The sequence below is a fragment of the Populus nigra genome, chromosome 12, assembly GCF_951802175.1.
Source record: "Populus nigra chromosome 12, ddPopNigr1.1, whole genome shotgun sequence".
NCBI lineage: Eukaryota > Viridiplantae > Streptophyta > Magnoliopsida > Malpighiales > Salicaceae > Populus > Populus nigra.
Window position 1 is genome coordinate 4791239 of NC_084863.1, and position 69075 is coordinate 4860313.

Here is a 69075-nt window from a genome sequence, read left to right on the forward strand (position 1 = left end):
AAAAAAAATTATGAAAATTTATTATTTTCAAGCAAAAATCACTTTGAAAAACAACATCTATCACACTTCCAAACAAGTTCGTAGTCGCTAAATAATGAACGCAATGTCTTCAACTATTTAATTTTTGTGACAACCAAGATAATAGTACTCATATAGTTCTCTATCTAGAGATTTGTTTTAGTTCTCGTTGTTGTATTCATTTTAACTCTAAACAACTCCTGGACTCATGAGTGTTTTAAAGAATTACTAAGAATTTGTTCTTCTTTTTCTTTTTTATTCTTCCTATCGTGTTTCTAATTTTAGTGTCAATGAACAATTCCTACAAATATTTTCAACTCTAGCGTTGGTAAATATTGCACAAGCCCAAAAAAATATGATATTTCTGACTCTGGCGTTAGTGAATAATTTCATAAAAAATTGAACTTGAAGAAGAATTTTTCTATGTCATTTTCTTTTTGGTTACCCTTTATTATTATTTGCCCTTTTTAGATGGAAATAAAAGAAACGTTGCACAATAACTTTTGCATTTAACAATAATGGTCTACAGATTGAGCACATAGCAAAAAAAATAAAACAAAGTGTAAGGAGGCCACAAATAAATCCACAATGGTCGCCAAATATTTCGAGAATTTTTTAATATCAAAAAGGGCATGTTTGACCAAATATCAAAATAAAAAGAGAATAAAGTATATGGAAAAAGCATAAGGGTATGTTTTCCAAACACACCCTTAGCAAAAAAGCAATTTAGGCCAGTTGAGCTTGAGGTCCAGACCCAACCCATTCTTTTTTTACTAGGGTGGATCTAGCCCAGCCATACAGGCTGGGCCGGATCCAGCCAACCTGACCGGGTTACTGGTTCAGACCAGTAACCAGCACAAACAGCAAGCACGCTGAACTAGTTCATGCATGCATTGCACAGTGCGAAGGTAATTATAATTACCATCGCACTGTTTTTGCCAACTTAGAAATGCAATAACAGGGCAAGAGGAAGAAGACTTACTTGGGCGAAGACAAAGACAGACGATGGAGGACTGGTCAGCTAGCCTCTTCATGTTTTTCTCTTGTTCTGGTCTCTTGTTCTCCTGGTGGGTTCTGTCTCTCTGTTTGCTATGGTGTTTCTTTTTATTTGTTCGTCGCTCCCATGTTCTCTCTTGGTCTCTCCTTTTTTTTTGTCTCTGCCCGTCTCTACTCCTTCTTTTTTCGGTCATCTCTCCTTATTTGATTGTTGATTTCCTTGGTATTTATAGGGATCTTCCTTCTCTGTCTTAACCTACACCTCTCCTATTGACAAGCATGGCTTGGGGAGTCAGTTTCCTACTAGGACTCGGACGCCAACAGTCCTCCTACGCCTAGATTGGTGGTGGTAGACGTTGGCCTGGATTCCAGTAGCGTGTCCGAGAGGAAGTCTGCTTGGATTGGGGACCTCGATAGGCTAAATATGGCTTGTGTTGAGCTGCCCATCTGGGCAACATTTCATTTTTTTCTTTACCGATGGCTTCCTCTGTCTTTAGAGGAAGAAGATGATAGATGTGCGTGAAACGATGTCGTTTCAGGGCGAGGGCAACTGTTTTTCAATTTGGTCCTTGATGTTTTGACATTTTTCAATCGAACCCTTAAACCAAATTGTAATTAAACCCCTGCATTGCGGCGCCTTTTACACAACGGTCCTTGAACTTAATTTCTTGTTATTTAGACCTAAACCAACCCTGAATTTTTAATATTTCTTCAATTAAGCTCATGATTTCATTAATTAAACTAATTTTAAGTTCAATTAAGTCCCCAAACTTATCAATTCTTCCCTTTTATACCACAATTAGCTCCTAAACTTATAATTCATTCTGATTAAATTCTCAAGACTTTCAATTTGTGTTGTCTTGACCCAAAACTCAAATTGTTTTTCATTCATTTCATTTTTGTGAATTTATGTTGTCAAAAATTGGGTTATGACAAAAAGTATTATGTTATACTTCACTTAGTGTTCCAATATATGAAAATCATTATGAGTTCAGCTTACCTTTTATCATGCTATAACTAGAACTTATTTAATCAGAGAAATAAGCAGGAAATAATAATTTTCTAATGCTACCGAGAATGTGATGACTTTTTTTCCTCTTTGAACCTAAATCTTAGAATCTTCATTCAACTAGGTATAATTACTATCATTACACTTTTTTTTATTTTCAAAGGCTTTAAGTACATTCTCATCGATGAATTATACACAAACTCTCTCGACAAACCTTTGGTAAGTGGATCCGTAATATTTTTCTTTGAATTTACATAGTAAATGAAAATACTTCCATTTGAAAAAAAGTGTTTAACAATATTATGTATACAATGTATATGTCTGGACTTATCATTATACATACTATTTTGTGCCCTTTGAATTGCTAATTAGCTTATCACAATGGACACAAATAACTGACAATAATTTTGGTTAACATGAAATATCTTCTAAGAGATTTAAATTCATTTGGTTTCCTCTCTAGCTTTATCAAGAGCAATAAACTCTTATTTCATCGTGGATCTTGTGATACACATTTGTTTAGAGAATTTTCACAACACGGCTAGTTCACCAAGTATGAAGATATATTCATTAGTGAATTTTGAATCCTTAGTGTCGGATATCTAATTATCACTATACACTTTAAATATTATCGGGTAACCAATATAGTATAACCTATAGTCCAAAGTATACCTCAGAATTTAAGTATCCTTTATAGTGCTTTTCAATGATCAATACTTGAATTACTTATAAATCTACTTAGTTTGCTAACTTGATAAGCAATTAGGCATTGTGCAGTTCATAATGTACATTAGGCTTATAATTATTTGAGAATATTCCGATTAGTTTATTCTTCTATCTCTATTATTGGACAAATGTACACTTATATTAATTGTTATTTTGACTATACGATTGTTATCTTTAGAAAATTTGTTGAGAATTTTCTTAACATAATAAGATTAAGATAATACCAATCTATCAGATGTCCTAAACTTTTTTATTCTTAGTATGACTTAATCATGTGATCATAGCTACTCAAAATTAACATATCGTTCACATATGGATGTATAATGACATAACCTTTATATGTATTTTTCTCATAAACACATTTATCAATTTCGTTGATTTTGAACTTATTTGACCATATAACCTTGTTAAAATTTTCATGTCATTGTTTAGGTGTTTGTTTCAAACTATATAATGATTTGACAAGCTTACAAACTTTTTTTTCTTATTCATTGACAACAACCCCCTTTTTACTTCTTTTAAGCTTAACTTTATCATCTTCTAATTGATGGTGATCAGTTGAGCTAGCCTCGATCGTTCTTTTATATGAATGACTTTCTTGTGTTTCAATCCATGGAAACACATCTTTCAAGAATATAGCATTCCTTGATTCCATAATAGTATTATGATGAATATATTCAACATTTAACTTGTGTACAAAGAATTGATATACACTACTATTATATTCATATCTAATATTTACACAATCTATAATTTTAGGTCCAATCTTAAACTTTTTAAGATAAGGTATTGCTACATTTGTAAGACACTCCCATACTTTGAGCTATTTGTAGGAAGATCTTTTACCTTGCTAAAATTCATATGAAGTCTTTTTTAATTTTTTACTGGGTACTTTGTTAATTGTGTAATTGAAAGTTATAATTACCTCCCCCCATAAGTTCTAAGATGTTCCCGAACTTATCAACATGACACTCATAATTTTTTTTAATATTTAATTCTTACATTTCACAATGTCATTTTATTATGGTGAATAAAAAACATTGGTTTGGTGAATAATACCATTTTAGGAACAAAATTCATCAAATAATACTTCATATTCTCTACCTTTATCACTTTATATTACCTTTTATCTTCCTTTTAAGTTTTTTTTTTAGTTTTATTCATGTATTGTTTAAACATTCCAAAAGCTTTATTTATGCCCTTAAGCAATGGTCATTAATGTCAGACTCATCATTTCTTTTCTTTTCTTTTAGTTTTATTATTATTTTTATCATTGGTTAAAATGATCATTACATTTACTTTAAATAGATCATCATAAAAATACCTTTTTCACTCTAAAAAACCATCTTAAAATCATTTTTGCACAATAATGAGTTAGACACTAAGTTCTTTCTAATGTCAGTAACATGCAGTACATTGTTGAGGGTGAAAAGTTTTCAAGATGTCATCTTTAGTATGATTTTTCTAACACTTAATACATTGAAGGTTAATAAGTTCTCATTTGATATCAAATGTACCTATTAACTATTTTTTAACAAATTTTCCAACGAAAATAGCACCATGCATGCAGGTTTCAGAAGCATTAACAAGCACAGACTGTAAGAACATTGTCATTCCTTACAAAAAGAACAAGAACAATGGTTTACAATTGTTTATGAGGACACTACAAGAGATTGATACAACTGCAAGAGTTCTTTTCCCTCCATATCAGGTTCTAGCATTTAATTTTTCATGTTTCATATTTGTATTCAAAATTGGTTTCTTTTGAGGGTAATAAGCAAAGGCTTTTTCTATTTTGCAGCAGCAACAAATTTATATTCCGTCAAAACAGTCTGTGGACCTTGCAAATGTCAAACCTGAATTTATAATGAGCCACAATGCTCAGAACTCTTCAACATCACAATCAAATAAGGTGTCTGCTCATTATGAAAGTAGTAGCTGTTGTGATTCAAAAATAATGAGAATAGGTCAGAAGCAATTTTGCTTTGATCTTGGAAATAATGAGAAGGGTCATTTCTTGAAGATATCTGAGGTTCATTACTTGAGAATATTTATAATCTTTAATTTTCTATATTTTTATAAAAGAGATGTGTTTATAGCATTTTAAGGTTTAATATTACAGGGGAGAGGTACATGCCGATCTTCTATAATAATCCCCTTGTCTCAGCTGAAGCAGTTCAATGAAATGACGGGTCATTTCCTTAATATAACCAATGATTCGTATTCAAAAGAAGATCATTTGATTGACAGAAATTTCAAGAAGTATAGTCCTCCCCAAGTAAGCAAAAACCAAGTGTTGAATGCTAAGGATGAATCTTGTACGGTTGTACCTCACGAGAGTTAGTATGATGACTCTACTTTGTTTAAACAATTGATGTAATACACATATAGGTTTGAATTAAACATATTTTTTACATTAAAAAAATAACATTATTATTATTATTATTATTATTATTATAGTAAACCATAACTTATGATGTCTTAAATCGGATTAACCCTCTAGTTTACAAAATATATGTCAAAAGGCTAGAAAAAGTTAAAGAAAAAGAGAGAAAAATGTTGAAGAAGAGAAAAAAGGGACATGGGAAAGTTTGCTACTCTATAACTTTTAATAATTCATCACCAAAATTGACTACAATGTTAAAAAAATGTGTGTATAAATAGCAAAATCCTAAAAAAATTAACTATTTGGCCAAAAACCCATTAAAACTAAACTAAAGCCTAAAATAAAATAATATCAAATCTAATAACAAAACCCAACTAAAAGTTTAAATAACCTAAACCTAAAACATAAGCTAAAGTCTAATTTCTCAACCAATAAATAACGATTAGGCTAACCTCCATTATCGAAGATCACATGCATATGTGAATTATATTTCGAGTATGGTGTTCCCATTAAATCTTCTGATATTGAAAAAACTCAACTCCATAAAGTATAGCACCAGGCGACTCCTATAAAACTCCTAAAGATTAAAATCAAGTTGTTGTAATGTCTCTCTTGTAATCAAGTACAATATGATATGATCATCTAGCTCATAAATTGGGATTTACTGAATTTTATAATCTCTTTTAAAAATAACTTATGCATTCAAAGTAGCATTAATATGTTCTTTTCATGTCAATGATAAGGATAATGGAACGTCGGTTTCAAAAGGATAATCAGGGATATATTCTTGTCTTGTATACATAACGAGATCCTTATATGTTAAAAGTAGAGCTAACATCAAAGTTTGGTAACAATTTAATTATACAAATACTTGATTTAATCATTTGCAACATTTTGAATGATCTAACACTACTTACTTGCAATTTATAATTGGTTGGTTTTCAAAAAACATTGTTCAGGTCTAAACTGTATCATGAAATAATCTCTAATATTAAATGCATCATGATACTTGTGTAAATCAAATTGAAATTTGTATGTTCATTACTTTCTTAATTATTATTTTTTTTACAATCTTAACATTAAAATTATAAACTCTACATCTAAAAAACTCAGCTAACTTAGACATTCTAGCATGAAGAGATACATCAAGAGACACAAAAAGAAAATGTACAAGCTTTCTAGATTTGTAACTATGAACATTATATGAATGAGTGTGTGGAATGGGACAAATTATATTTAAAACCTCAATAGATATGGTTTTGAAACAACTTAGAAAATTAAAATTATCTTCATCTTTCTCATCACATCACATGTAAATGGTAATGGATGAGGGAGTTCAATATGATGCACAAAATTTATTAAGTTCTGGACTTCAAGCTTATGAAATAAAAAATTAAAGAGATTAGAATGATAAATATCTAAAAACTCCTTTAACATAATATTTACCTCTTTAAACAATTTTACTTAGAGTTTCTTGAAACTTTTTGTAATGTTGATGGATAGAAAGGAGATTGCTTAAAGTAATGTGTTACTTCAACATTAACCGATGCTATGGTTTAGAACACTTTCGTTGAGGGATAGAAATAAATAATGAGTCATAAATTCAAAAACAAAAAGACGAACTCCACAAATAAACTAGCGAAAAAAGGGTTAATGTATTTTTTTAGTTGTTAACGTGGCTCTTTTATTTTATCTTTTTTATTCAATTTGTAGTGCTAAAATTTTCTAATATGGCTTCTTCATCCATTTTATTGTTAGTTTTTGATAGACGACGTGTCACACAAAAATAACACGTTAAAACTAGCAATTTCAAATGTTTTCCTTGTACTATATATTGTAACAATGAAAACAAGCCTTTCCTCTCACTAAACAGCTTCTCTTTTTATATTTAGAAATAGTTGTTGTTTTTTAAAGTATTTTTTATTTAAAAATATAATAAAATAATATTTTTTTATTTTTATTTTATTTTTAATATCAGCGTATTAAAATGATTCAAAGATACTTAAAAATTAATTTTAAACAAAAAAATTAAATATTTAAGAAATATTATTTTTGCCACAAAAACAAACAACACAAATGTCATTCAAAACAAGAATTAGTCAACATTTGATGGGTGAATCACAATACTAATATTAATATTAACATATCAAAACAATCTAAAAATATTTAAAAATTAATTTTAAATATTTTAAAAATATCATTTTTGCCGCAAAAACAAACATCTTCTTAAGCAAATGTCATGAACAGTGTGAAATTGGTTTAATCTATCTTCTTGTCGGACATCAACCATTGCAAAATTGGTTTAACAATGCAAAGTGTGCAATATCAACGATCAAATTATGTAGTCCTTTAAGAAAAGATTATTGATTATATTTTTCAACTTTGAAAGCTATCAAAACTCCATTGGCAATCCAATCAGGAGCTACGTGATGATCAACACCTAAATTTGTGCAAATCATTTGAAGATAAGCCTTCCACAAAAGCATTGTTCAATGCTTACTCATGTGATGAGAATCAGGACACATGGTAAGAAATATAGAGGTGCCCCGCCAAGCATTTTGTGCTCAGTAAGTTAGGGCACGTAGGGAGAGAAGAAGAGGGGAGTTTCCTCTTCTCAAGTATTTCTTGTGAATTTGTTAATGGATTTTACTATATTATTAGTTATTTTAATTTCTATTTTGTTTTATTATTCTTTTCATCATGTTTAGATTATTCATATCAAGATTTTACTTGTTCAATTAGATCCAATGAAAAATATATTTTTTTTCATGCAAGATTAGTTCAAGTTATAATCAAACAACTTCATCGTCTTAGATTAGACTTTTTATATTCATGTATTTAATCAAATCTTGCTAATGCTTATGTGTTCTTCAATTGTTACCTAAACTTCACTATCTCATTATTTGATCCAAATATTTAAAAACTTTTACTCTAAATATCAAAACTAAAACTAATATGCCTACAGATTACAAGAATAAATCATGGCTACAAATTAGACTCAAAGGCTATTAAAAAATCACTCTTCCCATTAAAGCTAACCCTTAAAATTTGTGAAGCCACCACTTAATTAATTGGTGGAAGACAAATATTAGTGGAGTTGTTGGCATAATTAGGTGCCATGATTTATGGCATAATTTGTGGCATAATTGGTGCCATGATTTATGGCATAATTTGTGGCATAATTGGTGCCATGATTTATGGCATTTGTCCCCTCACTCTTGCCTATAAATAGGCAATGCCTTCAAGCTTATTTTGCACACCAAGTTAGAGAAGAAGAAGAGGAGAGTGAAGAGAGAGTAATCCCACAAAGTTGTGAGGTATTTGTGAGAGAGTAAGTGAGGTGTTTTCTCCTAGTAATAGAGAGATTCTTAGTTGTTCTCCTATTATTTGAGAGAGGTTGTAATTCCCACATTACTTAGTAAAATCCTTCTATACTTGACCGTGGACGTAGCCAAATTGGGTGAACCACGTAAATTCTTGTGTGTCTCATTTCTCATTTTATCCTATCTCTTGCCTTTTATCTTGTCGGGTTTGCATGCTAGTATCCTAAAAGTGGTATCAGAGCCAGGCCCCCGGAGTTAGCCATGATGGATGAATCCTCGGAATGCCGAACATAAGGTGGTGGGCCCCCAATCACGATGTGCTCCATGGAACAGCTCTATTGGATAGGCGGTGTGCTCCCTTCATGGACGTGTCCTGATCCCAACACGGTGAAGAGGAGTTGACCTAGAAAGAGCAAACTCTCAAGTCAGGTAGTGCTCTCCGGATGCTTCATGGACGTGTCCTGACCCCAACACGGTGAAGTAGAGAATGAAGAATCCTGGTTGGTTGAGAGTGGACGGATGAATGATCGGTTTGAGGGGAGGCTCGGTGGTCCTTTGTTCGAGGGGAGGATTGTTGGGTATACGACCAAAGTCCCACATTGGCTAGAAATGGGGAGGATCATGGGTATATAAGGATGGACAAATATCTCCATTGGTATGAGGCCTTTTGGGTATAGCCCAAGAGCAAATCCATGAGGGTTTAGGCCCAAAGTGGACAATATCATACCAATGTGGAGATAAGTGGTGTCCATAGTCCTTACAAGTGGTATCAGAGCCTTCTTGGTTGGTGTTGTTAATACACAAAAGTCATTCGTGTATACGGTTACTATTCACGTCTACGACACTATTCACCTATACGGCACTATTCATCCATACGATACTGTTTACATACGATACTGTTGGCGCTATAGAAAATCAGTGCGGTAAATAAATACAGGCTAGGAAGTTCTGTCTAAGGAGATTGGGTTTTAAGCGGGACCATTTGTGACCCCTCCAATCTTTCCTGGGAACTTACTTAGTGAAGTATTATTTACACGATACTAGTTCTATATACGTTACAGATCGGTGAAACGGTGATAACTGAATAGATCACGGTGAATAAAATGGCAGCAAAGTACGAGATTGAGAGGTTCAAGGGGAGCAATTTTTCATTGTGGAAAATGAGAATCAAGGCAATCTTAAGGAAAGACAATTGCTTGGCAGCAATTGAGGATCGACCCGCGGAGATCACTGATAATGCAAAATGGAATGAGATGGATGGCAATGCTATTGCTAACATACATTTAGCATTAGCTGATGAAGTATTATCAAGTGTGGCGGAGAAGAAAACAGCTAAGGAGATATGGGAGACTCTAACAAAGCTATATGAGTCCAAGTCTTTGCACAATAAGATTTTCTTAAAGCGGAGACTTTATACCCTTCGAATGGCAGAAACCACGGCGGTGACTGGCCACATCAACACAATAAGGACTCTATTTTCACAACTCACTACGTTGGGTCAACAAATAGAGGAAAGTGAACGTGCAGAGCTTCTACTTCAAAGTCTTCCAGATTCGTATGATCAGCTCATTATCAACTTGACCAATAATATCCTCACAGACTATTTAGTCTTTGATGATGTTGCAGCCGCCATCTTGGAAGAAGAAAATAGGCGCAAAAATAAAGGAGACAGAAATAGTTCAAACCAAGCAGAGGCATTATTGGTGTCAAGAGGGAGATCAACGGAGCGTGGCTCCAGTGGGAGTCAAAGGCAAGGGAGGTCCAAATCAAGAAGCAAGAAGACTGTGAAATGCTACAACTGTGGCAGAAAAGGGCACTTCAAAAGGGATTGTTGGTTTAAAAAGGGTATAGAGAACACTGCAGAGTCATCAAAACCTCAAGGATGTGTTGCGAGCACCTCAGAAGATGGGGAGGTTTTATATAGTGAAGCAGCGACAATCTCTACAGATAAAGAAGAGCTTACTGATGTCTGGCTAATGGATTCAGGAGCAACATGGCATATGACTCCTAATCGAGATTGGTTCCATACATATGAACCCATCTCTGGAGGCAAAGTGTTCATGGGTGATAATCATGCTGTAGAGATTGATGGCATTGGCACCATCAAATTAAAGATGTATGATGGCTTGATTCGCACTATTTCAGGAGTGCGGCATGTGAAAGACTTGAAGAAGAATCTTTTGTCCGTAGGACAATTTGATAGTCTTGGCTGTAAGATCCGAACAGACAATGGAATAATGAAAATTGTCAAAGGAGCGCTGGTGGTTTTAAAGGCAAGAAAGACAGTTGCAAACATGTTTGTATTAATGGGAGAAACACATCATGGGGCAGAAGCGTCAATCGCATCAGCCAATCCTGCAGAAGAGAAGACGATGATGTGGCATCAAAAACTAGGCCACATGTCAGAGAAAGGTTTGAAAGTTCTCTCTGATCAGAAGTTACTCCCTGGGCTTACAAAGGTTACTTTACCCTTTTGTGAGCACTGTGTTACAAGTAAACAACACAGGTTAAAGTTTGACACATCAACAACTAAGAGCAAATGCATCTTAGACCTGATTCACTCTGATGTTTGGCAAGCACCGGTTGTATCCTTGGGAGGAGCAAGATACTTTGTATCATTTATAGATGACTTCTCCAGGAGATGTTGGGTGTATCCAATTAGAAGGAAGGCAGATGTGTTCGCAGTCTTTAAAACTTTCAAAGCGCGGGTGGAACTTGAATCTGAAAAGAAGATCAAGTGTTTGAGGACTGACAATGGAGGAGAATATACCAGTGATGAATTTGATAACTTCTGTCAACATGAAGGTATCAAAAGGCAGTTCACAACGGCATACACTCCACAACAAAATGGAGTGGCAGAGCGGATGAACAGAACTCTATTAGAAAGAACAAGAGCAATGTTGAAGGCTGCAGGTCTAGGAAAGTCATTCTGGGCAGAAGCAGTCAATACCGCCTGTTATGTGATAAATCGATCTCCATCAACTGCAATTGAGCTGAAGACACCGATGGAGATGTGGACTGGGAAGCCAGCTGATTATTCTCGATTGCATATATTTGGAAGTCCTGTGTACGTGATGTACAATACACAAGAAGTTAGCAAGCTGGATTCAAAATCCAGAAAATGTGTATTCTTGGGATATGCTGATGGAGTGAAGGGGTATCGCTTGTGGGATCCCACTGCCCACAAAGTAGTCATCAGCAGAGATGTCATATTTGCAGAAGGTAAAATGCAAATGGAAGAACATAATAGCATTCTAAAGGAGACTACAGCAGTCCAGATTGAAAATACTCAGAATCATACTTCTTCTGAAGATGCACCAGAGCATGAAGAGCAAGAACAAATAGAGTCTGAAACTCCTGAAGTTCGGCGGTCAACTCGTGAAAGAAGACCACCGGCTTGGCACTCAGAATATAGTACTGAGAGCAATATTGCATATTGTCTTCTAACAGAGGATGGAGAGCCATCAACTTTCCATGAGGCTATCAAAAGCACAGATGTATCTATGTGGATGACAGCAATGCAAGAGGAGATTGAAGCTCTACACAAGAATAACACTTGGGATCTTGTTCCGCTACCACAAGGAAGAAAGGCCATTGGCAACAAATGGGTTTACAAGATAAAACGTGATGGCAATGATCAAGTGGAGCGGTATCGTGCAAGATTGGTGGTGAAAGGATATGCTCAGAAAGAAGGAATAGACTTCAATGAGATATTTTCTCCGGTGGTACGACTTACTACAATCAGAGTAGTCTTGGCAATGTGTGCTATATTTGATCTTCACCTAGAGCAGTTAGATGTGAAAACTGCATTTCTTCATGGAGAACTTGAAGAAGAAATTTATATGCTCCAACCAGAGGGTTTTGCTGAAACAGGCAAGGAGAACTTGGTTTGCAGGTTGAACAAATCTCTATACGGTCTCAAACAGGCGCCGAGGTGTTGGTACAAGAGATTTGATTCCTTCATAATTAGCCTTGGGTACAACAGACTCAGTTCAGACCATTGTACGTATTACAAGAGGTTTGAAGAAGATGATGTTTTCATCATTCTGTTGTTGTACGTGGATGACATGTTGGTGATAGGCCCCAACAAAGATCGAGTCCAAGAATTGAAGGCACAGTTGGCTAGGGAGTTTGATATGAAGGACTTGGGACCAGCAAACAAGATTCTAGGGATGCAAATTCACCGAGACAGAAGTAAGAGGAAGATTTGGCTTTCTCAGAAGAATTATTTGAAGAAGATCTTGCGTCGCTTCAACATGCAAGATTGTAAGCCAATTTCCACCCCACTTCCTATTAACTTCAAATTATCCTCAAGTATGTCTCCTAGCAATGAAGCAGAGAGGATGGAGATGTCTCGAGTACCGTATGCATCAGCAGTGGGAAGTTTAATGTTTGCCATGATATGTACAAGACCAGACATTGCACAAGCAGTGGGAGCAGCTAGTCGATACATGACAAATCCTGGTAGAGAGCATTGGAATACTATTAAGAGGATCTTGAGATACATCAAGGGTACCTCAGATGTTGCATTATGTTATGGAGGATCAGAATTTACTGTCAGAGGTTATGTTGACTCAGATTTTGCTGGTGACCTTGAGAAAAGAAAATCCACTACAGGCTATGTGTTCATAATTGCAGGAGGAGCTGTGAGCTGGATCTCTAAACTTCAGACTGTTGTAGCATTGTCCACAACAGAAGCTGAGTACATGGCAGCTACACAAGCTTGTAAAGAAGCAATATGGATGAAGAAACTTATGGAGGAGCTCGGGCATAAACAAGAGAAGATTCCTTATATTGCAAGGAATCCAGCGTTTCATTCAAGAACAAAACACATAGATGTTCAGTATCACTTTGTTCGCGAAGTGGTGGAAGATGGAAGTGTGGACTTTCAAAAGATTCACACAAAGGAAAACCCAGCAGATGCTTTGACCAAACCAGTCAACACTGATAAGTATATATGGTGTAGATCCTCTTCTGGCCTAGCAGAAACGTAAGCAGCATGAAGATGGCAAGTATAGAAAGGATAGAAGAATCACAGATGATCAAGTGTGAAGACTTGATTAAATCATCAAAGTCTTCAAGTGGGAGAATGTGAAGCCACCACTTAATTAATTGGTGGAAGACAAATATTAGTGGAGTTGTTGGCATAATTAGGTGCCATGATTTATGGCATAATTTGTGGCATAATTGGTGCCATGATTTATGGCATAATTTGTGGCATAATTGGTGCCATGATTTATGGCATTTGTCCCCTCACTCTTGCCTATAAATAGGCAATGCCTTCAAGCTTATTTTGCACACCAAGTTAGAGAAGAAGAAGAGGAGAGTGAAGAGAGAGTAATCCCACAAAGTTGTGAGGTATTTGTGAGAGAGTAAGTGAGGTGTTTTCTCCTAGTAATAGAGAGATTCTTAGTTGTTCTCCTATTATTTGAGAGAGGTTGTAATTCCCACATTACTTAGTAAAATCCTTCTATACTTGACCGTGGACGTAGCCAAATTGGGTGAACCACGTAAATTCTTGTGTGTCTCATTTCTCATTTTATCCTATCTCTTGCCTTTTATCTTGTCGGGTTTGCATGCTAGTATCCTAACAAAATTCAAACATTCAAACCATGTATCCTAATAATTAGAAATTATCTCAAGTCAGTATTTTAAATTCATTATCATCTAAATATCATCAAGTACAAATCATAGATTGTTCTATACTTGAGACTATTCTTTAAAATGATACACACAAAAAATTCACGGTAATAAAAATTAAAAGACCTCAAGGGAAAGAATTACTTATTTCAAATTATAGATTGTTCTATACTTAAACTATTCTTTAAAATGATACCTCCAAGAAGATATAGGACTCCATAAAGAACAAAATATCAAGGAAAAATCAAAGTGAAATGACAACACCTTCAAGCTCCTCCCAGAGAGCTTGAAACTCTTCAAATAAAACCAAGAGAGTCAATAAATATATATTTCTCTAATACATCAGCTATAGCTAGTAAAATAAGACTTCATGAAGATAAAATGAAAGATGTTATAGTAATAGATAATATTTTATGATCTATTACAACAAATTATAACTATGTTATTTGTTCAATTAAAATGTCTAAAGACATCTACTTTTTTCAGTTGATGAACTATACAATTAATTGCTTGTCCATGAACAAGAAATTCAAGTCAGAAACCGTGGCAGAGGAAGAGAAAAGAGAGATGAAATTTATTATCCAAAAAAAAAGGGGGTCATGATTAAAAATCAACCTAGTGATCGAGGAAGATAACACACTTCAGATGACTTTGAAAGTTACTATAACAAGCATCAAATTTAGAAGTAACTCATAACATTATATCACCACATCAAAATGGTGTATTAAAAAGAAAGAATCGGATCATTTTAAATATAGAATTATGCATGTTAAACAATAGCAGATAACCAAAAGTTTGTTAGTCTAAAGCAGTCAATTGGAGTGTTCAAGTACTGAAAATGTGCCTTATGAATATTCAAAAGATTATCATTGGTTGGTTGATTCGGATCGGTTTTTGTGTATTTTACCTAATTTTCTCCTTTTATATTTAATTGACTAAGAATTGAGCTATTTGTGGTGTGGTAAAAGGTTTTATTTCCAAATTATAATGATTGCATTTCTTTTTTATTTTTATTTTGATTCACTTGCTATCTTTATCTACTTTTTTTTTTTATTTGCGTGGGGTGTCCGGGCCAGCTTGCGCGCACCACGACTATTCCCCACGGCCCACTGGACATCCTGCAAGCCCAGGAGCAGGTAAGACACCACGGGGGTGACAGGTGTGCACATAGAGGGTCAAACCCGGGACGAGGATGGAACAAATCACACGATTGACCACAGCAGCTAGATCCTCAAAATAAAATAAAACTAATTTATTTAACTTAGACAGATTTATAACCTAATCGGTGAATTTCCTTCCTTCCTTCCTTCCTTCCTTAAAGCACCTGAACATTATTTTCAAGAAAGAAATAATTTGGCCCCTCGGCGTCGCAAATGTCCATGCCTGGTGGGACAACTAATCTTTGATGGGATATACCGTGCTGGACACCTGGATGGAGAAGGAAGGAGCTTCGTGATGCTCAACACCTCAATTTGTGCAAATCATTCGAAGACAAGCCTCCCACGAAAGCACTGTTCGATGCTCACTCGTGTGCTGGGAATCAGGACACATGGCAAGAACAGAGAGGAGCTCGATTATAGATCACTAAATTTCTGTACAAAATATGGAGGCGCCCCCACCAAGCATTCTGTGCTCGGTAAGTTAGGGCACATCGGCAGAGAAGAGATGAGTTTAGGAATTCTTCAATCCCTAAAATCGTGTTAATCATTTATCCAAGTTTATCCCCACAAGGATTAGTGTGTGCAATAATAGAGGACACACTGGTACATTCGCACGTTATTCGCTGCGTGTGAGCTAAACTTTATCCATAATTTATATATATATATATATATAAATAATTTAGATAACTGATAAAAATATAGATTAATTTTTAAAAAAATATGATTTTTAAAATTATATGGGAACTAACTCAACTAAAATCGATAAATTTTATAAATTCAAAGATAATTTAAATAACTGGTAAAAACATGGATTAACTTTAAAAAAAATTCAATATGACAACTTTTAAAAAATAATATTAAGATAATAATATATTGTATTGATTTCAGTTTTATATTTCAGTTACGAAACTGAATTCTCAATTAACTCAATATCTAAGAATAAGATCGATAAAATCAATTTTTAACAAAGAAGAAAAAATAATTAGACTTGTTAGACCTGCAAACCAGGTCAATCAGCCTAAATAGCTCCATAAACTTTATAAAATTTAATAACATGATTTTTCTCTTAACTAATTTTTTTTTAACTACATGAAGAGAAAAAATAGACAATAAAAATATCAATGTTTAATTAGAAAAAGAAAAAAGAAAACACCTTACCAAACCTGTAAACTAAAGCAACATAAATTACTCTAACAAACTCGCAAATCATACTAACTCTATATCAAGGGAAAAAGAAAATAGACAAGTTATAAAACTCAATTTTTAACCATTTTAATATTAAACAATAAAATCAAGAAAAAAAATTAAAAAAATCATAATAAAAAAACATTTTAAATTATTGTTGTAATTAAAGTTGTAATGGGTATAGATAAACACTAATTTTCTTGAACTCTTTAATTTTTGTTAATTAATGGGGATACGAGAGAGGAGAGGGGGTTTGAGGCATTAGATATTTCGAAAAATTGCTCGCAAGTTGTGTCAAGATAAAGAGAGCATTGCCTCGCCCCACAAAGAGCATAATGCGTGTGTAAAATGAGTTGGGCCACGTGGATCATCCTCATGCACACGCAACCTTATCCATTTTACGTTACTTTTATATTACTTTCTCTCCATTTAGTCAAAGTTCCATGCATCTTCTCATGTGCTCCAGCGATCCCCACTTTATGCTCCTGCTTCGAACCTTTTCTTTGGATATGCCCTCACTGACATCACCCCGCAGTTCAAACAGTGTTCTTTTTTTAATGTTTTTATTTTTATTTTTTAAAAGTATTTTTAAAAAAAATTAGAAAGTTTTTCTTGCTTTAATTCTTTTGCATTTTCAAATAATTTATTTTCATGTGGTAGTATTAGAAATAAATTTTAAAAAATAAAAAAATATTAATTCAATGTATTTTTAAATAAAAAACATTTTTAAATTATGAATTTATTGGTGACATATACTTTGTACAATTTATGTATTTTTTTTATAAGTATGGTTTTTTTATTTAACTTTTCATGTAAAATTTGTGTTTGAGGTTTATTTTTTTCCTTGGAGTTTTAAAATAAAACAAAAATTTCAGCTAAAAATAAAAAGAAAATCCAGAATAATTTAATAGAAAGATTAAAAGATCAAAATTTAATATTTTTTGGTCTTCTAAAATAAAATTTAATTTTTTTTCTAATGAAATAAAAACAATAACTTTAGGGAAATTAATAAAAATCTGGCAAAAAAATTAAAGATTTTTTCTTTGATATTTTTTGGAATTTAATAATATTATTCTCAATTCTTTTTTTTATAAAAAAAATAGAACTAATTAGAAGCTAACATGCTTATCCCTCCCCTTAAAAAGTTAAAATTAACGGAAAAATAGTAGAATGCCTCTGTTGCCTAGCGGTGGAGTAGACAGAAAGACCTCTACTGCTGATGTACCAAACCATGATTGATACGAATATCTTTTATACCAGATGGCCTGGCCTCTCGTGTCATTCATGGTTAGATTATTTTTTAGAGCATTTTTTATTTGAAAATATATTAAAATAATAATTTTTTTATTTTTAATATCAAGAAGTTCAAATAATTTAAAAATATATTAAATTTAATTTTACAAATTACAATCACACCGATCTCTCTTAAGGCTCATAATAGCAGAGGCTAGGATCCAAAAAAATAAATCCAAAACCCTGCAACTCCATGACGACATACATACAGCATGCCCTGAGCTTGAATTGGTTTTGTTCATTTCTAATACTGATACAAAATGAAAGTAGCGCACAGACTGTACAAGGAGAGTAGGGAGGAGGTCACTGATGGCTGACCACACCACATCATCTCCCAGAAATGACTAGGGTTTTCTCCTCTGAGTCTTGAGCGGACTTCAAGCTTGTTATAGGAAGAGGAAGAGTAAGAGGAAGAGGAGGTAGGCCTCCGTCTGAATGGGATGCGGCTGTTGCTGGTACTACCTCTTCCTCTGCTGCAGGGACTGGTGCAGGTTGAACTTTTTTGGGTGTATAGGTGAAGGAGAGGTCTTTGTTAGCAGCCAGTGCAGCAAGCTCTTTTTCCTCCAGCCCTTTTGTTGGCCCAAGGCTGCATCGGTCTGGTGTGTGCTTGGCCAATGCATCTTTGAATTTCTTGATCTGAAACAGCACCAAAACAGAGACCATCATTAAAGAAACAATCAACGAGACTGACAAAGCATGCATAATATACTGTATGGTTAATGCTATGTTGAAGTAAATTAAAAGGAATCAGATGAATTCTAACTCAAGATTAAAAAGTGAAATCGAGTGAGTTGAAGAATCTTGGATCTCGAAAACATAAGCAGAAAAATGTTTTATTTCAAGAATCAATCAAGCTATGCTTTTCCTTCTTTCATGCGTTGAAGCTCTTACTATACAGAAAACGGAGAAACTGAAACAGATTGGCATGTTCATAATAGAAACAATTATAAAACTCACTTCAACTATTGCAGTTAGCCAACGAAAGTTAATAATAGTGAAACTAACCGTGGCATTAGTACAGCTAAAGCTGCATAACCGGCCATGAGCCCCTCGATATAACCGGAAGAAAGGTAAAACATGGACATTGAGGCTATAACACATGGATTTGTGCTCCTCATAATTCACTTGAAGAAACTGTACATCTGGGTTCAACTCTGCCAATTGACATAACTGCCAAAAAAAAAGATATCCATCAGCAATCTCTCAGAAAAATAACTCACCTATTCATATTCACATGCACCACATCTATATCCAAACGGTTATGCGTATCATACCTTGGGATGGAGAGCTTTACAGCCACCACATCCAGGGGAGAAGAAATCAACGACAACAAGTTTGTCCCCGGCATTCATTAGGGAATCCACAAGATCTTGTGCAGAAGTCACCTCTCTCACGTTGGGTTGCAGACCTTTCTCCCACCATTTTTGAGCATATTTAAGTCTAAGGCCAGTCTGTCAATTCCACAAAAGGAAAACCCGATAAATATTTATCCATCCTGATAATAATAAAATGACAAAAAATAGAATAAAATAAAACTTCGATTATCCAATTTATCCATCCTGATAATAATAAAATGACAAAAAATAGAATAAAATAAAACTTCGATTTTCCACAATATATAAAATCTCATAATTCTTTTATTTATTATAATATCAAACAGGAGCAAAAATCAAGGCTTCAACCCGCAACAAAATTAAACAAAAGAGATAAAAAAACATCTCATTAAACAAGAAATTCAAAATAGAGTCTATAAATCAAAACCATACAAATTTGACCAACCTGAGCCACAACCGAAGCTTGACAAAGATACCCTCTTCTGGGTTTGCTTTGATTTCCTAGAACAGCAACCCTCTTGCCATAAAAATCACTGCAAGAAGAAGATCTTGTAATTTGTGATCTCAAAGCCTGTGGTTTGGCCTTCAAAGGGAACCCTTTAAGCTTGCAACTTTTTGCAAACACAGAAATACTATTTTGCTGTTGGTTTTGATAATTACCAACATTAGAAGAAACAAATAGACTTGTTTTGCTTAAAACATCTGCCATGATTTCTTACAACAACTTAGGAAAAACAAAGACACAAACTTTGTTTCTAAAGACAAAGAATTTAGAGAGAAATGGAGAAATATATTGGTTACAAGCTCTAGCAAAACAATAAAGAAAGGCTTATGCTTTCTGTCTTATAGATAAGAGTCTCTCTCTCTCTCTCTCTCTCTCTCTATGCTTTTTGAATTCGGAAGTGTTGAAAATTGGAAATGGTGGTGGGATCTTTTGGGCCGTTGGATTATGTCATGGATGATTGATGGGACTTCAATCTAACGGTTGAAATTATTTGGCGAAAAATGTGAAAATCAATGGATAAGGTCTTTATTGTGCTGTTTAAGATTTATTTTTCATGTTCGCCGGTTTTTATGGTTGATAATTGATACCAGGTGCGGTGAGTTGTATTATTATGACACGTGGCGTCATCTAACCTATGACTTCGTTTGGAAGTTGGATTTGGATGGATGGATATGTGCTTTGGATGAAAAGGCAGCTTCACTTTTATTTATCTTTTTTTGTCGTTTCTGGGTTATTAACAAAAACTGGAAAAAATACGATGAAATTAATTGTGAATTAAAATAATAAAATTACTATTTTATCTTTCTAAAAAAATTAACCAGAATTCGATTTTTACATGGTTGAATAGTTATTATAGAATTTAGTTTGTATCTAGGTCTTTTCTGTTTTTTTCACAATATAATTACATAATTATTTTTAAAAATAAAAAATTATTTAACTTGAGTATTTTTTATATTTCACTTTTCACATCACAGTAAAATAACTCCATTGTATTTAATTTTCTTACCTTATTTTCAGGCTTATTCATACTTTTATAATTATCAAGCAGTCTTAGGAGTAAATTGATATTTTTATAAATATACAAAAAACAACACGTGCATTAAATGTGCCAGTGATTAAATCGTCTGTTGTGTTTAAACAACGCCTATGATTTATCATGATGGGGCCTACCTCTGTAGATGGCACTTGTGATTAGTTCTTCCCAAATTGGCACCTATTTCTTTTCTTGTTTTCCTCTTCTTCTTTTTTTTCTCCTTGATTTTCACATCTGAACTTTTAAAATTTCACAACAGCCTTTTAATTTGTTTTTTCTTTGGATTTGGTCAATGTTCTTTTAATATATATTTTTTTATTTAAATTATTTATAGAATTGAAATTTATTTTCAATTTCATCCTCCTTTAGTTTTTTAATATGTCGGATTTAGTCTCCATTCTTTTTATTGTTATTTATTTTATTTGAGATTATTTTTAAAATTGTTTCTTTTATGATTTCATCATTCGTCATTTTTTATTTCTATGCTTTTTACTTTGGTAAATTTCTTAAATTGATATTTTTTTCTGATTTTATCATTCAATATTGAATTAGGCTTTTTTATTAAGCCTAGGTCTACAATTTAACAATTTATAAATTTGAAAGATTAACTCAGGTTTAAGAAATTCACTTAAGTTTTTTCTTTTTAAACTCGTGTTTTTTTCAGTTTCATCCTTTAACATTTGATTTAACTGTATATTGGGCACTATTATTTTTTTTATTTGTTTTTTATAGGATTTTTTACTAATTTTAAAAATAACTCGGGTTATCTCATGTCTTTTTATTTATCTTTCTTTGTTAAATTCAGCTTTTAAAAAAATTGGTTTTGAATTTAAATCAATAGCTTAAATATAAGCATTGATAATGTTTCAAAATCCAAAATACATAGGAATAAGATTTTTTGGTGGTTGAATAATAAGTTTAATTAAGTGTTCTTGCTACTTGATCTATTATCCAATAATCCTTTTTTTTTTTGCTTAGGCTCAAAAGTTATTAGGTTATGCGCCTAACACTAGGCCTGGACTGTGGGCCTAGAACCGGGCCCAGGCTGTAAGTGTGCACCCAAAACTGTTTTCATATTCGTTTATAAGGTGTTTGTTTCTGTAGTTGCTTTTGCTTTTGAAGCAAACCACAAGAAAACAAGTGTTTGATAACTGAAAAAACATGATTTATTTTATAAGAAACCCACCATGTTTTGCATTTTGAACGCATGTTAGCGAAGAGTAGATTAACTTTTGTAAATATAAACAGTGGAGAGTAAATTTAATTCACTCTCCACTATTCACTTTTACAAAAGTGAACAGTGGATAGTGAATATTCACTCTCTACTGTGTGGAGACAATGGAGATGTTCTCCACTGTCCAGCCGAACTAGATCCGACCTAAATTTATCATTTCGATCAGACCAGATCTGATAAAAAAATCTATTTTTGTAATTATATTTTACTTGAAAATTGGTGTTTAATATTATCCAATAACACTATAGAAATTAGAAGGAGATCACATGATGATGTAGCATTTGTAAAATTTGATCGCAATCTTAATTTTGTTCCTGATGATATTTTACCTAATTTTGTTGCATGCTCAAAAAATATTTGATATAAAAATATTATTTATTTAATGATATAATAATAGTAGTTAAATCTACAATATTTAAATTAAAAATCATCAATATTAATATATATCTTTTTTAGTTATTTTATAACCTCAATTTGAAAAGTATTTTTTACCAAATACATCAAACTACTTTTTATTCAACCTTAATTTCAACCACAGTTTTAACCAAACATATATAAATACCAAACCAACCTTAATCAAAAGTACTTTTTATAAAATAATTTTTTTCAAACCATAACCACAAAAGTTACTACAATACCAAACATACTCTTAAAGCTTGAGATATTGTTAAAATAGACTTGTCCAGCAAAAAGTTGTTTGAAAAATACTGGTAAATCAGGGTCCATCAAGCATGGTATGCTCACTTTCATAATATTTTTGTTTGCTTAAATATATCTTTTTTTGATCCTTTTCTTTAATTGAATTTTTTTTTTCTCTTTAATATTTGATTGATTAGAATTAGGTTTCTTATTTTGTTTGTGTTTAGGTTCCATGGAGTAATCATGATCTTATATCGCAGATCATGGATTTTGTGATTTAACCATGGTTGACCTGAGTCGAGCAATATGTCAACATCTAAATACTTGTTTTTTTTAAAAAATATATTATTTAATATATCATCATCTTAATATTTTAAAAGTATTTCATCTAATATGCACTGAATTTTTTACTTTCTAATATCTTTATAATTTTTATCTCAAGTTAGGAAAAAATTATTTAACATGCAGCGTAATTAATGCGGACCACAAATTTAGTTTGTCAACCTTATACAGTGCTTCCAAAAAAAGAAGACAATAGAAAGAAAGATGCTGGTGTTGAACAAGTATATGAGAAAATTTGCTTAGAAAGCTGCTTTCCCGTGTGAAATCTTTCCAGTTTGTGATTAACCTTTATTCATTTCCATAGAGAAAGTTGGTTGTTGTTATTATGTAATACAGAGATTATTAATTTGCGGACAGATACATTGTATTTTTCTCCCTTTTTTTCCCCGCTTTTAAGATAAATTGCTTTTTCTTTGTTAGAGGAAGAATACAAATTTTATAAATCAAACTCTACTTCAACACCTCTAGTGTAATTTTCTCTCGAGACTTGACCAATATATATATATATATATATATATTACATTAACCAAAACTAACATTGCTCGAAAAAACATCGCTCATGCAGAATCTAAAGGCATTATTTATTGGAACAGTATAATTATGGTTTTGTTATTCTCACAAATATATATATATATTATATTGGTTATGGAAGAGATTGAAATATTTTTACAAGATTCATTAGTCATTACTAAATTGATCAAGAATGAAAATTTTTTTATATTTTAAAAGCACAGGGAAATAACCATTGTACCATTGAAAATCAAAATTTATAAGCTGGGGTTTGAAGGCTTTTTAATATTTTTCACATTAGTTTTTTTGTTACTATTAAGCTACCTAAAGAAAAATTTAGTATTTTAATAAATATAAAATATTATTAAAAATAAAAAATGATTGGATTACATGGCACTTCCTGGTAGCTAAACACTAACTTTTGTCATGTCATTGAAAGTATTGTGGAGTCTTTCTGTTAGGATTATGCATGGTGTCTTTAGGGTAATGATGCGATGTTGGAGGCTTTTTTCTCTTTTCTTTTCTCTTTCTTCCCCTTAAAAATGATTTTTCAGGGTTGTTCTCTAATTTTTTAAGATGTTAAATTCAATCCTTATATTTTTGTAAAATTTTAATTTATTTTTAATTTTATCATTTAATTTTAATTTGTGACATGCTATTTTTTTCAATTTAGTCCTTTTTCTTTTGATTGTTTTATTTTTCTAGTCTTTTTGTTAAATTATTTTTTCTTTTCAATTTCATCTTTTAATAAAAAAAATTATTTTTATTTTTATTTTGATCCTTATTCTTTTGATTTTTTTTCTTGTTTAGGTTTTTTTGTTAAATTGATTTTTCTTTTCAATTTCACTCTTCAATAAAAAAATTATTTTTTATTTCAATTTTAATTCTCATTCTTTTAATTGTTTTTTATTTATTTTGGATTCTTTTGTATAATTGAGATTAATATTTCAATTTCAACCTTCAACATTTGATTAGTTTGGAATTAAGTTTTATGGTTTTTATAGATAAAGTCTTTCCAATTAATGACTCAAGCCATGAGTTTGAAAAGTTAACGCGAGTGATTTATTTTTTCCCTATCAAGTTATTCTGATCTCATGACTTGGCATAAGAGTTTAACAAGTTAACCCAGTTGACTTGATTCATATTACTTAGATTACAAGTTTGTCATGTTAACTCAGAATTAATTGGATCAATTTTCTTATTCTTTTTATCCAATTTTTCCTTTTATATTAGAAATTGAGTTTCATCATTTTTTTACACAAAATTCAGGCTATTTTTTTAAAAAAATTTGGTCCATATATTATTATTGTTTATTTTTTATTATCTAATTAAAATAAAATCAATCTATTTAACTTACTTGGATTTATAATCTTAGTTGAGAGTTTTTTTCATAATTTAAAACATGTTTATGCCATCAAAACATTATTTTTTATGAAAAACAAAAAAATCCAACCCCGAGCCATATTGCGATTCCATAGCAAGTTGTCAATGTGTGATCTTGGCTATTAATTTTTCAATTTTCTTATATTATTTAGGATCTTTATTTTAAATTAATAATTTTTTAATACCACCTGCCAGCTGCCACTAATATCTACTGTTACAGCCAACAAATTACGACTACAATCACCATCTCAGTGGTCATTTTGACTTGAGGGCAAGGCAGACGAAGTGGGGTTTATAAATAAAAATAAAAAAGAAAAAGAAAAAGAAAAGGAAAGGAAAAGACAGGGCTCCCAGGCTGCATCCCACCTCTGTCGGCAAATTGAACGCAGCCAGGATTATTCCAAAGAAAGATCGCAATCCTTCCTTTTTACTTTCAATCGAAGGAACCTGGCGAAGTGGATTCAGGAAAATATTTGACCACGTTGGCTACAGAATTACAATAAAACCCTTTGTTTTATTTATTTTTACTAATTGAGTGTCTGCCCGCTTTAACAGATATTTTTAAAATATTTTTTTATTTAATTCTTAGTCAAGATTAAGATTAGGACCAAAAATATATTTTTTTTAGTCAAGATTATCTTATCTTATTCATATAATTCTTATTTTAGCATTATCGAAAAAAACAATGGTAATTATAAAAATATTTATAAATATTCTGATAACTTGAATGGAAGAGGAAATAAAATTAAAAACTCTCTTTTCTTATTCATGTGTTTTTTTATAGAAATATATCTTTTTTATTAGAAGTTTTGTTTTTTTAAATAAAAATTATTAAAATCATAACAGCAAGTTTTTAATAATAAAATTTTTTGAATTAATCATTTCTACATTCTTGTGTGAATAAATTTGTGATTAATAAACATGAGATAAATACAATAAAAAAATAAATATTCTATTCTTATTAAATACTAATGATCATTTTTTTATATAAAATTTTGAATGTTAGGTTAACATATAATTTCTCGTAAAATAATTGTTAATATCATTTTTAAAAGTTCTAATATTCTTGAAAATTATTTTTTTTTAACCAGAGTATACTTATACCCTTTTAAAGGATGAAACTAGTTTCGTTCGAGCTTCCTAATTATCTTTTTTAACAAGTACGTTTCCTGAAGATCGAAATTGTGTTCTTGTTCTTATAAGGATATAGTAATGGTTTAACCGTTAGATCAACAGTTTATTCGTATATTCTTGAAAACTATGAGATAATTAGACAATTATTTAAATATTATTTTAAAAAAATATATTTAAAAACAATATTATTCTCAAATAAAAAAAACTTAGGGTTATTAAAAAAATATGCATGCGCGGTGGTCCAAAAGAAAATGTCAAGGCCAAATGCCTGGCTTTCTTTGTTTTAAATGGGCAAACAACATACTGTATATCCTAATATATATTTTTTTAGAATAAATAATGTGTCATCTTTCGGTGCAAATTTTTGCCAATTAAAGCAGGGGTTAAAGTTTTGAAACTCCAAAAATACAACCTTCAACTTGTTTTACCATAAAAAAAAATTCTAGAAATCTCTATAAAGCTATTTTTAAAATTAAAATATTATTTAACCCGCTTTAAAATTATAAATCAACTGAATCAAAATAAAATTCATGGTTTTAATTTTCATTTTTTTATATGTTAAAAATATTTTATTCTGTTAAAAGGTTTTAAAGCAAATTTTCACATATGCTTACTATTCAAGATAACATTCTTTTTTTTTTTGCAAGGAAACATATTATTTTAAAAAGAAAATTACTCTGATCCTCTCATAATTTAGTAATTTTTTCAAATTCATTTTATTCTCTATTTCAACCTCTATTTTCGAACTCAAATCTTCCACACATAAGTCAGAATAATCAGTTTCGTAAAATGGGTTTCGTTTGGGAATGGTTAGTAGAAGCGGAAAAAAAAAAAAACGTTAGTTGTTGTTTCATGGTAATTTACAACTGAATTGCTTACTTTGTTACCAAAAACTCTATAAATTAATAAAATATTAATTTTTTAAAATAACATTTATATATTAATTCAAGATAATTTTAGAAATTATTTCAATCAAGTTCTTATTTGATGTTTCTAGGTCTAGAAATATAATTTTTATATTAATTATATTTTAATCCTTAATTTCTAAAATATATTTTAATCAAGTCACACTTAATTAAATCATCACATTTTAATTTATGACTAATGGTTCTTAATGTGTGTGATTCATTAGATTTCTAATATGTTGACCCGGATATAAATTACAATTCTAATTAAATAGAATTAAACAATTTAATTTATTATCAATTCAACAATTGATTAATTTATATTTAAAAATCAAGTGTTTCGTTTGACAATGTGCCATAATCCCTAAATATTATAAAAGTTATTAGTGATTTGACTTAATCTTTTAGTGACCAGTTTTTCAGTGTAGTTAATATCATTTCATCAATAATATTTTGATTTAATATTAAAGCATAGAGTATGTCTGTCATGTTAAATCATATTTATTCTCTACATAATAGCCATTGATTATTTGAATAAAATTTGAAATTCTTTTCAAATTTCATTCTATACCGGCCAATGATTTCTCAATCAATACTATTTGAAAACAAATGGAACATTTTTTTCTAATTCACTTAGAGTGATGAATCATCTCTTGATTACTCAAGTACTTTTATAGAACTCATGTTATACCCAATATATACCCCTCCATTACCTCGATTAAGATAATATGTAACAAGATCAAAACATAACATTCTCTATATCAAGTCATTTCTCTCCTAGTTTTGTTGAAACCCAAAACAATGATATGTTGGGGGTTCTTATTACCTGGACCATAGGTTTTGCAGATTAACTTAAGTTAGCTTGCTTTTTATTATTTAAGTTACGTGTTTATCATATAACCTTGGATTTGCTCAAGCTAGGTTTTTTGTTTTTATTTTTTATTTTTTTATTCAATTACATACTTCTAAAGGGTTTTTTTCAGGTTATCGTGGTCATTTAACAAAAAAAAAACATTTATCCACTTACTATTGCTGTTGATTTTTCTTATTGTGTCGTTCAAATAAAATTATCTTATTCAATCTGGTTGAAGCTACAACTCAAGTCGTTTTATTTTTTTATTTTTTAAAAACATGTGGGCGACACCTTCAGATCGTTTTTTACACAAAAATATACAAGCTCGTGGCAGAGCAAGATATTATAGCTAGTGTTATATTAAGAGAAAATCCCTATAGAACACTCTCAATCTACCGAATCAATTTATTAATATGTGATTGTGTAATCTTATTAAAAAAAATAATAAGCGATTTTTGGTTGAATCCATCATTCAATAAAATTAAAACCAGACTCAATAGCTACTAATTACGAAATATCCAGTCCTCTAAATTAATTACTTCAAATACTGTAAGAAATCATTTATTGCAGAAAGCCATCAAAATATGATGTTGGGCACTTCTTCGATTAAATAATGATCAAAGTCATCATTTGGATTTATCACCACCAACACAATGTGAAGAAAGGTCGCTTGCCTTTCACCGCCTCATCAGGCTTAGCATAGAGTGGCGACGGTGCAGGGCTTGGAGTTGGTGCCAAAGATTGCACAGTTATAGCAAGCTTTTGACCACCAAGTTCACAGTGCTTGCCCACTCCACAAACATACCATTTCTTTCCCGGACTAGCCAAAACAATGGTGTCATCTGTTGGGTTGTTGCCATTGCATGTGCAGCAAATAAACAACACCAACCATTGACTATTGGCAGCCACCATTGTTGAAGAAAAGATGGAGTTGGCAGCCACCTTTGTTGAAGAAGTGCTGGAGTTGGCAGCCACCTTTGTTGAAGAAGTGCTGGAGTTGGCAGCCACCTTTGTTGAAGAAGTGCTGGAAAAGGTTGCCATGAAATGCCTATAAAAGAGGCATATTTTGTGAGAGCAAGATTGTGAGAGTGTGTGAGAACGTGAAGAGAAGAGAAGAAGAAGGGCAACAGCCCTGTTGCCATATGCAGTAGAGTGTGTGAGCTGGGAGTTAAGTGATTCTCTTCCATGTATTTATTGTATCCTTTCTCTATCCCTAAATAATATGGACTCTCTCCCGTGGATGTAGGCGATTTGCCGAACCACGTAAAATATTGTGTCACAGTGTGCTTCCCCTTCTATCTGAGCAACTATCAGTACACCACCAGTCCGCGCATAGGGTGCCGGAATCCCCAACATCATCTCCACTAGTCAGAGCCTTATCCGCCAGTGGAATAATACAGTTCTGGAATTCAGTTCCGTTCACTTTAAACACGTTGTGAGCACCAACGGGATATTTAAAAACTGCAAAATCCAACCACAAATATTAATATAAAGCATTGAATGATAATAGTAACAGACAACTCTCGTCGAGTCAAGCATGCTAGTTGTTCTTATAGAAGAATTATACATAGGAGGGTAATGGAGGATGATTTTACCAAGTTCGTCACCGACAAGAAAGTTCTTGCTCGCGGCCCAAGCATGATAATCAAACCCTAAGGTCCATCCACTTTCGTCCCCAACTATGTACTCTGTTGCCAAAGTTGTCATTGGAAAAATGGCAGCTATGAGAACAAAGATCGCCAATACACGACGAGAAGCCATGAGAAATGTGATAACTCTGGTTAGTTTTCCTTCTGATTAATTAATGAGGCTAAGGGGACAGTTGCTCCAAGGAGATGTAGAAAGAACTATTTATAGAGGCAAGTGCAAGGATTTGAGGCTCAACACGGCCGAGGACGACATTGTGGGTCTACGGCCGGATAAAGGGAATGAGTCCATATCGAAACACTCTTGAAAGAGAGTGTAAACAAGGTTTGGAGATGATTACAACATGCACAAATTGACATACGACAATTTTGGGTTGTGTGCACTGTTAACCCCGCTCCATATTTTTTTACTGTGGATGTTTGAAATGGTACTTTATTGTATTTTTAAAATAATTTTTTATTTAAAAATATATTAAAATAATTTTTAAATTTTTTTATATCAGCACATCAAAACTATTAAAAAATATTAAATAAAATATTAATTTGATGTTTTTTCAAGTTAAAAATACTTTTAAAAAACACCCAGAAATATAAGCAAAAGAACTCCTTTCACACATTGAAAAAAAAACCATCACACTAGATTGGGAGCACACACTGCATCGCGGACCAAACCAAACTTTTTATAATATAACAAAATATTCAGGTGATGGTAGTATTTTTAAAGAAGTAAGAAAAGTTTTAGTGTCTAAATCATTGACTGGCTAGATTCAATAAACTCGGTTAATTTAATAATATGATAAAAAAACAATGATAATAAAAAAATTGAATAAAAAAATTGGCTCAAGTCAATCTAAGTTAACCCGCAAAACTCGTAATCTAACACATGAGATCGAAATAACCTTATAAAAAGAAAAGAGAAAAAATTAATGAATCCTAGACCCCGATAAATCCAAGATTGAAAGAAGAAATTAAAAAAACCAATTGTAAAAAATAACTTTAAAAAAGATCTAAGTCAGCCCGAGTTAGCCTTTTAAACCCGTGATCCAAGTCTTGAGGTCGTGATTACCCTATTGATGGCAAATATGAAAAAATCATGAAGCCAAATTCCTGGTCAATAAAATGTTGAAGGATGAAATTGAAAAAAATAAATAAAAAAATAAGAACTAAATTTGATATAAAAATAAAATCATATGTTGATAGATGAAATTAAAAAAATTCAATTAAGAAAAGCATTCAAAACAAAACAAATAACAATTAAAAGAATAAAGATAAAATCTAATAGGAAAAAAAACTAAAGATGAAATCGTAAAAAACAAAATCAATTTTAAGAACTATCTTAAATAAAAAAAATAGAAATCAAAATAATAAAAACTAAATCTGACAGATAAAAAATATTAAAGGAGAATAAAATTAAAAAAACTAAATTTATAAATTATTTTAAATAAAATAAAAAAAATATAAACCAAATAAAAAGAAAAAACAAATCGAATGGCCACGTTAAAAATCTAGAGGGCCAAACACAAAAAATAAAAATAAGGTAGAAAAAAAAAGATCATCAATATCAAATTGGAGATTAGTTAAAATTCAAGTGACACATGTTCAAACATTAAGTGGCTTAATAAAAATATTTCTTAGTCTTAACAAAATTAATCAACCCCACACCTTTTAAACATGGTTGTTAAGAATAAAATGGACAAGCGAGTCCAACCAAAGTATCCATTAACCTAACACTATATTGGTTTGATTTTTCTAAATAGATAAAAATTAATTAAGGGTTTGTCTGAAAGTGTTGTAGAAATTACTTTTTAAAATATCTTTTATTTATAAATACATTAAAATAATATTTTTTTTATTTTTAATTTCAGCACATCAAAACTATTCAAAATAAATAATTTTTTTTCTTACCTCTCCCTGGCATAATAGCATCACAAGTCACTAGAACCCTATAATAAAGACCAACTCCTTGCTTCTAGCAATGGGTTTTCATTTATTTCATTAATCTCAAAATAACTTTCTTTTCATGTAGTCACACAATATATATATATATATATATATATATATATATATATATATATATATATATATATGATATTTAAGGATAATTTAGTGAGACTGTAATTTATTTTTGATGTTTTGATATTTCTTTAAGCGTTTAGCATTTTTTTTAATATTTTTAATTAAAAAAATAAATTATTGGAAAAATGATTTCATTTATCTTTACAAATTCTTGAAAAAATGCCGGTACCCCTATCCTCGATTTCGGGCTCATGGGTGTATAAATTCTTAATTCATGTCTTGATTTGGTTAAAGCCTTAAGCCTTTAACATCTAAATTATAAATTTATTAGTGACTATCCAGATTTGGGCCTAGCCCATTTAAATACGGACCAGGTTTTAAATGGCCCAAGATCCTTATTTAAGAGGAGAGGAGAGAATGAAAAACAAACTAGCTCCACCCGTCTTTAAAACCTGGAGAGAAGTTGCGGCAAAACCTTGGAGAAGAGAATATTAATGGAGTCGCACAATTTTTGTTAAATCCCAGTATTAGTTATTACCTTAATCTTATCATTCATAGCCACTAAATCTACGGGTAATCTTTTTTCCATCAAAGCTTCATTAAACTTCTTATGTTTTACAGTATGTGTTATTATATTTTCTAATAGTGGTCTTAGAGTATGCTTGATATGTGATTATGATTTGTGGGTTAGTTTTCTTAACATTTTTTTGAAGTGGGTTTTGATGCTAAATTGTTTTTAGGTTTTATTTTTTTGTGTAAAAGAGGCTGTTATTGTTATGTTTGGATACAGAGAAAAAAAACAAGAGAAAGCAAAGGCCTAGTCTTTTGCTGTTCTTGTGCTACTTAAATTTCTGCAAAATTAGAAGTACTTACTACTCAATACAGCTGAGTTGTGTGCTACTTAAATTTGTTCAAAATTAGAAGTAATTACTACTCAATACAGCTGAGTTGAAGTGTTCGTCCGGTTATTTTTTCAGAATGATTTATTATTATTATTATTTTGCAACCAAGCATAGATTGCGAAAATAATCTTCTTGTTTTTTAGGTCTGTTATAGTTAAGTTAGTGATGGAATCTCCTGAGTGATTGAGTTTTGTACTAGTAATTTTAACTCTGTTTCTTCTCGTTGGGTGTGGAGAAGCATTGGGAACCAATTTCTTTCTTCGGAGCCATTTCTTTTCCCTCCCCTCGGCATAGTGCTTCGCTTCCGGTTCTTCAAAAGAATCAACTGACTCCCCCCTTCGTCATTGATCTGGGGAAAAGTAAATTCAATGATCAAACAAATAAGGACAATGAATCTCTTTCTATACTACTAAATTACGAGATCAAGGCTCAAGTACATAAAGGCAGGCGATGACCTTTAGTAATAATAATAATTATAGAGAGGTTTTTTTTTAATTGATTTTTTTCTCTCTCTTTTTGCAGATTATTTGGTGGACATTTAATTTGGAACCATGAGTAAGTCCTGATTAAACTTCTTTTGTTGTATCGGTTGATTTTTCTTCTTCTTTGTTTTGTATGATTTATGATTTACAAAATGGATAATTTGGGTTTCATTTTGTTGCAGGGGCAGGGCCTGATGAGAAGACACGCCGAGAAAGGCGAAAAGAAGATAGAAAAATGACAACTCAGAAAAAACATGAATCTTGGGTTCAACATCAGGTATTATAGTTTAAGCAGTTGCCTCTGTAATTTTTTTCTGGTTACAGTTTTTTGTAATTTATGGCTTTATAAATTTGTAGCAACTGTGATTCTTATATGATGTTTACAGCAATTTAAAAAACAGAGGAGAGCTGAAGAAAATAAGAGAAAATTTGGAAATTCAAAGGCAAAATATGTGAACAAATCAAAGAACTTGAAAGAGAAAGAAGATATGCAAGTAGATTCTACTAACTCGAGGAGAAATCAGAGTCCAGAGGAAAAGAATGTGCCAACAAAAATGGAAAGGAAATTGGGCTTGTTGGGACATAGTGGTTCCAATGCTCCAAAGACAGTGAAAGAAAAAAAGGGCATGAAGAGGAATTTGAAAACGAAGTTTGAAGAGTATCTTGAAATAGACACGAAAGATGCTTGTGCTGAAGAAGATTTGGAAATGGAAAGGAGACTTGCTAAGAAACTCAAATTAAAGGATGGAAAATTGAAGAGGATGGATGATGAAATGGACATGTTACTCGAGGGAATACCATCTGTGCTTGATTCTTTTGATAAAGGGGAAGTCCCAGATGCTAACCAGTTTCCCATTGAGGGAGTTGAGGATACAACTTCTGATAAGAAACATAAGAAACATAAGAAGAAAAAGTCTTCGAAGGAATCTTCAGAAGATGGGAGTGAGGATGTGATGGGAGCAATTTCTGAGCTGCAGGAAAGCTTAGGTGCAGAAGTGGGGCTTGAAGAAGGTGCCAGTGAGACACCTTCACATAATAGAAACAAAAAGAAGTCAAAGCGAAAGCAAGACATGGCAGGAGACATGACAATTGGTGTATCTGACCCAGTAGAGACCCATGATGCGGAGGCCGTGCTGCAGGAAACTTCTAAGAAGGCGCCTGCAGTGGCCAGTAGTATAAAATATGTTGCTCCACACTTGAGATCTCTTGCAGGGAATGAGTCAGAAGAATATATTCAAATCCGTAGACGGGTCCGAGGTACAAAATCAAGCTTTCATGTAAAGTTTTGGCTAAACCTATGAATGCAACACATCCTAATTTTAAACCTGTTCCAGGTCTACTGAATAGGCTATCTGAATCCAATGTGGAATCAATTACAGGCGAAATGGCTACCATCTTCCGTGTATGTTATAATTTTCCTTATGATTTATTGCTTTTATAAGCAATTTTTTCATGGTAATACTGATCAAAAACGAAAAGAAAAGACCTTGTACATGATATGTTTGAAAGCCTATGAAACAATAATTGCTGCATATTGATCTAACAATATATAGGCCAGGAAACCTGTGCAGACAAAACATTGCTTGCTGGTTAATCTGAAGCATTTTCCTAATTTTTTTTATTAGTTTGGCCATTTGGAAATTATTTATCAAATCCGGAATGTTTCAACACCAGTTTCGTGTGTAAGATATTAGTGAGCATGGTTTATGAATAACAACTTGAACACTTTTATTTAATTCGTGTGCAGTCCACTATTCGCAGTGTCAGTACTCAGATTATCATTAATGAGGTGTTGGCAGCATGTTCTGGTGGTCCTCGTGGCAATGAACAGTGAGTGAATTTATTTTTCTTCACATTTATATCTCCTTGTCTCTTTTTATTGAGCTTATTTTTTAACAGAACTTGTTTCATCTAAGCATAAATTCCAAACTAGTTGGAGTTGGCTGCCTGGATCTACTTCCTCCTTTCTACTTTTTTCTTTTTTTCATTTTTTTGGGTGAACTTTCTGTAAGCAGTTGTGACTAGAGATTGTAGAAGCTATAAAACTTTACTATAGCAAGGTCAAGTAAATTGTTGACTAATGATTTCTTATTTGCTCTGTTTTTCCTTCTTTTTTTTTGCTTGCTTGTGCAATATAATTCATACACTCATCTGTGTATCAATGTTGATAAGCTTTTTTTTTGTGTTCGCTTGGGTTAAATGTGTTTTCTTAAGCTATTTTTGGCTCTTACATGCCATATTGATTGGAAAAAAAAGGATAAAGAAAGAAATACATTAAAGTTTTGCTCTATGGGAAAACAATTCTTTTCTTTGAAACGAATTTGGAACTATACTTTTTGTTATATAGATCCACGTATGCTTCGGAATGGGTGTTTGTGTACCTGCAGAAAGCTTGCAAGTTCTTTAGGTCAAAAGATGATTGAAATTTCTGCAAGAAATGTATTTTCCGAATCAACTATATTGTGGATTATTTTAAAGTATCTCAAGAACTGCATTTGGAAATAATAGGATACGTGCAAGTGCATCAGTTTTATGCACTGGCATGCTGTCAGTGATGAGCTTCTTTCCTTTGTTTTCCTTGTTTTGGCCTGGACTCATCTATGAATGTCATCCAGATGACAAAATTGTTTTGATAGCTATGCTCAAATTCTATACCTTTCTGGGATGACTTTTTTCTTCTTCTGGTAGTTAGATTTTATATGTACATTTGATCAATATGGTGCATGTTTGTATATATATGTCTGTGACAATTTCTCCTTTTCTATTTTTCCTGGAATCCTTCTCACTATTGAACTTAGGATTGATTTGGATGCCTGCGCTTTTGTGAAGGTATGCTGCTGTTTTTGCATCTTTTGTTACTGGCTTGGCTTGCTCTGTTGGGATGGACTTCAGTGCAAAGTTCATGGCATCGCTAGCTAAAGCTTTTGAGGTGCATACACCCTTTGAAAGTACATCATTAACGTTGAATTGTTGTATTGATTTTTAACTGCTTGAAGATTAATAATAAATCATTCAAAGTTTGGGGGGTGCCATGGGCTCCCCACCATTCAAAGTTGATTCTGGGTTTTATATATATAACATTTAGGTTTAGCAAACATATATTTATAGGTCCATATCTGTCTTTTCCCCTGTAAATTTCATTTTGCGTCACTTTTATTTCAGAAATTAAATCTTTCTTTGAGCAATGACCCTTTCTGTTTGGTATGCAGGATGAGTGCCTCAAAGAAGACAATATTTCCTTGCGTAATCTCACTCTTCTACTCTCCTATTTATGCATATTTGGAGTTTGCTCAAGGCAAGTTAACTAACTTTATTTATTTATATGCATATAATTTGCTTATAAATATAAATGTAAATTCTATTTTTAACTCACTTCATCTTAGGACTCAACGCAGTAAATAAAAAAAAAATTCAATCACACCATCTCTATAATAAGCAAATGCCTCCTTTTTTCCTGTAGTTGTTGGAGTTTTTCATAAAAAGGTTAAAAAATGAAAAATTGTAGTAAAATCTAACATGGGTAAAGTTTCTATGCATTATTATAAAGACATGTCACATGGCTCCAGTTGCTGAATCTATTGATGAGAACCTCTTTTTGGAATATACACATAAGCATATATGAATTAGTTTGAAGGGCATGATGTGCCTATCGTAACAATTTAGGTCTATGTTAATTGGAATTACAAGCGTGTACAATTAAAAAAACCACATTAGTTTCTCTCAACAGAGACATTTTAATTGGCAATTCATTCTCTTTTGCTGTAATGGCAGTATTCTTTGTAGGAAAATATGTTAAATGTAATAATGAGGTTATCAACTTGATGGTATAGGAGCCTTGGTTGTTGCTGTTTCCAATAATGATCTTTGTGTATTTGGCAACTGCGACATTATCTGCATTTGAATACATGGCTAGAACCATCCTTGCGTACAAAATAGTTGCATAATGCTTGTGTTACTCCTTCTGCCCTCATATGTTGTCTGTTTCATCAATTTTTAATTTATTTGATGAAAATAATATATAAGCTAATAGCATTAATTCTGTTGATGTTTTGCAGTGATCTGATATATGACCTCCTAATCACGCTGAGCAAGCGTTTGAGAGAGATTGATGTCTCCACTATCTTGACAGTTTTAAATTGTACAGTCTTTCAACCCTTGATGTTTACAATGTGATTTTCACATTTGTCAACTATTTATAATTCAGTTTTGATTATGATTTAAGTTCTCTCTCCATGAAGCGTCCACTTTTTGATAAGGAACTGCATGTCAATCACTTTAATATTCCAGTATCATATTCTTTTCCTTGTTTACATCAGTTATCATTTTCCCTATGCAATCTGGCTGCAGTTTTTGCACTGCACTGATTGATTCTCCTGGTGTTAAAAATAGTATGACGTCACCACTTCTGTGTACTAATTTAGTAGGATCTGTTGCCAAATTAATCATGTTTAACATGCCATTACTGGCTGTGTAGGCTGTGGGATGAAAATAAGGAGTGATGATCCCACTGCAATGAAGAACTTCATCCAGAGTGTACAGAACAGAGTGAATGAGCTGAAGGCCTCCTCTGTTGAAGGCCAGGCAAATATAAATGGAAAAAGAGTACGCGTTTTCATGAAGATCTCTTTTGATTCTGCAATTTTTGTGGTCAGTTTAGAATTATCATACATGGTAACTTTTGCAGATGGAGTTTATGCTTGAAACCATATTTGATATCAAAAACAACAAGAAAAGGCCCAAGGAGGAAACTGCACCTCATGCGCGGATAAAAAAGTGGCTACAGAAGGTCTTACTAATTGGACATTATTCTTCTCATTTCAAGTTCTTCATTCATGTCTCTGATTTCAAATCTATATTTCTTAACAAGACAACCAGTTAAGTCAATCAGGAGGTTATTTTATAATTTCATATTAACAGTGAGAGGAAAGAAGCAAAAGGAAAACCAAGAAAAGCATTAATTTTCATATAAAACAAGATCGGGCTTGTTGTTAAAAAAAAGTTATGTTAAACATTAAGATATCCTTTTTCTTGGTTGCACTTACAGCAATTTTTAGAGTAGTCTTGTTAGCTGTGACATTGAGCTGCACATGTAAATTAAGACGATGAGATTCTTTGTTCTTATTCACATGGCGTATTCCTTCTTTCACCCCTTTTTAATGGTTTTCTTGATGTCTCAGTTAAGAGTTGAAGAAATTCTCATTAGAGGGCTAAAATGGAGCAAGCTGCTTGATCCTGACAACAAGGGCCAGTGGTGGCTGTTAGGGGGTATGGCTGCCAAAACAGATAATGTTCAAGAGGTTGCCAATACGATTGACAAAGACGTTCTGGAAGCCCAAAAGATGCTACAGCTAGCTTCCTCACAGAGGATGAACACAGATGCCAGAAAAGCAATCTTTTGTATAATAATGAGTGGTGAGGACTACATCGATGCTTTTGAAAAGCTTCTGAGGCTGGACTTGGTTGGAAAGCAGGTTGGTATCTCTTGGCTCCCCCACCAAAATGCTCTTCATTTCCTTTCCTCCCTCGTTTCATTTATATGATGTATTTTGTTTTCATGTACAGGACAGAGAGATTATGCGAGTTATTGTTGAATGCTGTTTACAAGAAAAGATATTTAACAAGTATTACACTACCCTGGCTTCCAAGTTGTGTGAGCATGACAAAAACCACAAATTTACTTTACAGGTAACCCTTGTCCTTTTCATGATGAAGTAACAAGGAGCCTATTCTACTCTCTCTCTCTCTCTCTCTCTCTGAGTGTGATATGGGATATGCTAAAAAACAGGGAATGTAAATTTAGTGCAAGATCCATAGTTTGTATGCATAAGCTTTCCAGCTTTGATTATGTAAAGATAATCTCTTTTTACCTGATATAATTTCACAGTTTTGCATTTGGGACCACTTCAAAGAGCTGGAGTCAATGCAGCTATTAAGATCAATGCACCTAGCAAAATTCATAGCAGAGATGGTTGGCTCTTTCACCCTCTCTCTTGCAGTTTTGAAGAGTGTAGAATTAAGTGATGTCACACAGCTAACCCCAAAAAGGATCATGCATTTTCGTATGCTGTTTGAGGCCTTGTTTGAGTATCCTGATGAGATTATATGGAACTCATTAACACGTGTTGCTGTCTCCCCTGAGCTAGAAACTCTCCGTCATGGCATTGAGTTCTTCATCAGGGAGTACGTTGTCAAAACTAACAAGGCCTTTGCAAACAAATTCAAGATTTCAAAGAAAGCCCTTAATAATACTGAAGGAGTCCTCATGTGAGTTGGAGAAAATGGTTGCTCTTCTTGGTAAAGGCCAAATTTTGTAGTTTATTTTTTTTCCCTGTAGCCTGACTTGGTTGCCAGATTTTATTGTGCCAAGTACTAAATTACCATGGTGAAATGATGTAAAACGCTAGCAATTTTATTATAAGATGACAGACATCTTTTCCCTTATATTATTTTTAAAGAGGGTTCAATATGACCATTTCCTAATACAACTTCTGCTCTGTTCTTGTCAATTAACAAGCTGTTACTGGTATGGTAGTATTTCCATATCTGTTGATATCTCTATTAATTCCCATGGCGTGTCCAAGCATTTGGTGAAACCAGTGTTTTGGGATGATGCAGCAGGGGAAATACAACCACAGAAAACAGGGTCCGTGCAGTACATAACATGCCATGAAGACGACAGTTATAACCTTGAGCTTTGAATACCAAAAGAGGAAGCTGAAATTCGTTACTTCCTTGACTTGTTAACTTGATCCTAATTTGAACCTTTTCAAATGCTCAATTAGGGCTTCGCTAGCTTCAAGCATTTAAATAATCTTCATTTTATGAAATAAATCAGGCAAGACATCAATGACCATATAAAATGGCAGCTGCATAGTTAAAAAATCCCACAAAATGCCTTCATTTTACTCCAAATAGAACATATCCCACAAACGGCAACAATGCACCTTGTAAATCCTAATTGCCTTATTTTTTAGTACTTGCAAACTCATAATGATTCAATATCTGACATATGGTGAAGATTTTCAAAATAAGCAATGTAAATCTTACCATCACATTTAATGTTTTAGGATTATAATGATGGATGGAATGACAAATAAAACACCAATCATAAGCTGAGAAGTCATTTAGTATCAAGTTACTAAGAGTTATGTCTGTCTACCATTATCCTGATTACTGGGGGTGTTATGCCACGATTCAAAATAAAAGGTATCCACCATTCACATTTAGAGACCTACAGAATCTGTGCAAATAAACCATAGGCACCACTCCTTGAATAGTCAAACATTTACTGACTCGGTTGAGGTGGTATCTTCACTGCAACCCAATTGCCATCGCTGATGGGCAATACAGTGGTGCCTGAAGGATATGTCACTGTGGCCCCACGTGGATGAACAATAATCCTACTTTGACATGTCGTACTCCTTCCAACAAGATGCTCGATGCTTGAGTTTGCAGCTGAACTAGTGGAGGAATCAGAAGGCAAAGAAGATGGCGACAGGTCATGCTTAGGCAAAGAAGAGATGGCGATGCCAGATGAAGATGTAATGCTTGTCACGGCTGAAACACTATCTTGCCCTGAAGATGCAATGAAGGGATGACGACTTCTAACTTCAGAACACTCTGCCAACAATTCAAAAGGTACATGCTGAGACATGGATGCCATTAAGATATCATGAGAGTATGTGTAATTTGCCTACGAAAGAAGCAAACAATACTTCATGTCGAAGGAACCAGAATGGCAAGCGCATGCAAATTTGTGTTCAGTGTCTACACATAGATGGGAATCCTAATATCACAAGCCTAAAGGTGCCTTTATGTAGAGAAATGGGTTCTGTTTCTTTACATTTTCATTTTTTAAATATTTTTTCCCTTTTACTTTTCATATAATATTTTTATTCACCTTGAATTGAAAGGAACTGCAAAAATAGTGTTCATCTGTTGAAACCACTAAACGATTTCTCTGGAACCAAAAATCAGACAAAAAGCATGAAAATATTAACCCACTAGAACATAGGAACCAGTGCGAAAATGAAAACCCTGCATAAAAATGTTAGAAAGTTCTGGAACTAAAAGTAGTTTTCTATTTTTAAAAAGTCGTCCATCGAGTTATCCAAGTGACCACCCCCTTCTTCAGTGGAGAAGGTCTCATGGCCACCCATGGGATATTAGTTATAAAACACTATTAGTTTATAACTTTTTGTTTGTTAATCTAGTTTCACATTTAATGCTCTATTTGGAGGTATATTTTATTCATGTCAAATAATCTGAAGTACCATGAAGAGGTAGCATGAAGAGGGAAGCTTGAGTTATTCTCTATCCCGAATTAGTGACTTGTACTCCAAAATAGTGAAAACACTTGAATATCTGTGCACTGTATCATATATCGTTATTTGCATGCACACATCTACAACAAATATGTATAAACATATAACACACACCACCCCCAACTCATACATACCCCCATAACCTCCTTTAAGCACCATTCAATCTTTAGAAATCTAAAGGTCGTAGTTAAAGCAAGTTCTTATATTGAAAAAGTTCTCTGATTAGCATCAGTGTGGATGGTGCAAATGAAAAATGCTCAACTTTTACAAACACATCTTTCAATGGTGTCCCTCCATATCAAATATCTGACAAATCTAGTTTCAAATCTAGATGCTTTCAGATTTAGTTTTCCACAATATGTCGGCAGAAAGCATTAGTTCATGGTTTTGGAGACAATAATGAACATGCAGAGAGGAATTATTTAGTATAATATGAAACCATCTTCTAACAACTACTAATAGAAGGGAAAAATGCTTGGAATTTTAGAAAAATTCACCTCTATCCTCCTCATTTTGTTCACTGGGCACAGGCAATTTAGGTTGGATGTTTTGTTGAAGAAATGCAGTGAGATCTGCAAGAAGGCTAGGAGTTGAGAACTGCAGAGCTTCATGTCCTTGGTGAGCTGGAGAGTGACACGTAGTGCTTTGAACAGCTTCCTGGACTTGGCAAGCAGGGGCGAAAAGTGTAGAGCTCTGAGGAGCTTCTTGAACTAGGCAAGCAGGGGAGAGAAATGCAGGGCTCAGACTTGAGTTGCCTGACCAAAAACCAAGCATTCTGATCAAGCACTACAATAGTATATTCTTTACTTCGTAGATGTTAAATTTAATAATTTTTTATGCAGCATCTCTATTTTCTCTGCTTTGTAAAAAGCTTATAAGAACTATGAAGCGCGTCAATTTAGAAGGTATCATTAGAATGTCTTCATGCAGCTAAGTTACTCAAGGATGTTTGCTGTGAAGACCAAAAGCTCGTTAGACTGTCTCTCACTGAATCTTTGACTTCAACTTTTCTTATGTCCCTGTGGTTAATAAATATTCATGTCCCTGGCCCAAACCATACTGTAGTTTTACGAGAAAGTCCATCACAAAAGAAAATGTCATATTGAAGCATAAATTGCGCACCATTTATGGTTTCGTGTAGGAAAGCATGCCATTTGTCATGGTTGGTTGAGGTTAACAAAATCAAGAGGAAGGAGAGGCTGGATAGAACCTTCCTACCCTCTAAGTTCTTTGGATGATGAAAAGAGGAAGAGAAGATGTAAGAGGTATTAAACTAAATGTTATGGACAAAATAACCACCTGTTACATGAATTCGTGTTCTGGTCAAAGCTGATAATAAACAATTTCCTCTTCCTTCTTCTTGGGCCCTCGAAATCCATTTTGAGGGATTGAAATTGTTGGGTCCAATAGAAGCCTCTTTTATCTCCTGCCATACCTTCCCTTCCAAGATCCAACCAAATGGGAGAGGGGGCTTTTGTTTTCCTTTCTTCTACTCCCCAACCATAACTTTTGTTTTCCTTTCTTCTACTCCCCCAACCATATTGTTATTATGATATCAAAGTGGAATTCTCTCATCAAGGACTGGTTTGCAATCTCAATTCTAAGTCCTAAGAGAGGAATCACAGAAGGTTTCACAGAGAAGTAATCCTCTACTCAAGTACTAGGCTGAGAATTTGAGTACAATATATGAATCTTGCCACTTAATTTATCATGAAAATCAAATGATTGTTACCATAGAGTTATAAACCTCACAGCATTGAAATAATTGTTGACAAAAAAAAATCCAGGTTATAGAGAGTGGATTCCTGTACTAATTAATTGGATGCCTAAAGCATGCAAGACTAAATAATACATAAATTAAAACATATAGTAAACAAGTATGCATGTACATACGCTGTTTTAGAGCTGTGTAAGCAGTCTTTGCTGCACTCATCTCTGCTTGCTTCTTAGTTTTTGCTCCTTGTCCTGTAAAAATCTCTCCTTCGATCTCCACTGTTGAAATGAAAGTGGGTACATGAGCTTCACCAGATCTGTTTGTACTATAAGTTGGCAAACCACAACCTGCTCTCTGAGCCAGTTCTTGTAAAAGATTTTTATAACCAGACTCATCCTAAAAAGAAAATAATAAATTACATAAAGAAGAGTAATCACATCTCTAAAAGAAACAAACACAAAAACTGCATGCACAACCAGCAAATTTCTGCATCTCACAATGAATTGATAACAATGACCATAAATAGGAAACTAACCTCTTCAACTCCATTTGGCAACAATGACATCAATGCAGCTTTTGCAGCTGCATGTTCAGCTTTGTTCAATGTGGAAAAATATTCTAGACTCTCAAAGGTTTGTCCATTTACTGTGACCTTGCACTTAAAGCGACTAGAATGAGGAGGACCCACCCGCTCACAGGAATACACAGGTAGAGCAAAATTTCTCTTTTGTGCATAGGTTTGCAGCTGGCTCTTAAACAAACGCTGCATATCTATAAGCCAGGAGAAAATTCAGATTAATATGTCCCACAATGACTTGTCATGAAAACCCAAGATAAACAGGTGCATTATTTAAGACAAAAATAAGGTGATTCAACACTGAGTTTCCATGGTCAGGTGATGCTACTGCCTTCTTCAATCAGAATTCAGCTACTCTTTTCCTGTAATAACTTAGCAACCAACAGGGCATCAAATACAAAATCCCCTCCTTTCCCTTTTTACTACACCATAAAAACCTATAAGCTACTGTAAGCTACTGTACGAATTACATTATCCCATGCCCGGCCAAACAACAATTTAATTACATGCAGCAAATCTTCAATGGCCACGTGAGGCACTATTGAGAGCAGAGTATTCAATAACAATAATAAAAAGAAAAAAGAAAACACAGATAAAACAATTAAACCAGAATTTTTTTATGTTTTCCTCCATTTTAATCCTTTTGAGATTTGGAGCAAGAGGGAGAGTCCATTCACCACAAGTGTTGCGGGAAAGCAAGAGTTGTGATCTAAAGTATCTTCATCAATCAACAATTTTGTAAACTCTGTGATACGTGGCAGCTAAGCCATGCGGGCATGGTTTGTGTATAGTTTCTTTCATTTTTCTCATTTCAGCTCACATCATTTCTAGGAATTTTTTTTAATTTTTTTGTGGATTTTTTTAATAAAAAAAAAGTCGAGAGAGAGAGTTAAGTTAGAGCTATAGAAAAAGTTCAACCATTCTAAGACTCGATTGTCAAGAGAAGTAAAGGAACAGTTTTTGAAATCATACATACTCAAACCTAAAATACAAATCCAAAGTACAAGTAAAAGCTCAGTCAGAAATAGAGCAGACCAGCTGTGGAGTAGAATAACATAGAAAGCCCATGAAGCTAGACATCAAACAAAAAAATGCTGCCTAAGTACATCCATCAGAAGAAGACAACTAGATCCATGGCTATTTGATGACGAATAACTATTGAAAGTTTTCCAATCCAAGGAAAAAACAAAATAACTAACCTTTTTCCTTTAGGAAAGACACTGCAACAGCTTTGATATTTTATAATCTATGTGGATCCACTTAATACTTTTGAATTTCATGAGGCTCCACATATACAAAAGATACAAACTGTTGCAAGTTTACAAAAAAAAAATGTCCAATTTCCCTGGACTGTTTTCTTGACCCTTTGTTCATGATTGTCAAGTGTTATCCATTAATTCAGCAATTTCACATTCCAATCACAGTTGCAATGTCCCATCCCAAGCAACGCACAGCGGTCATAAACAATGCAGGTGTAATGTTTAAAATTTTGCGAGTCAAAACTAGGTTTTCAAAAATCTCACTAAAAATGGACAAAAACGATACTTTGACAGCTATACGTTTTCCTAATAAATGTATGCTTGCCTCAAAAATATCAAAAATCTAAAAGTTAACCAAGAAAATTGATTCAAAAAATTAACCCACACACACAAGCAATTGAAGATATACGCAGATCTATTGAACCTAAAAGATAACCAAGAAAATTGGTTCCAAAAATTAAAACATGCATATATGCCCACACACAAGCAATTGAAGATATACACAGACCCATCAAATCTAAAAGATAACCAAGAACATTGATTCCAAAACTTAACATACATAACAACACACACAAATAACTGAAGATATACATAGATCAAGCAAATGAAAAACTTTAAAGCAGTAAAGCAAAAATGAATACAACATAAACGAAGGGATTTGATCGATATTTTTGTAGAAATTGTGTAAAAATAACATTGTTGAGAATTTTACCTCAAATTTCCAAACCAGGATTTAGAACCTTATTGTTGAGGTATGAAGCAATTGATTTTGATTTATATTTAGTGAATGGTATGAAGCAACTGATTTTGATTTATATTTAGTGAATGGAGTAAAGTGGCTTTAGAGATGGTTATTGTCAGTGGAGGAAATGTGTTCAAAAAGTGTCATCGCTGCTCAATTAACTTGTTTCCAATGGCGGCGTCATTACAATCATTATGACCACAAAAGCTGTGAAACACTATGCTCCATTCCAAACAGGCTATCAAACCCTAATATTGGACCGTATTACAGATTACAATTTATTATGCACCCTCCATATATGGTTATAATAATAAACAGATTTCCATTAAGTTTTGTTTAAAAAGAGACAAGCATCACAGACACTTGCGAGTATCTGACACCATTGAGTTGGGCTATGTATGGATTGCAAGCCCCATGGAGCCGACCAGTCTATCTGCAAATCAGCTCGAAGGTGTCAGACACTCACACATGTTCATAGAATTTACTTTAAAACGATTCCACCAGAAAAATTGCATGGCAGCAACACAGGGAAAACCATAAGAGGGGAGTGCTAATGAAAATTAAGCTGCAATGTGAACAATATTTATTTATTTTTACTTTAAAGGAGGTTTATTATTTATCTTTCAATGCCAAGAGGAAACATCAAACCAGACAAAACTAATTGTTTTATTACAGATATCATACATACACTGTTTTCACACCTACACAATTTAAAGAGAAAAGGCTATCATTTCCATAATGATTGGTTGCCTATTTAGAATGCAACTATGACTATAAAGCACATCCAACTGACTCCACTCCAGGATTAAAAAGGGCAAGAATAAATTCTCTCACCTCCGGAACTCTCATCATTTCTGGCAACCGTTGTGGCTTCATTCACCTGAGGAGTTTGATTTGCATTTTGTGTGTTTAGTTGCAATGACCCTCCGAGAGAGAGATGACTATTCGCCCTAGTGCTTACACGCAAAGAACCTGCAGCAACTTCAGTAATCAAGGTAGCCCTTGTAGCAAAACAGTAGTTTCTTGAATGAAAAGAGAGAGAGAGAGAGAGAGAAAGGAGTAAGTGGTCAATCATTTTTGAATTTGGTAAACTAAGAAATCTCATGTGTTAAAACATTACATTGCTTGCAAAACTTGGAATGCGATTTGGTTCTAAAGTGTGGGGAATTCGACATGCCAATACATTTGATATCTATATATATATATATATATATATATATTTGTTTTTACTTCAATGCCTACATCTTTCAATTTAGAGTGCAATAATAAATGCACCTGTAATTATCAAGCACATCCAACTGACTCCAGAAACGGAGCATGACAGTGTTAAAGTCATATTAAATCCAAAAAGGGCAAGTATAAATTTGCTCTCACCTCCGAAACTCTCGTCATTTTTGGCAACTGCCAAAGCTTCATTTATCAGGGAAGTTCGATTTGCATCTTGTGTGTTGAATTGCGATGTACCTCCAGGAGAGAGACAAGTAATCGCCCCAGCCCTTTCACTCAAAGAACCTGCAGCAACTTCGATAAGCAAGGAAGCCCTTGTAGCATAAGGGTAGTTTCTTGAACTCATGCGGTGTAAATAAGCAGAACTAGAATGATAATAATCACATCACATCAATGATTTATCGTAAGATTCAAGGTCACGGGCATCAACCAATCAATCCATCCTATTACCATGGGAATTAATTAATTAATCTAAAAAAAATATACGAACAACAATAATTGAATGCTATAATTTACAGAAGAAACTAGAAACATTATCATGGAAGCATTCATTTTTAACCAAATACTATAATTTACAAAGGTCCTTCATCTCACTAAGCCTTAGGAAAAATAACCCTAAAAAGTCTTTAATCTCTCTAACACATTGAAAATAAAGCGACCAAAAAGGAAGAAATGAACCGTTGCAAAACGAATTCAACAAAACTGTAAATAAAAAGAGTTACTGATAATCACCAGAGACGGAAGGGGAGAGGGAGGGGGAGGGGCGAGAGATGGAGAAGTGCTCGTAAGCGAGCTTAGCAGCGTCGTTTTGAGCTTTCTTGGAGGTATTAGAGGGAGATGGAGAGTGAAAGGAAACGTTATTGACGGTGACAGTAGCCAAGAAGCGAGGGTTGTGAGCTTGTCCTTGTCTTGATGATTCGTAGGCGGGCAACTCCCAAGCTCTCTGTTGGCAAAGTTCTTGAAGCTTTGACTTGTACATTGTTTCTTTGATTCTTTAGTTAAGTAGTACAGGACATCGGAAGACTACTGGTGTTTTTTTCCTATTGCCGGAGACATTGAGAGTTGGGTGTTATATATAGTAAGTGACTTGAATTTAGTGTTGTCTTGTAGTTTTCCATGGAGATACTGGTCGGATGGTCGGATTATGAATCATCCGAGTAAGGTGCAACTGAGGTATGTTTGTTTCTTAAAAGTAAAAAATTTTCAGTATTTGTTTGTTATTAAAATGCTTTGTTATTAAAAAAATTATTCAATGAAAAATACTTTCCGATCAATAAAAAATATTTTCTGGTCAATAAAAAATAGTTTTCAGTTGGAAAAAAATTTGGCTTGGTTTTCAAGAAAATATTTTTCCTGAAAAATTTGGACGGAAAACACTTTTCAGAAATTGTGAAAAATTTAGAAATGTTATTATTTACTGATTATATCAAATTTGATCATTAAACTTTTGATTGCTATATATATTTTGTTTTGAATATTTATTTTTTAATTTTATCTTTTAAAATTTAATTTTTATATTAACTTTGGTTTTTATTTTTATAATTGTTATTTGCTTTTTCCTTATCATTTTTTTATTGAAATTTTTTATCTATTAAATTTGGTCCTTATTCTTTTGATTGTTACTTATTTTATTTGAAATAATTTATGAAATGTTGATTATTATTATTTTAATTTCTTCATCTTTTATTTTTTTAATTTTTTAGATTTGATCTCTATTATTTTGATTATTATTTATTTTATTTGAGATAATTTATGAAATTATATTTTTTTTTCAATTTCATTCTCTTTCAACTATTTAATTTGTAAGATTTGTTTCTTATTATTTTAATAAATTTAAGAAAAATAAAATATTAATAAATTATTTTCCAGCTTATTTTCCATGACATAACCAAACACTGGAAACTGTTTTCCAACTTATTTTTCATTACACTACCAAACATCAAAAAGTAATTCACTTTCCCGAAATTCACTTTCCAAAAGAAAACTACTTTCCAGCAAACAAACAGAGCCTGAATCTTTTTTTTTTTTTATGTTTTAGATTATGTTTATTGTGTTTTAAAAATATATTTGACTTAAAAAATATTAAATTAATTTTTTATTATATTTTTTAATAATTTTAATAGGCTGATATAAAAAAAATTATTTTAATATATTTTAAATAAAAAATATTTTTAAAAAATATATTATAACACAATACCAAACGCAGATTTGATCTCCAGTTACTTCCTTAGCATGCTAGATTTAAATTTGGATGCCTTTATCTGAGAAGGGATTTAATATTAATTAACTCAAAAGTTAGTTTAAAAATATCTTTACCATCAAATAAAAAAACAAAGATATGAGCATTCTTGTACTTAATAAACTAAGAAATCTCAATTTGTTTTTAAATTCCACGTGTTCTAAGACGTTATATTCCCTAGAAAATAGTAGAAAAAAGGGATTTTACATGTTAATAATTAATTATCTTAATTTCTAGTTTTAATTCAACAAATGGTGATTTTAGTTTAGGCATATCTAAAAACAAACATCTTAATATCTCTCCTAATTCAAAGTGCGAGGTCAGTGAACCACCTAACTTCTCTGACAAATCTACATAAGCATGCACATTATTTTTAGTTCGGTTTATTTTTTTAAAAAAATAAATATAAAAAATAATTATCATAATCTTAAACAGTACCCTATAAAATACATTAAATTTTAAAAGTCAATTCTTTTTTTTATAGAAGGTGTTTGGAAGTGAGGTATTGATTGTTTTTTAAAGTGTTATTTACTTAAAAATATATTAAAATAATATTTTTTATTTTAAAAAAATATTTTTGATATTAGTATTTTAAAACAATAAAAAATATAAAAAAAAATAAATTAAAAAAAACAAGGTAATGTTTTTGGAAACGTCATTTTAAACACGTTTCTAGTCACGGGGGCATAATCAAGTGAATCAAGTGCAAGTCACTTGCACCAACTTGCTGAGTTTAGAGGGTGTACTAGCTATATGATATGTGCTTTGCCACATGTCAGAAAATTTTTTTCAGCTAAAACAATATAGGTTTTTTAATATTTTTTAACATAATAAAATCATAACCGTAAATAAAAAAATCTTATACATATATTTAATTAAATAAATTAAAACACATAAGATATCAATTAAATGAAATCAAAAGAAAAAAATATTATAAATGTCGCACATATTAGAATAAAATGTTATCTTATACATGAGAATCAAGTAAAAACCAAACAATATTTAATCAAAGAATAAATTGAAAAATTAGAAGATAGATGTAAATGTAGATATTTGATTTCAAAACATGAGTCATAGACTCGATTGTATTTAATAATATTATTTTTTAAAATTAATATTTTATTTAATAAAATAAAAAAAAGTACGCATAGGAAAACAATTTTATAAAATTAAAGAGAAAAACAATTAAGTGGAACTGCACAGAACAAAATATCTCATATGATCAGGAAAACAAATTTAAACATATTCATAAACTAAGTAAAAATTAAATTATACTTTGTCAAAAAAACATCATAAAAATTGTAAAAACTGAAAAAAATCAACCAATAAAAAAACTCACACAAAAAGATAAAATTGAAAGAAAAAAAAATTAAAAAAAATCAATAAACCCATAAAATGAGGCTTAAGCACTCGGGCTAGGCATGGGTGGCCAACGAATTTAGGTTGAGTTATTTATTTTATATTATTTTTCAAGGTACGAACCCTTATTTCTTTGGAAAAAAAAACATGTGGCAAGCAACTTATACCCGCTGGGCCAATTTCTTGCAAGCAGAAGGTTGATGGAAATTCACGTCAAGGTTTTTTTTTTTACCTAAAAGCTTAATTTTCAACCCTTTATTTTTACCCAAAACACTTTATACAGTTTGATAAACTTATTTATGGTTTAAAATAACCTAAATAGCAACCTAAAAACTAAAAATCAAAAAGCTTTTTGAGTTCTTATCTACCATTTTAGGTGATGGAAATGACAGAATACATAGGTGAGACTCTCCTCATCGAATGAAACTCATTAATATTAATATCAATCTTTTTTACAACCTAAATCAGTGTTAACCGATACTTTCTCTTTCTATTATCAAAATTTAGTCAAGTTCTCTCTCTTCCTTCAAACGAGGGACTAAGAAATAAGAAAAATAATTTTATGGACCAAATTGAAATTTTAAAAACCAAAAGGGTCAAAAGAAAAGAAAATAAAAGGTATAAGGATCAAAATAAACTTTTTACACAAACTTTAAAAGTGCCACTATTTTTTCCTTCTTTTTCCACTTCGGTTGTCCATCTTTCAATCATTTTCTTTTCAACAAATCAGAGCAAATTAACAATCAATTTGGCCACAAAATTACTAAATTGAGGAGAAAAAAATACTTTCATGTCCAAATTATAAAAAAAATCATTATGTGAATTGTGAAGGGTAAACAATAGCATGGGGAACAATATTTTCCCCACTCCTTTTAGAATTTATAATAATTATAATTATAATAAATGATTTTTTTTAAATCATTTCAAGCCATGAGAAGAAAAAGAATACCTCGAATGAAACTATACTAAGATCGATCTTTTTCATGGTCTAAATTAGTGTCAACAAAGACTTTATCTCTATCTCTCAACCACTAGAATTCAATAACTTTCTTTCTTTTCTCTCACATTAGATACTGAAAAATAAAAAAAATGTAATTCTAAGTCCGACTTAAAATTTTGAAAACCAAAGGGATCAAAAAAAAGAAATTGAAAAATATAAAAATCAAAATAAAGTTTCCTGTAAACTGATGCTACTAAGTTTTTCTTTTTTTTCCACTTTAATTTTTTATCTTTCAATCATATTCTTGGTCAACAAATCAGGGTCAATTGGCCATGAAAAGATCGAATTGAGGAGGAAAAAACTTTAATGACCAAATTAAAATAAAAATCACTCTAACAATTCACAGTAAATTATGAAAGAATGAACACAGAAAATAATATTCTCCTAAGCCTTTAAGAGTTTGTTATAATCATAATTATAATAAACGATTTTTTGGAGTCTCTGTGTTACTACCATTGACAGGAATTAAGCTACAACTTTAAATATAGCTTTTAACGTTTAGTTTATTAAATTTGTTTTCTTTAAAGAAGGATTTCAATCCATAATTTACTGTATTTCACCGAATGTGTTCTGTTCGTGGCAAATTTACTTGGTAAAAGCAAAAGCATCAATCTAATACATTATATTTTAAAAGATCACCTCATTGCACAAATTGGTAATGACATTCCATTCACTTTCATCATGAAGTACGTAAGTAATTTGAAGCCTTTTAAAGAATAGAATTTGGAGAACCAAAATCCAATACGTAAAGAGAAAAAAAGGAGAAGAAATCATAGACTGCAACCAATAGATAAGGGTTGATTGTACTCCAACATCTCCTGATCGGTTCACTTGGCACTGGCAAGTTGGGTGCGGAGGAGCTTGGCAGCATCAACCATGTTCTTGAGAGCTGGCTTCACCTCAGAGTACTTGCGAGTTTTGAGTCCACAGTCAGGATTAACCCACAAGATGTTTGTCTCAAGCACTGCGAGCATCTTGTTGATTCTATCAGCAATCTCCTCGGTTGATGGTATTCTGGGAGAGTGGATATCATAGACACCAGGACCAATTCCAGCACCATACTTCACTCCCTCACGGAAGACTGAGAGAAGCTTTTCATCGGAGCGAGAGTTCTCGATGGTGATCACATCAGCATCCATGTCGATGATTGAGTGGATAATGTCATTGAAGTTGGAGTAGCACATGTGAGTGTGGATCTGCAGTAAATAAAAAAGTTAGTTCACTACATAAATAAAATGCAATAGGAAAAAAGACACCAACTTGAATTTGAGTTATGAAATTCCAAGTGAAGTGGAAAACAAACCTGGGTGGTGTCCTGTACGCCACAATTGGTGATCCTGAAGGAGTGGACTGCCCAATCCAAGTAAAAAGCTTGTTCGGATTTTCTAAGAGGCAAACCCTCTCTCAAAGCAGCCTCATCGATTTGGATAACAGTGATACCATTCTTCTCAAGATCCTCCACTTCATCCTTAATGGCCAAAGCAATCTGGTAGCAGGTCTCAAATCTGAAAAAAGGAAAACGAATCACTTATTGAAACTATGAAATATAAAATGACATTTTCCCTATCTTGCTCCTTTTATTTTCAATACCTAGGTTGGTCATTTCGGACAAAGGACCAGTTGAGTATGGTGACAGGGCCTGTAAGCATTCCTTTCATTGGGCGGGAAGTCATGCTCTGAGCCAAAGCGGACCAGAAGACAGTCATCGACTTAGGGCGACTCACATCACCATAGATGATTGGTGGCTTCACACAGCGAGAACCATAAGATTGCACCCAACCATTGGCAGAGAACACAAAACCTGACAATTGCTCTCCGAAGTATTCGACCATATCATTTCTCTACAATAATGAATGACCACACAAGTTGGATGTGTACAGGATTAGTAAACTAATATACAAGTAAACTCTAAAAATAAAAGAGTTTTATGTAAACAAACAATGTTCCCTAGATTTTTATATTGTATGAGTGTGTGAGCATAAAAAACTAATTTGATGGGGAGAAAATCACCTCAGGCTCTCCATGAACCAAAACATCAATATCAAATTCCTCTTGAAGTTTGACAACTTTGCTAATTTCCTTCTTGATGGCTTCAACATAATCAACTTCAGAGACCCTAAAAGAAAATTCATGAAGACAATCAATAAATGTTTTTTGCCATAATACCACAAGTAGGAAAAATATGAAAATTATCCTATGACTCACTTTTTGGCCTTGTATTCACGTCGGACTTTCCTTAGTTCCATGGTTTGTGGGAAGGAACCAATTGTGGTGGTTGGGAGGATCGGAAGGTTAAGCTTTTTCTGCTGAGCATCAAGTCTGGCACTAACATTTGTAACACGACGGTGATCAGAACCCTTCAATGCAGCAGCCTGAAAAGACCAGAAAAGCATGTTAAAATAAATATACAAGGATTTTAGCAGAGTAACCATGCTTGAAAGCATCCACATGAAAGGAATCCAACAAAGTACTTACCGCCTTTTGAACTGCCTCATTGTTGACACGTGGGGAGGATTTCCTTGAGGTATGAGCTGCAACATTAGCAGAGAAGAATTCCTGTAAAATGAGATTGGAGGTTTAATAAGATTTTTGAAAGTATAAAATAAGAAAAGAAGTTGGTCAATCTAGCAACAAATGCTTCATAGCTGTTCAAGTATGGATAAAAGGACGAGACCTCATCCTTTTCACCGGCCAAAGCCTTGGCCAACGCATTTACTTCGACAACTTTCTGGGCAGCAAATGCAAGCCATGATTTGATTTCCTTGTCAAGCTTGGTCTCGTTGACAAGATCAACAGCAGTGTGGAGAAGAGAGCAAGAGGTGGAGACTACAAGCTTGTCTGTGTAGATAAATCATGAATGAGTCCATGTCATAAAAATATTTATCATTGTGCCAAAAATGCATGCAAAAAACAGAAGAAAAGAATAGGTACCTTTGCCTACAATGCCCTCAAGAGCTTCGAGGGTGCTGAGAGAAGCAGCAAGATCATTGGCCCAAATGTTCCTTCCATCAACCACTCCAGCAAAGAGATATTTTCCCTTGGGGAACTCTCCCTTGATCAAGTCAAGGGTCTTGGTTCCACGAACCAAATCAAAACCTAGTGCAGTAACACCCTTCAAAGAGGTGAGGGTCTTGTATTGCTTGGCAGGAATATCAGCGAAGTAGGTTTCAATGAGAACGTTCAAGCCAGATACGGTTGACTCGAGTTCAGAATAGGCCTCGGTAAATGCTTCCAATTTGTGAGATTCAAGATCCATTACAAGCGTAGGCTCATCAAACTGAATCCAGGATGCACCGGCTTCTTTAAGCTCTGAAATAACCTCCCTGCAAATAATAATAGAACAATTACACCTATAAACATATAGAGGACCAATAAATCAAAAAATCAGAGTATAAATATAGAACAATTACTTGTAGATTGGAAGGATTTTTCCAAGAAGGGAGAGAAGAGAAAAGGTTTTCTCAACACCCTTTGCAGGTTTGGATAGCAACAAGTAGGAGACTGGACCAATAAGGACCGGTATTGTGTCTACTCCAAGCTGGGTGACAGACAAAAAAAACAATCAGTTTATAAAGAATTTGACAGGTGTACTCAAAAAATTCATACTAAAAAGCATGCATAATATCATGATGAGTATAGATTCTCCAACTTCCATATCAGTTTCAGACTATTCCAACAGTTCCTTGACCTTAAAAAAGACCTACCGAAAAGATATTGAATTGAATCTATCAACATTTCAAAGATGTTTTGAGCTAAGATTCTAAGTGACCGCTTGGGAACACGATTGAAACCGCATTTTCTAAAAATTTAAATTTTTTTCTTAAAATTAATTTTTTAATGTATTTGGATCGTTTTGATATGTTGATATAAAAAATGATTTAAAAAAAATATTATTTTGATACATTTAAAAACAAAACAACCATTTCCAGACTCCCGAACACCTACTAAGATTAAAAGCGGAGCAAGAACCATGTGCATGCAGCCATGCCTTCACTCCACAATTGATGCATCATGATTATTAGATATCAAATTCATTAATTTACGAGCTATATATCAAATTTATTAATATACGAGGTAGTATTATGTAGAAAAATCTCGACAAATAAAAGGTAGAACCAGAGCACTTACTGCCTTAGCCTCCTTGTATTCAGTCACTGCCTTGTGAGAAGCATAAGAGAAGTTGACATCAGGACCCAATTCAGGGACAATGAAATGGCTGAATCAAAACAGAAGCAAATGGTTCAGTAAATTTTCCTTCTTTTTCCTTTTTCCAGGAACAATATTTAAAAACGCAATCATCATATCGAATGGCAGAACTAGTTACAATACCAAAGTACGTGATGATAAGCTATCACTTACTAGTTGGTGTCGAACCACTTGGTCATTTCCATAGCAGGAACAGAGGCATTTCCTCTGGCCATGGAGAAATATACATCGAATCCAATCTCACCACCATTCCAGCCATATCTAGGTGGAACAGCGCCGAGCATAGCAGTGGTGTCGAGCATCTGGTCGTAGTAAGAGAAGGTGTTGCTAGGGATGTATTTGATCCCAGCATCAGTCATCTGCTTCCAGATGGATTCCCTGAGATCAGCTGCAACTTTCTGCAAATCCTCGGCACTGCTCTTGCCATCCCAGAAAGATTCCAATGCAAACTTGAGCTCTCTCTTGGGGCCCATACGAGGATATCCAACAATGTGTGATGCCATTTTTCTGTTTCTTATGCCACACAAAAATCAAGATTCAGTTTTTCTTGATCCAAACAATAAATCTTAAACGGATCTATAAAGATTAAGCTCTGAAATAACAATAAAGGAGCAAAAACTAATCAGATCCATTACATAAATGAGCAATTTTGATTTGAACTTATTTCAGCTATTTCTTGCAAGACGACAGATCTAACACTTAACACAGCATATGAAGAGAACACAACAACAAAGAAACCCAAATGCAATTAACTGTAATTGTGTGTCAGGTTTCCTCAAAGATTGGAACTGTATAACCTTCTTGTCTGTTTTTTAATCATTTGCTCTGTAGACAATAAGCAGAGCATACATTCATTTTAACTTTACTTCTTAAACACCACTAACTAACTACTACTCATCAGATCCAATGCAACAAGTAAAAGACTCAGTTAGAATCAGATCAACAGAACGAAAAAAAACGATGAAATCAGACACTGCAACAAACATGATAGTACAGAGAAAAATCAGTAGAAGCAGAGTACACTGACCAAATCTTTTTAATGAAAAAGAGAACAACGTAATGAGAAAAGGAAACCCAAGAAGAGCGAAACCAAAAGGGGTAGTTGGTGTATGCATGAGAAATGAAGAAAGAAGAGAAATAAAAGGAAGAGCAGACATCAGCATACCTTACGGAGATACAACAGCAAGGGTAGGGAGACTGGTTCCTCTCTTCCTTTCTTAGAAAATATATAGAGACAGAGAGAGAGTAAAACTCGACACGAGAGATGGTGTTTGAGCTCTTGGGTTATTTATAGAAGGGGAGGGAAATCCATTGTGGGCGATGTGCGCTTAGATCTCACTTTATACATTGACCCGCGCGATGTCGCGGGTAAATGTTTTTTCTAATAAAAAAAATTAAAAAAAAGAGTGTTACATCTTTTTACTAGCTATACCAAAAAATTTTAGATTTAACTACAATACCTAACTTAAGAGCAATATTTATAATATTATTAACAACATTAAACTTGCATGACCCAGGTTTAAGTGGGTCTGGCTACAACACCAGACCCAATAGCTTTGGATGTTGGTTTTGCTGCAAGGTCATGTTATAAAAGTGTGATAATTAAATGGATTAATTAAAAAAACAAAGAAAAAAACCAATAGGAAGAAAAAAACTAATGAAGAAAAGGAAAAAAAATATATGCATTAACTGTGTTAACCCTTCAAATTAGGTTAACCCGTCAAACTTGAGATTCGTGTCGTGAAACTTTGATAACTAAATAGGAAAAATAAATTAACAGGCTAACCCGTCAAATCCAGGATCCGTGTCATGAAAGTTTGATAACTAAATAGAAAAAAATTTAACATTAACAAACTAAACGAAAAAAAATTAATTAAAAAAACTATGGGTTAACTCGTCAAACCTGATTAACCTGTTAAACCGAGGATCCATGTCATGAAAGTCTGATAACTAAATAAAAAAATTAACTTTAACAAACTAAATGAAATAAAAAAATTATTTAAAAAAAAACAAAAAAAATTGACAGGTTAACCCAGAATTAACTGGGTTAACCCGTCAAACCTGAAATATATGTCATAAAAGTCTGACAACAAAATAGAAAGAAATTTAATATTAACAAATTAAAGTAAAAGAAAAAACTTAATTAAAAAGATAAAAAAAAATTTGGGTTAACTCGTCAAATCAGGTTGACCTGTTAATCCCGAAATTCGTATCATGAAAGTTTGATAACTAAATAAAAAAAAATTTAACATTAACAAATTAAAATAAAAAAAATATTAAAAAAAAAGAAAGAAGCTAAAAAAAACCCCAAATGCATAAAAAACAAAAAAAACAAAAAGAAAAAGAAGAACACAACTATAAAAAAAACTAAAAAGTATTTTACTATGGACTGCACTGTACAATCCATATTAAAACACTTATTCCTTTTGGTATATGTTATAATTCTCATATGTGTTTTTTTTTTACTTTAATTTTCTTAAATTTAGAGCTTTTAATAATAATTGTTTTTAAAAATAAAATAATATTTTTTATTTTTTAAAATTTATTTTTAATATTAAAATATTAAAATTTTAATTTTAAATAAAAAAATTACTATAATAATAAAAAAAATTTAAAGTAAAATAATATTTTTTTATTTTAAAAAATTTATTATATAAAATGATATGAAAATATTAAAAAAATTAACTTAAAAAAAATATTCATAAAACATAAAAATAAATATAGTTTTTTTCTTTTTCTTTTACCTTTGGTAAACGTTACGCGCTATTTTTGGAGCTTGGATGGCTAGACACGTGGGTGTAGTTTGGTGGATCCATGACTGAATTTGCTAAAACCGGGTTTTTTTTCCTTCCTTTAATTGTAATATCGTGTGGTTAAATATGGTAAATTTTGTTTTTTGTTTTTTGTTGTATTTGACTTGATAACAATTTCTTTTTGATATATACTATTTTTTATCACTGACGCTAAGCAGCATGAAGAATTTCAATTTAATTTTAAGCATAACTTTAAGCATAATATAAGATTGCGTTAATGTTATAGGTGCAATTTAAAATATCATGGTTTTTTTTTTATTTAGAAATGCAAACATGATGTTTAACATGATGTTTATGCTGCTAGTGATTTCAAATTAATTTTTAATGTAAAAAAAATAATTATGTTATGAATATGTTTTCATGTATAATAAAAAAATTAGTTCAAAAAAATATTATTTATGCTTTATAAAATAAATTAAGAAATATATGAATTGATAAATATAAAAAGATTGTTGATATTAATTAGATATTAAAGTGAGAAGATAATCTTCATAGTAGAAATAATATATAAGTGCACATATGAATGATTGACACTACCAATTCCTTTTATTTTAAATATTTTCAATTATTTTCTTTTAATGACTAAATGTTGTTGCTAATAACAAATTATTATTTTTAAAAAAAACTTTAAATAAATACAAATAATTCATATAAATTATAAGAGAAAGAAAATTTGATACAAATCAAACTAATCAGATCACTTTCTGATTACCTTTGGATCAAAAATTCATGATCCATATTTTTAGATCCTTAAACCCTAATTTTCAGCTCATTTTTACTCGAAAACTCTTCTAAAACACCATTTAAACTTCAAATAACTAGTTCACAATCCAAAACACCCTATAATCACTCAAAAAAATCAATTGAATTGAAATAAAATAAATGGACCTAATATACTTTTCCTGCCATGTTTAGAGGGAAAAAACACCTTCATAAAACTCCTTGAGAGAGAGAAAGAGAGAGAGGAATCCATTAACACAATTTTTTTTAAAAAAAAAGATGAAAAAAAGCGAGGAGCAGCTTTGCTGTTCATATGAACAATGATACCACCTAAAAAACCCTCAATTCTTTGGTATAATGGTAATTTTGTGTGGTTGAAAAAAATATAATGAATTATAATCATACAATTAATTTGGTTACATTGTGTAATGTTCATTATTAACATAAAACTAAATTTCCTAATAAAGTTATTGTGCACTCAGACACGGATAATTATTCATTGAAACAATGCAGTGATGAATTTTCCCTTCCATCTTAAAATCTTTGAACTAACTATTAAGGGCAAAATAGTCTTTTCACTAGGGTCTATTGGTCACTGCCAAGTTAATTAGGATAAAATGATATTTTCATATTTTTTTCTTGATAAAATGACTGAGAAACCCTTTAAAGTAAAAATTTTAAAATTGATGTACATAGGCTTGTTCGTCCATTCATTTTCTCATAGTAAAATTACTTAAATATCCTTATTGGAAAATTTTCTTTAATCAACTCTCAAGGGTATTTTTCTGTTTTCATTTTTTTTTAATAATCAAGTTGACTTGGGGACAAGTTGGCTGTTCAATAAAAAAAAATGCTATTGAAAAAGAAAAATTGCTTACACGTGCATTGAACGCGTCATCATATGTGTTGTTCTCGTGTTGTTAAGGTGGCATATGAGGTAGCATTTGATGGCCAAATAGTGGCTTTTTGATTGGCATTCAAATCATCTTAATGATTCTCTCTATTCCTAGGTGGCCATTGTGACCAACCGACCTTTGGTTTGACATCAACGATCTTTTTATTTTTTATGTTATCTCTTCTTTTTGATTTCCACATCTAACCCTTTAAATATGAGTTCTGCAAGAACTAGTCGACTGATTAGCTTGATCAATTTGAATCGGTTGACTATTTGAGTTGTCATTGGAATTGTAACAGCTACAAACAATTAATTTTTGTTAAGAACATATATATAACTTATCTAATTGCAAAATTAAAGGGGGATTTTGAATATATGTCATATAAAAATTATTTTAAATACAAAAATATCAATCCTTGATTAAACTCAAATTTATATAATTAAACCTTCATAATATAGCACAAAAGTATACATTCTCATTCTTATTCTCACTATATTTAAACATTTTCTAATCTTATAAGTGTTATCTAGTGAGATATTAAGATATTAGAAGTTTCAATTGTAATATTCATTTTATTAAGAGAGTATACTGTGATAATCAAATTTATATTTGATAGTTATGGAAAAACTCTTGGCTTTGGTGGGGTATTTTCACTAAGAGAAAAATCTTAAAGAGAAAATATCTTCAAGTAATGTAAAAATCTTTATATGAATTCATCAAGTGATCATTGTACTCTAAATCTTGGACAAATTAAAAAAATACAACACTCAAGTACGAATTGGTACTTTAGGTGTTGATGTAAACTTGTTGAACAATGTTAAAAATAACTTTACAAAATCTCTCTCTTATCTCTTTTCTAAGCACTTTAATTATATTATTGGTTATTGTATTTATTTGAATTAATTTGCGTTATTTGTTAATATTAGCAATACACCTAATTCATCCTTTTTTTAGGTGTTATAATTGCCTCAATCATATAACAACAAGAAAAGAGAAAAGAGAAAAGAAAAGGAAAATAATAATAATAATAATAATAATAATAATAAGACCATGAAGTCACACTAAAGTTTTGATGATAATATCTTGGTACCATTGAAAATAGCTCGACGAGATGAATCCATTGTCTTTGAGCACTGCGTGTGGCTTACGCTGCCTACTGTTGGTAGCCTTTCTTTATGTTTGTGGATTTATCTCGTCAAGTTCTTTTTAATGGTTCCGAAAATGTTATAATCAAAATCTCGATATAGCTCTAGAGTCTCAGTCTTTTTTGCTTTTTTTTTCCAGTACTCTCTCTCTCTCCTAAAATTAATGTGGAATTGTGGTTTTTACCAAACTATGGTATTTTAAAAAAATTTGACCAGTGCTAGTTTGCTATTTCTTTTTAAAAAACATGCTAATTTTTAAAAAATCCAAAATTTGTAACATCAATTGTGACAAACAGGAAAAAATCATATTTAAAGAAAATAATCATTTGAAATTGGAGCTCATATGCATATTATAATATTTCAATACTTTTCATATAAAAATAAATGGCATAATTATTTATAAAAAAATTTCTCTCATATATCTTGAAACTAATATGTCATGCTTTTTAAATATGATATTTTGCGGTTTCTTCTAAATCTATTTTTTAAAAGAATTTTTTTGACAGGTGCTAGTTTGTCAAAACTTTATTACAAATAAACTATTTTTTTTTTAAAAATCTAAATTTTATAACATCATGATATTTGAAGTTATTGTCAAAAAATAAAAAATAAAAAAGAACCATATTTAAAGAAAATAATCAAATGAAAATGAGAGCTCAAATGCAGTACACGTGGTGATGGTCCACAGGGAGTGACAGGACGCTGATTGGTGGTGTAGCATAACTTAGAAGAGGGATCTTCTCACGCTTCATATGCCCTCAAGCACTGCCTTATTGCATGTGTTTCACGCGCCCCATTGAACAAGTGCACATTACTTATAAATAATTAGAAATTTAGATGAAATTGGAAAGTAAAAGTTTTGAAAGGTGAAAAATGGGAAGAAGTAAAAGGGTGTTGGTGGCGGAGGTTGGTGGAGGAATGGTGGTGGGGACACTCATTTAAGAATAAGGTTAATAATTAATTTTATTTCTTAAAGTACAAAAAATATCTCTGGCAACCAACCAAAAGAAATTCTGAATCTAAAGCCAAAGGCGTGGGGGATTGGTGAGGGAGTAGGTGGGTGTGGTACCATATTTATATTTATATTCTTGAAAGTCTTGAAACACAAGAATATTAAATTAATTTTTTTAATATATTTTCAAGAAAAAAATAATTTTAATACTAAATAATAAATATACAAGCTATACATGTTGATGATGGCACGTTGCTAACTTGATTTTTGATGTTTTGGAATATTTTTATAGATTTTTCAAATAAAATCTCAAATGAAAGAATACTTTGAAAGTCTTAAGTTAATTAATAAATAGATAGCTTTCCTACGTTATCATTTGAATTAAAGGGGTGATGAGGGGGAAAAAAATTTATGAGAAGGGAATTAGAAGTGTTTAGGTTTAAGATGGTGATTTTTTGTTTAGAAATATATTAAAATAATTTTTTTTTTATTTTTAAAAAATTATTTTTAATATCAACACATTAAAATGATCTGAAAATAATAAAAAATATTAATTTAAAATAAATAAATAAATAAATTTATAAAAAATAAAAATAAATGGAATTGACTAATAAATATATAAAATCTAATCTCAAAATAGTATGATCATTAAGAAAGAAAGAAATAAATAGCACGTGCTTCCGTCACCGGAAGGAAAAAAGGTCAAAAACTCAGAGAGATTAGTAGAATGGCCATGTCAAGGAAATTACAGGAGAGCATGTAGAGGTTAGGGTTGGCCATCCGAATAAAATTTTAAAACAATTGTTTAAGGACGATTAATTGACTATTAGCCGCACGATCCTAAAGAACAAGACGCCACTTTAGTGGTGATCATTACTTCCATCTTTTGTTCCTGGAGAATAGAAAATCCGGGGTAGGTGGTTCACAATGCTAGTGTATTGTGCCTTCGTCATGAAACACTGCAGCCCAAATCAAGAAAATTGGATTGTAGGCAAGAAAATGGACCATAGCATAGGGATAAATTAGGCCATTAGAATATAAATTTTTAAAAAACAACAAATTAATATAGTAGCAAATTATTTTTTTTGGTGAAATAATATACTTTTGGATGTTGCGGTTATCAACCGTGACATTTAATTAAATATCATATTTATAAAACACAACTTCAATAATATTGTGGTTGAGAACTGTGATAACATTTAAATTTAGAACTAACTCGTCGATTGATTTAACAAGATAGTCGTCACGTTTCATAAGAGCGATAAAATGAAAGTATATTATTTTATTTTTTTACTCCACAAAAATTTTAACTTGTTGTACTAATTTAAAAAAAAAATCAAAACAATTAAAATACCAAATATAGAAAGAAAGCATATTTGGTCGGTGAGTAATTTTATCAAACCTATAAATCAGGTAACTCAAGCTAGCATGTCAAACATGTAAACCGAGTTATGGACTCTACTGGAATTATAATTTTTTTTTAAACTATTTTTATTTAACTATATGATAACAAAAATAAACGATTGTGAAATCAAATATCAACCCAATACCGAGACTTTTTTTTTAAAACCGCAATAACCTCGTAAAATATGAAAAGAAACTATAAAATTAAATTCTCAATATCTAAAGATGAAATTAAAAAAAAACTAATTAAAAAAAGTTAAACTTTCTAGACCTATGTACCAGTTCAACCAGCCAAACCAGTGAAAATGTCCATGAACTTTATAAAGTTCAATAACATTATTTTTCTCCAAAACAATGTTTTTTAACTATACGAGAAAAAGCTTAGACTGCTTGGAATTTAGGTTCATAATTTATTTTAATTGGGTTATCTTGGTTTCATAACCTGAATCGCGGGTTTAACAAGTTAATCCGGGTTAACTTGAATCATTTTTTTCTTTCAATCTCATCATTCAACACTGGATTTATTGGAAATTAAACTTCACAATTTATTTTAATTTACTTTTTATGAGTTATAATGGTCTTATAATTTGATATCAAGATTGGAAGGGTAACTCTGATTGACACGAATCAATCTAATATATTATTCTATTAATATTTATATAAAAAAATTATCATCTTAGATATTTATTTCGAATCAAATTATTTTTCATCAATTATCAAGGTTGTGTTTTGGACATGTTAAGGCGGCCAAGTCACATTAAATTAATTATTCACAGTTTAATTTTTTTTAAAAAAATACTAGTAACATTTAAATATTTTTTTATTAAAAAAATATGATCCAACCAAAAATAATCTAAGTCATTAATATAAATAGGTGATGGAAAAAAAATCCACCGGCGGTTACTAAAACATCATTTGATTTAAGAGATTCTTATGGAACGTGGTATTTGAATCTACATTATAGTCGATTCTATGAATTGCAAATCCATCAAGAATCAAGATTTTGGTAGGTTCTCTTGGGAAAAAAATAAAATAAAATTTGTAGGCCCTTTTTCATTAGGCTCGGAGGAATGCGAGAAAATCCTTAAATACTGCAAACTTTATTCCATAAATATTCTGGGTAAAGTACATGCCATCTTCTGTAGATTCGTGCACGGTCAAAAGATTTACATTTGTACGAAATACGACTTCCAACTCACCAAACCACACAAAAAATTATTTTTCGAGGATGAAAATCAACAAGATTAAGTTTTTTCCCCGAAAACGATTCGAACAGGGTGCGAGGGCAACAATTTTTTGTCGTGGCATAATGTTTCTAACTTGTAAAATAATAGAATTAACTATATAGTAAAAGAAAGGACAACAGTGAAGCTCCTTTCACTTTTTTTCCCATCTTTTTCTTTATAATTTTCAACCCTATAATTTTTTTATTGAATATTTCTATATTCTAATTTTATGAGATAAAATTTTAAATTATGGTAAAAAAACAAAATTAAAAAAAAAATTGTAATGTAAAATATGGATAAAATATATGGCTAATCTTAGAGTATCTAGGATTTTAATTTTGATCCTAAAGTTTATTTTATTTATTTTCACTCTCTAAATTTCAGAGATGAAAAAGAAAATTATAGAAAAATGATGAAATAAAAGCTAAGTTTTTTTTTATTATGTTGATTTTATTTTTTAGAGAGAGGTGGGAGTATTTCATGTTGTTAATTGCTTTTTCAAATTTATATTGCATTTTAGAGGTGCTTTTAAAAAACAAAAGCTAAAATTAAATTTTTTAGGTTAAAAAAAAAAAAAAACTTGGTGCATGCTTTTTTAAAATCAAAGAGTAGACGGCTCTTTAGTAAAAAAAACCCAAGCAGTCTAAGCTTTTCTAAACATGTGGGCCTTGTGTACATCGGCAATTCGGCATCTAGCCTTCCTTTTATTAATTTTTTATTAATCTCTTTCAATTAATTACATTTAACCTAAACTAAAAAAATACACTCCACCAACTCCTGTAGCACTGTTCATCCTATCGGTGTTTCGGTGGCTATGGATATTTGCAATATTTGACAATTCCGACTTCACCTAACATATTTAGACTGAATCAATTTTCATTTTTGATCGGTAAGGTCAGTTTTAAATCTGCAGTAAGAAATGGAAATATTAATTTAATATTTTATTAAAAAAAATAATTTTAAGAAACGAAAGCTAACAAGAAACTAAACAATAAAAAAATAATATTAATTATGAGAGGTGTAACTCAACTAACCACGTTTTAAGTTTGCTTTTCAAATATTATTAATTCAAGTTCCACAAATCTCAGGGCCACTGGAAGCTTATATGATTGTTAATTTCAGGATTTTAAAGGATTAGTTGAGATGCATGTAAAATAAACACTTATGATTAAAAAAAAAAACACTAATAATATAGTAAACTTTATACCACCTTATTGGTCTTGTCTCCCAGGGAACTTGAGGCAAGATCTGCCCTGTTGGTAATAGTGTTTGTAAGTCATCATATATTCTAATTTTGATAATTTTGTTTCTTGATTCAGGGAGAGAGAAGGAAGAATTAAGGGGAGGATTTCTCTTAAGGAAAAACAATTAGAGGACTCAAAATGAAATGGAGTTAAGAAGTAAGGACTGCTTTTAACCTAAAATTAGTGAGCTGTAGGTTGACTTTTCTGCGAAATAGCGTCGGTGTTGAATGAGGAGCATAATGTCCAGATTCAGATTCTTTTTTCAGCACGTAGTGTGGTGTCGGTCTACAACTGGCGCCTCTCAGACAACGATCTAATCAAGATCTAATCGCACGCGCCTTTACTTGGGCGTGACACGCTCTGTATAACCGACACCGACTCTCTTCATGCTTGCTCCTTCGAATTTCGGGTCGGATTTAAAGGTAGTTGAATCCTATCATATTTTTTAAATTATATTTCAAATCAGTGTTTTTAAAGGTAGTTGATCCAGCAAAAAAAACCTGAGTTATGAGTTTTAAATTATTTTTTTTATATATCAAAATAATATTATTTTGATAAAAAATAAAAAAATAATTAACAAGTTGCAATCGAGTTTTTGACCGAATCTTATCGGGTCGACCAATTAGGTCAGCTTGGTTTTTAACTACCCTAATTTTTTTATAAACTCGGCTCGGTTCCAGTCCCGGATCAACTAGATCTTATAATTAATCTTATAATTAATCAAAACTGATAATTTGTATTACATGAGATAAGAAAATTAATGAATAGGGATTAAGTGATTTTCACTTTTAACATGTATTAAAATTACCAGTATTTATTATAAATTTAGTGTTATTTTAAATTATCAGTAGCAGTCACTCGTCTTTCAAAGATTTTTACTATAAAATAAATACTTTCCCTTTATTGTTTAACACGCCAACACAAAATTTATTTATTTATTTTATAAAAAATGAATCCATCATCGTATATAATATAATACAAATAAAATAAACTACTAATCAATTCATCCAAAATTTACTGTCCATATATTTGTTTTTTCTTTACTTGGATTTCATTTAAATTTCAAGTTGTATATCAATTTTTTTTTTAATCCTAAGAAGAACTCAAATTAATTATCATCAATTAATGTTTATAAAACACTAATTAAGTGAGGATTACTTCTTTTTTTACCCTACTTAATTCATTATGAAACATGTGCCGGAAGAAAGGAAGGCTATTGGAATTAGGAACTGATGGTGAAAGCTTTTCAACAACAATGAGGATGTTGATATGTTAGTCTTAAAAAACAATACAAGCAGTTACAACTACAGATATCACCTCCTCTCCTACTAACCATGATTCTCTTAAGAAATGCAATTAAGTAACAAACAACTGAACAACTCTAATTTATAGTGAACTTCTAATTCTTGTTTAAAGACCTTTTTTCATAAGATGATATTTTTGAAATTCGATCTGGCAGGTCAACTCGGGACCCAGCCAACCTGGAGCTAGAACCGGGCCGAGTTTAAGAAAAAATAGGAAAAGTCAAAACCCGAGGTGACCCGGTCAAAAACCCGGTTGCAACCCGTTGATTTTTTTTTTTACTAAAATGACATCGTTTTGATTTAAAAAAATAAAATTAACGATCCGGTCAAAACTTAGAACTCGAACCTTGAACCGGGCCGGCCACTAAACCGGGTTTAAAAACTCTGCATAAGACTGGCATTGTGTTTATCAACGACACCTTTCTCATTCATCTTTATCTTGTAAATCCATTTAACACAAATTACATTTTGCCCCTTTAGAATACTTGTTAACTCTAGGCATAGTTCCTTTTGATTGCTTGAATCTCCTCTTTTATGGCATGGTATCATTTTGTTTGTATGATTGCTTCTTCAAATGTAATATGATCATTTTCTATAAGTAAATAAAAATGAATAGCTACTTCTTCATCAGACAATTTATTTTTATTGACGTATTTATTATCTATAATAATTTTTTTTAAATGATTTTTTAATTCTGAAATATATGTTGATGCTCGAATTTTAGAAAATTCTCAAACTGTTATATATTTGATGATGATATTCACTATTTTATTTTATTTTATTAAAATTTATAGGCAAGTTTTTGTTATGTTATCCCAACTTGTTAGAATCCCAATTCCTCTTCCTTTTCTCATAAAAAAACATCATCTATAATGATGATAATCTTTTGAGTGATTGGATCATATATAAAGCTTGTAAGTAATGAAGAATCAATTATGCCATGAAAGATGCATCTTGCACCTTTATCATCAAGCTTTTTCCGTTTCTAGTGTGTTGCTCGTGCAAAGGCTACGCAACCAAAAACCTTGAAATGGTTACCAATCGGCTTATGAAATGCTTTTTCTTTCCATTGGAAACTAGATGAGGAGGTCTACAAATGTCACAGTGGATCACTTTAATTGGACATGCTCTCGTTATCTTCCTTTATAGAAATGACTCACGGTGCTTATCGTTCAAATTGATTCAAGAATATGTTAAAAGAATACGAATAGATTTAAAACCATAATTATATTACTAAATGATGTAATATACACTCAAAAGTTGAGCTTATAGAATAAAAAACTTCTAATTATTGCAGTCTCTACCTAAAAAAGTCCAACAGGTGAGCTTATCTTCCAAATTCAATCCGTTTTTGGTGCTTTCGTGGGCCATCTTAACTTGTTATTAATTTGACAAATCTTAATCTTCTAATTATCACAATCAACATTAGGTGTATGCGCACCCAACTTGGCAGGAAATGGAGCTCTAAGAAACAAGACTTGAAAAACAAACAGCTTCAGTAGGCGAAGACTACAAAAAAACCACCACGAACCCTAACTTAGTCGGAGATTTTGCGTGGTTGGTGAGCTTTGGTAATGTTCCTTTCACCACCAACCATTGATGGCTACATTTTACTACTCCCCCTTTTCTGTTTCCTCCTTTTCAAGACATTCTCAACCACTAAAGCGCCTAAATTAAGTTAACCCTAGCGTCATACATATATTATATAGTTTAAGCCTCTCATGTGTTCCATGTTTATTATTCAATTTAGTGACGAATTAGCCGTATAGTAAAGCCATCGGCTCCTCCTAACCCCTGGGATTTGCCAGTTATCCTTCTACATTTGCTAGGGTTTTTTTTTATGGCATTGTAATTAACACCACACCACACCACACCACACCACGGCCTCATGGCTCTATCACCCTGCAAAATCACAGCAGACAGTACCGCTGCATGCTTTTGAGTTTTGTTTCGTGTTGCATGCACTTGTGGGTTCTTCTCCATGGACCGGTCCGAAGTCATGATTCCATCAGTGTCCATGGCCATCTCCGTCGGCTATGATTTACGAAGCAAGCAGCAATATGGATCTTT

At 32.0% G+C, this 69075-nt stretch overlaps 6 protein-coding genes across 11 annotated transcripts in view; 2 read left to right on the plus strand and 4 right to left on the minus strand.

Annotated features, from left to right (window-relative positions):
- The window catches only part of LOC133668995 (transcription factor Pur-alpha 1-like), a 9361-nt gene extending 4244 nt beyond the window's left edge, over positions 1-5117 (plus strand). The window contains exons 3-5 of the mRNA XM_062089013.1: positions 4320-4460; positions 4551-4781; positions 4872-5117. Of these exons, the coding sequence (XP_061944997.1) occupies positions 4320-4460; positions 4551-4781; positions 4872-5093 (594 nt within the window). The 3' untranslated portion in view covers positions 5094-5117. The remainder of the gene's footprint in view (positions 1-4319; positions 4461-4550; positions 4782-4871) is intronic.
- Positions 5118-17807: 12690 nt separating this feature from the next.
- LOC133670164 (thioredoxin-like 1-1, chloroplastic) lies at positions 17808-19925 on the minus strand. The gene is made up of 4 exons (XM_062090663.1): positions 19516-19925; positions 19011-19187; positions 18742-18906; positions 17808-18372 (listed from the first exon to the last, which is right to left on the minus strand). The coding sequence occupies exons 1-4, from the start codon at positions 19777-19779 to the stop codon at positions 18064-18066; spliced, it is 915 nt and encodes a 304-aa protein (XP_061946647.1). The 5' UTR covers positions 19780-19925; the 3' UTR covers positions 17808-18063.
- An 8322-nt stretch (positions 19926-28247) lies between these two features.
- On the minus strand, positions 28248-29369 carry LOC133669904 (blue copper protein 1a-like). Its single transcript, XM_062090230.1, has 3 exons — positions 29204-29369; positions 28926-29069; positions 28248-28450 (listed from the first exon to the last, which is right to left on the minus strand). Exons 1-3 carry the CDS (start codon positions 29367-29369, stop codon positions 28248-28250), a joined length of 513 nt encoding a protein of 170 aa, XP_061946214.1.
- Positions 29370-31695: 2326 nt separating this feature from the next.
- LOC133670077 (uncharacterized) lies at positions 31696-39095 on the plus strand. Of its 2 annotated transcripts, XM_062090504.1 has the most exons (15): positions 31696-31843; positions 32411-32615; positions 32695-32727; positions 32837-32931; positions 33041-33911; positions 33989-34056; positions 34402-34484; positions 35484-35583; positions 35864-35949; positions 36710-36792; positions 37129-37256; positions 37339-37440; positions 37832-38125; positions 38217-38339; positions 38539-39095. In XM_062090504.1, exons 3-15 carry the CDS (start codon positions 32724-32726, stop codon positions 38920-38922), a joined length of 2421 nt encoding a protein of 806 aa, XP_061946488.1. In that variant the 5' UTR covers positions 31696-31843; positions 32411-32615; positions 32695-32723; the 3' UTR covers positions 38923-39095. The 2 variants fall into 2 exon arrangements, with proteins under 2 accessions (XP_061946488.1, XP_061946487.1); XM_062090503.1 differs by lacking the exon at positions 32411-32615.
- Positions 39096-39682: 587 nt separating this feature from the next.
- LOC133670129 (double-stranded RNA-binding protein 1-like) lies at positions 39683-47672 on the minus strand. Of its 4 annotated transcripts, none has more exons than XM_062090605.1 (7): positions 47230-47672; positions 46645-46782; positions 46105-46242; positions 43228-43463; positions 42872-43088; positions 41476-41733; positions 39683-40274 (listed from the first exon to the last, which is right to left on the minus strand). In XM_062090605.1, exons 1-7 carry the CDS (start codon positions 47474-47476, stop codon positions 39940-39942), a joined length of 1569 nt encoding a protein of 522 aa, XP_061946589.1. In that variant the 5' UTR covers positions 47477-47672; the 3' UTR covers positions 39683-39939. The 4 variants fall into 4 exon arrangements, with proteins under 4 accessions (XP_061946589.1, XP_061946587.1, XP_061946586.1 ...); XM_062090603.1 differs by having other exon boundaries at positions 46105-46251; XM_062090602.1 differs by having other exon boundaries at positions 46645-46791.
- Positions 47673-51738: 4066 nt separating this feature from the next.
- Positions 51739-56622, minus strand: LOC133669126 (5-methyltetrahydropteroyltriglutamate--homocysteine methyltransferase 1-like). 2 transcript variants are annotated; one of them, XM_062089152.1, is made up of 12 exons: positions 56467-56622; positions 55455-55814; positions 55224-55311; positions 54506-54633; positions 54027-54418; positions 53770-53933; positions 53571-53651; positions 53301-53467; positions 53106-53211; positions 52686-52936; positions 52399-52600; positions 51739-52291 (listed from the first exon to the last, which is right to left on the minus strand). In XM_062089152.1, the coding sequence occupies exons 2-12, from the start codon at positions 55802-55804 to the stop codon at positions 51923-51925; spliced, it is 2298 nt and encodes a 765-aa protein (XP_061945136.1). In that variant the 5' UTR covers positions 55805-55814; positions 56467-56622; the 3' UTR covers positions 51739-51922. The 2 variants fall into 2 exon arrangements, with proteins under 2 accessions (XP_061945136.1, XP_061945137.1); XM_062089153.1 differs by having other exon boundaries at positions 55455-55808; positions 56467-56620.
- Between the last annotated feature and the right edge of the window lie 12453 nt (positions 56623-69075).

Coding starts and splice junctions, on each gene's coding strand:
- LOC133669904 (XM_062090230.1), bottom strand. CDS start 29,369: ATGGCTTCTCGTCGTGTATTGGCGATCTTTGTTCTCATAGCTGCCATT. Junction 29,070..29,203: donor TCTTGTCGGTGACGAACTTG/GTAAAATCATCC, acceptor TGGATTTTGCAG/TTTTTAAATATCCCGTTGGT. Junction 28,451..28,925: donor CCTATGCGCGGACTGGTGGT/GTACTGATAGTT, acceptor ACAACCCAACAG/ATGACACCATTGTTTTGGCT.
- LOC133670129 (XM_062090601.1), bottom strand. CDS start 47,476: ATGTACAAGTCAAAGCTTCAAGAACTTTGCCAACAGAGAGCTTGGGAG. Junction 43,464..46,104: donor AAATGATGAGAGTTCCGGAG/GTGAGAGAATTT, acceptor CCTGGCTTATAG/ATATGCAGCGTTTGTTTAAG. Junction 41,734..42,871: donor TTACACAGCTCTAAAACAGC/GTATGTACATGC, acceptor GTTTTTGGTCAG/GCAACTCAAGTCTGAGCCCT.
- LOC133670077 (XM_062090504.1), top strand. Junction 34,485..35,483: donor GGTCCTCGTGGCAATGAACA/GTGAGTGAATTT, acceptor GCTTTTGTGAAG/GTATGCTGCTGTTTTTGCAT. Junction 36,793..37,128: donor TATCTTGACAGTTTTAAATT/GTACAGTCTTTC, acceptor CTGGCTGTGTAG/GCTGTGGGATGAAAATAAGG.
- LOC133670164 (XM_062090663.1), bottom strand. CDS start 19,779: ATGGCAGATGTTTTAAGCAAAACAAGTCTATTTGTTTCTTCTAATGTT. Junction 19,188..19,515: donor AAGCTTCGGTTGTGGCTCAG/GTTGGTCAAATT, acceptor TGGAATTGACAG/ACTGGCCTTAGACTTAAATA. Junction 18,373..18,741: donor TTAGCTGTACTAATGCCACG/GTTAGTTTCACT, acceptor GTGCTGTTTCAG/ATCAAGAAATTCAAAGATGC.
- LOC133669126 (XM_062089152.1), bottom strand. CDS start 55,804: ATGGCATCACACATTGTTGGATATCCTCGTATGGGCCCCAAGAGAGAG. Junction 54,419..54,505: donor AAAATCCTTCCAATCTACAA/GTAATTGTTCTA, acceptor TATTATTTGCAG/GGAGGTTATTTCAGAGCTTA. Junction 53,934..54,026: donor TGAGGGCATTGTAGGCAAAG/GTACCTATTCTT, acceptor TTATCTACACAG/ACAAGCTTGTAGTCTCCACC.